The following is a 72,089-nucleotide window of genomic DNA, read 5'->3' on the forward strand; positions in this document are numbered from 1 at the left end:
TCTCCTTCCCTTTTGATTCTTCCTTTTTTTGGGCTAAATTCTCAATTCGATTGGTTTTTGACAAAGAGGAATGAAATAAAATTTCAGCTGGAAAATCAACAAATAAAAGATTCTTTAACAACTTGTATGTAACAAAGTATTAGTACGAACTATTGGCATTTCTTATGTTGCATCAACTCAATTAATTCATGTTGTTGCTTTTATTTCACACTTCCTCCGTTCTATTATTATTGCAACAATGGACTTTTTCCACTATTCATCACTCTTGTTTGACCATATAATATGATTTATACGTTAAGCTAAATATAGTCATGTGGGATCTTGTTAGATTCGTCTCATAAAATACTTTCACAATATCAACTTTTTATAATTTTTACTCTTACACAATTATAGATATTTAGCATATAAAATGTGCTTTGGGATGCGTAATTTCCTCCTTGTTGCAATATTAATAGAACAGAGGAAGTATGTCCTTTCAGGAGTGAACAAATGTAAATTAAGATACGTGCTTAGGGTGAGATTAACATATCCTTTAAACAACATATAACCAATCAACCATATTAAAAATTTTAGCTTTATTTTATTCAATTGTCTTAGTTATTGGCAGGGTTAACCTTACCTCCACCTAATTAGAAGGGTCAGAGTACCAATCTTAGTCCCCAGTTTTCTCGCCTCTAAGGCTCTAAGTCAGAAACTTTCAGCTATATGACAAGAAATTATCTTTCAAATCATCATCTTTCAAATGATAGAATGATTTTACCCTTTCCATACAAAAATTTCAAGTACAAGTTGCAATCAATAAAATATTTCAAACACAACGTATATGTAAAACAAATTACCAGTATAATTTGGAGTAGTTCAGATGGATGAAAGTGTGTCCCACTATCACGTCCACCCAATCAAAATTATCGGAGTTGATTTTAGTTTGAGTGACACCTTCGGCATGAGCGTGTTTAATAGATTCAAGCAATGCGATTCCTTCGGCTTCAAATGACGTGGATGCCATAAATGTCGTCCAAAACATTCTAATACAACCATTCCCATGTAAAAACACAGTTCCTCCCCCAGCGACATTAGTTTGCTGGCGTTTGGAAAAAGAGCATCGACAAACAATGCTACACACGAGGAACTAAGTCTCCCAGGAATAAGTACTTGAATGGGGTGAACCAATTCAGCGGGCTTAGGAATTTGATTAAAAAATTTAACCTAATGAAGAGGAAAAGATTTTATCCAATCTGGATCATCTACAACGATACGTCTCCTAATAAGGTCTTCCCAAAACCAATCTTCTAAAGACGTAGGCCATCTCATCACAAGATCCACAAAATCATGTATCTTTATTAAAAAGATATCACTGCCATGATCAATTTTCATGTTTTCATAACAAAATTTTAACTTTTGTTGATATACCGCATAAAAATTTCCTAATAATTTATTTAGCATAAAACTGTTTAATATGAGAATAATTATATGAGCTAACTATATCTAATGTAATATTTATGTAGTTACACATAATTTGTTATTTTATAAATAATTTCACGTAATTTGTTAATATATAAATAATTTTAATAATATTTGTTTTAATTGATTTATTATATCTTAATAACTAATTTGTTTCATTTTTGTTCCCATCTTTGGTTTTTGTGAAGCATTTAGTCTTTTATGTTGGAGTTTTGGTGGATAAATATGGATTGTTTGGTTCTTATAATGGAAGCATGTTTGTGTTGTAAATATTTTGTGAATAAAAAGCAAATTCAAATGTTGAAAAAGCCGTCCATAGTTAAAAGAGGCGAGGACAATGAATAAAGTGAAAAAATGAAAAAATGAGAAAAAGCAAAGCAAATTCAAAAGCTTTGGAAAAACTTGATAAAAAATAGTGAAAAATGAAAAATACAAAAATATTTTGATGTAAGTTTCTTTCTCCCTTTCTTATGCATTGAGAACAATGCTTTGTTCAAGATTGGGGGGAAGCGTTCTTACGCTTTTTGTACATATGTTTGTTATTCTTAGTTTTGAATAAGCTTGGGGGTGATGTGTTTTTGTTTGGTGTTTACTTGGTTTTTGTGTTAAGATTTGGCCAATATTTGCTTCACGATTTAGGTACACCACCAAATTTTAAATTTTAGCCTACCCTCACCTCTCTCGCCTTTACATTACAACCCTTTCCATGACCTTTTGAACTTTGTAGTTGAGTCACTAGTCGGTGGAGGGAGATGTAGGTCAAGCTTATAGAGCGGCATGCAATAGTTGAGACGTCGAGAAATCTCAAATCTCTTTCTTTTTCCGGTTCCTTCGAGGAACCATAGAGATGCTTGCTAAAAATAGATTTGAAGCTAATTGGGAGAATGTGCTAAAAATGTTTTCAGATGAAAGTGAATTGAGTCTTGATAGTTCTCTATACTTAGCATGTCCTATGTTTCAATCAACCCTAGATATCTCGAAACGTGCTTACCATTGTTTGTTTAGGAAGCTTGGTATCTACTTGTGTTTTGTCTATTTGCAAAAGTCCATTATAAGAGCACTTTTCTTCCTTTTGGTTTTAACTTTCTCTTTTCTCTAATTTTGTTCTTTGCCTTATTTTACTTGAGATTTATGGGTTATTCTCTTAGGAAACCCTTACGAGAGCATTACTCGTCCTCTAGAGCGATCTAGAGGTTTAAATGGCTTGTCTTTTGTTGCTAAAATTGACCGTGATTCCTACGAAAGTGAGTTAGTGTACATTCTCATATTCTCTTGTTTTCTTGTTTCTTGCTTTGCTTAAATAATGTCATCATCTTTCCTTAGGTTTGATTTTTTTTTTTTGCTCGAGGACGAGCAAAAGTCTAACTTGGGGGAATTTGATGAGCGTCATTTATGGCGCTCAATAGAGTAGTTTTCGATTCCTTTTTCTATATTTTCTCGTTTTATTTTCTTATAATCTTTCTAGTTTTCTCTTATTTTCCGTCTTTATAGCTCATTGTGGTTTTCCGTTCACTTTTATGAGTTTTCCATGATTTTTGTTCTTAATTAGCTATTTTAGTTTAATTTCTATTCTTTTTGCTTTCTCTCTTACTTTTACTTGATTTCTTGCAAGTGAAGTTTTGAAATCTTGTTTGCCGCTCTCTTACAGATTTTTTCTCACTGATTTTAGGTCCGGAGTGCGCAAATATTTGAAGATTAAAAAGTTGCCCTCCTCGCGGGCATCACCTAGAGAGCACCAACGATGAGGATGCACGAGAGCGCAAGGATCAATGAGCGAGCAAGGAAGCCAAGCCACGAGCACCGCAGCAGGGGTGCGAGCGCGCAGGCCCCTCTGTGCGTGCGCGCAGACCGTGCGTGCGCACAATGGGCTGGTGCGTGTGCACGGGGTGCTCCGCCTCCCTTCGCTTGATTTATTATAAAGAGCCTTGACTTTTCCTTTTTTAGGGGTGATATGTTTATTTTATATAGTATTTTACCCCCGTTCCTCGGTCTTAATTAGTAGTGTTTTTGGCTCTTTAGAGCTACTTTTATTACTAATATGTGTTTTCTAGTGTTTTCGTAGTTTTGGTTGAGTTTTATAGGGAATTGCACTCTTGGAGCATTTTCCCGGGATTTTATGAAGCGACTACGAGCATTGGAGGAGCACGACCATCTTTCGTAGCCCAAGATCGGTTAGAGTCATCAAACCGGTGATTAAGGGCTCGACTTATGAGAAGATGAGGCATTGAACCGAATGAATAAAGCCCCAAGGAGGATATTTGGTTTGGGCCGAGTTACAAGCCTAAACAAGGAGTCAAAGTAGCCCGAAGTGTCACCGCCCGGTGCAAGGGTCTCCGCCCGGTGCAAGGGTCTCCGCCCAAAGGCGCGCCCGATCGGGCGCGAGAAGAGAAGATCACGAAGAAAAAAAGGCGGGCCCGATCAGGCGGTGCCTAGCCCGATCGGGCGCGTGTTTATGAGGAGAAGTTTAAGCAACGTTTAAGTTGTTTTAACTTAGGATTTTGGAGCTTAGTTATATACGCTTTTGTTAAGCGAGTTTACGATTCTTTCTCCCTTCCCTTACTCTCTCTCTCTTTCTCTCTCTCCTCTTAAACTCTAGTATTATTTTCTCTCTCTACAACTCTTTGTTTAATTCCATCTCTTGTTTCCTTCAACTTTGGTAACGATTTCTTCTCCTTTAATCTCAGTTATTTATTCTCTCTCTCTTACATCATGACTTGTTTAATTGCTTCGTTTAGTTTATATTTAATTATGTCTGAGTAGTTTTATTTCTAGGGTTTATGGGGATCCATAAATAATATGAAGGGGTAATTTATTGTTGTTGATTGTCAATGCTTGATTAATTTCCTATTGATTGATTTAATGCTCTGTGACTAGATTAGGCTTGATCTTTTATGCATGAGTTTGACAATATTGATTCGAGATTCGAGAGATGAGAATTGATGTTTAGGTCTAGTTTCAATAGGTAGGTTAATTTATAAATGGTTAGTCGAGATTCGAGAGATGAGATTTAATACCGGTAGATTATTTATGTGATTGTAATACGTAGCGAAAGCCCTTTATGATCTAATTAATTGATGCATTGATGATTGATTATTATGTTTTACCCTGAAATATTATTTATTGGTGAACCTATTCCCTAGGTCTTTTATTATTTGATTTCCCCCTACTTTTATTCCTTCCCACTTATACTCTTAGTAGTTTAGTTCCCTTTTATAATAACAAATTGGTTACTTGATAATTTAGATTATATTGATTAATTAGGAATAAATTAACTCGTTTTCCTGTGGTTTGACCCTTCTTCCCTATTTGCATAGTTAGTGGATTTAGGTATTATTTTTGATTGGGTGACTACGACTTTAGCCTGTCAAGGGGTGGACGATTTTATATGTACTTGAGACTTATTTCTAGAATTAGAAGAGAGAGAAAGTAGAGAGAGAAACTTGAGATTTCTTGTTTTGTACTTCAATTTCATCTTTGATTTCAACTTTGAGCTTGGATTTCATCTTCAATCAATGAAAGTTTGTGAGATTTCTTTCCTTTGAATTTACTTTTGTTTTCTATTTCCTTTAATTCTTGAATGTTTGATTTGATTTTTGATCTTTGGTTGAGAATTTGTTGAATGTTTGATTTTCTCTTTGATTAAGCTTGAAATGATGATGTTTGTGATTCAATTTGCTTTGTTTTTCAATTCCACCATGATTAGTGAGTAGATTAGTAGCTAGGGAGAAGGGGAAACATGCTTGATTGATGGTTATTGCTAGTTGATGATTCTTGGTTGATTTAATTGTTGTAATTAAATTGGTTGACATAGTTGTGCATGTGAGTAATTAGAATAGGAGTGATCAACCTATAAAATTAATCTAGACTGCATAGCAAATTTCAATGACATGAACCCTTGATTTGAGAATTGCTTTAATTGATTGAATTTGATTGTGATTTTCCTTGTTAGCCATTCTTAGTGAACCCTAGCTTGGCTTATAGGAGATAGCTTTTGGATTCTATTAGTTGCAACTATTGTTTGTCCTTTGCAATGTTTGAATCAATCGAGTCATCCATCGATTAGCATAATCATTGAGCTTGCATGTGGAACCTATATCCATAGTGTTTAGCTTATTGAATTTCTTTGATTTGTTTAGTCTTTTGATACCTTAGTTACAATCCAATTCTTCTTACAACCTTCGAAGTAGCTTGACCTAGGCTATAGCTTTCTCCTACTCATTCCTTTGGGTTCGACCCTTGACTTACCTTATACTCGTATTTGGTTGGTTAAGTGATTATAAATTTGTTTGGATCTAGGGGAGATTAGAAAATGACCTACCTTTTCCCGACGTCAATATATAGTGTATATATACACTTAATTAATAACTTACAAAACAATATTATACACATAATTATTTTCATAACAAAATACGAGAATCGACGTATATCTCAACATGAGTGGAACTAGGTTTACCATGAATAAGAATATGAATAGGGTGAACAAATTTGGACACCTTAGGTCGTTGATCGAAAAAATCAATCCAATAGATAGGAAAAGCTTCTAACTAATTCGGATCATCAACAATAATGCATGATAGGCGTGTCGCGTACCTAACAAAAATAAACCTAACAAGACCACTGCTATTATGTAGATGGCTTCATTCGGCTTTGAACCGGCCTAGGTAGTTCCCATCGTACCATCCTTATTTGTTCCCTAAACCCAAATTTTTGGGGTTGCTTTTTCCAATAAATGTTGGGCAAGTAAGGGTCGGATCCCAAGAGACTATGGTTCAACTAATTAAATAGACTCAAGTAACTACTAAATAAGTAACCAAATCAAATAAGTGAGAATTAATAACTAATTACCACGGAAGAGCGATTAAACTAAATAATATGATAGATCAAATACTAAAAATATCCAAGATCAAGCATCACCGCGAATACTATTAATTCAATAGTCGTTCTACCCCTAACATATAATTCAATTGATTAAAGAGGAAAAGCAATCCCTGAATAATACCAATGGTCTCTCCTGAGTTATCAACGACTTCTCTAATCACAATCAAGCCCACTTCCGTGGAATCATGTAAATTAAAGACTTTGAGCACATTACTCTAACTTCCTAGTCATCCATTTAACTACTCCCGTGATGAACTTCAAACCCTTAATTGATTTATTCAAACCCGTCAAAACCCAACTCCCATTGCGATAAAAAAAATGGATTAATAATAATACCAATTATCCCTAATCTGGTATTGGCATGAGCACAATCAATTACAATTATCATTAGAGAACTTAATGAATTAAATCATGCATCAATCATGTTCGGGTTCCGCTATATCTTTGAATAAGGAAACTACTCACACATGTTAATGAAAACAATAACAAGAATTAAAGAAAACATAATTAATAATAAAAGGAATTAAAGAGAATAAGAAAATACCAAATCTTGAATTATGAGAGATAAATGAAGAAACTTGAGTGCATAATCTTAAATTATAATGAAAATAAAGTCTCGAGAGAAAACTAGGGTTTAAAGATGATAGATAATGAAATTATAATGCTAAAGAGTATTTATAAGAAGGCTAAAAGATAGGATTAATTAAGGAAAGAAATCGGATTAAAACCGACTAAATTCGTCCAGGCATGGGCATGTCACACAAGACATGCTCGTGCCTAAAGTCAAAATCAATTTTTCTTCAATCTCTAGCGAGACATGGGCATGTCAAATTCTGACATGGGCGTGTCTCGCTGAGCCAACTTCACTCGACGAGGCATGGGCATGCCCCCATTCAACACGGCCATGCTTCCCTTAGCACGTAGCTACTAGCTCAAAACACTCGACTCGACATGGGCATGCCTCAAATGAACATGGGCGTGCCTCATATTAAACTTCAACTTCCAACTTTCTGCCTTCTCAAAAGACACTGACATGCCCATGTCTCTGAGTGACATGGGCGTGTCTGGCTGGAGATTACCCTTAAATGAATTGAACTTCAAACTTTGGCTTTCTAGGTGAATTGCAAGCTATGATCACAATCTGCAACTTCGTAAAACTTCCAAGAATCTCGTTAAATCCTGAAATACATCAAAAGCAACGAATCTACCCATAAAAGCATCGTATGATCACAACTAAACCAAATCAAGTCAAAATAAGCCATGAACAACTAATCTAGACTGGAAATCTACCTAAAAAGACTCTAAAAACACGTATTATACACGACTTATCAATGCATCTCTTGGTAATCTTTTCCCATAGCCAATCCTTTAAAGAATGAGGTCATCTCAAGACTAACTCAACAAAGTCATGTATTTTAATTAATAAGATTTCACTGCTATGACGAATGTTCATATTTTCATAGCATGATTTTAGTTTTGCTGATATAACCCATAAAAAATAACATACCCTGTCTCAAACTGAAAAAAAAAACAAAAAAAAAACCTTTTCAAATATATTATCAAACTTTATCACGTCTGTAGACACCTAAAAATGTCTCCCCAAAACCAAACCCGATGATGAACAACCTTTCACCGCCATTATTGGTCAGGTTGAGTATTTAATCTTGGAGTGCTTAAATTAATATTCAATCCCAATAAATTTCATAAACCAACCCAATTCCTATCCCATTTCCCCAAACCATAACTTATTTTCCTCTCTTCGTGCCTTTAAACCCAAAATAATTCATTTCGTGTCCTTTAAAATAATTCATTTCGTGTCCTTTTTATAAAAACGTTTATACCAGTTTGTTATGGTCCATAATCTGGGTCCAATTATGAAATAGTTGGATGGGGCTTGAAAAGAGTTTTCCAACGATATATTATAATCCTAAATCCAAGTTATAACGAATAAGTTATGGTCAAAATACTAAACTGAGCCCAAACCAAACCTAAGCCCACCTTACCTACGACCTAATGATCATGAGGAGGGTCCAAAAGATTTAATCTCATTCCTAAACCAATTAGGATTAATTAGAAGCTTCTATAAGTTTCTAAAAGATCTTAATTATCCTTTATGAAAAGATAAGATTAAAGAGTTTGAAATTGACTAAAACTCTTCTTTTTGAAAGTCCTAATTTTATTCAAATTAAAAGACGATCAAAGATAGTCAGATATTATTTTCATGCCTCATATTTTTTTATCTAAATCTTATATGGTTGAATAGGTCTTCAAATTATATTTCCAACGATATATTATAATATTAATTTCGAGCAATAACGAAAAAGATATGAAAGAAATAACAAACTCTATCCAAAACTGACACCGTCCCACTATTTCGGCCATATCTTTTATTCTACAAAGGATTTTAATCTGATTCTAATTGGGTTAGAAAGTAGACTTCAACATCTTTCCAACTACATATTATTTATCTTATTCCAATTTCTGGATCAAAAGATATGATAAAAACAAAAACCGCAAAAACTGCTGTCTATCGGAAGAGTTTTATTCCTATACGAATTCGATCTTTTCTTGATTCTTCGACCCTTATTTTTTCTTTATAAATAGAGGTCATATCACCACTTTTTCAATCATCAACAAGCTTGATCACAAAATCATTCTCTTCTCCTTCTTTAGCCTCAATACTAGCCTCCTTATTCTTCCATAATACTTCCCCTTAGCACTCCAAGGAGTCCATACTTGACCCGAGGTTCTATACTTAAACCAAGGCATGAAAGATACAAATAACTGAGGGTTTAGACCAATTAAATAAACTCTACTTTTTATTTAATTTAATTTTTTCAATTTGATCTATATATTTATTGAAGTTACTAACAGTTTATTCATGATGTAGCAATTCAAGGAAACGCGGAAAGTGAGTAATTATTCACTTAATTACTCTTATTATTCTTGTTGCTAGCGTCATGATTAGGTTTATTATTTGATTTGACTAACGATATTATTTTTGAATTGCTTCCAATATTAATGTTGATTTCTATTATATATTTATTGATCACCATATTGAATGTTTAAAGGGAATATGTAATTGTAAATCACGACTAATAAGATAATTTGGACGACTGGTTTAGGTTCCTTTTTAGTCTTGTTATTAATTAAAGTGATCACTAATATTTTAGAATTATGTGTTGCATTAATATTCAACCAATTTAGCATAATTATAGTTTGGAGCAAATTGAATCTTTGTTTGCATGCCTTTGAGATCGCAGGAATCACTTTTCACAATAAGAATCGAGTAGAGGCCAATACGGGCGAATGTGACTCCATGACTCACTTCGTAACATCATCCCCGATCCTCCTTTCGTGGTTCTGAACCATATGGAGTTAGTAATCTCATGGATTATGAATGGGGTGTAACCTTCACGGGTCAATCGTTGTTGCCTTTCGTTGTCCCTTATCGTGGTTGTCTTTTATGATCCGTGAACGGTTTACAAGTTCCTTAAAAACTTTTTGGCGGCTACCTACTTTGCTTTGTCTCTAATCGTATATGTCAATTCCCACTTCCTATAAGTGCCAAGCATATTCACACATGCTTTAACGTAGGCGCACTTCGAATGACGCCTACAACGTCACATTTAGAGATATGCTAAAACTCATGGATAAAGTAGTTAAAAAAAGTTTAGATAACTCCTTATTCCAAGCAAATTCCCAACCCAGGGTTAATTAGATTACTATTTAGATTCTCACAAACATCTTAAATAGCATAATACATTTAATTTATAATTTGATTACTACATATCAAAATCAATGGCAGTTTATAATAAATGTTTCAATTTAAATTTACAAAAGTTTGAAAAGGAAAATGTCAAGTTGTATGCCAATGTAAAATAATGGGCAGTAAACTAAGTTTTTGTGCCTCATTTATAAAACAAACTAATTATATTCTGTAACTAATTTTGAGAAAATTATAAAATTGCTTAAATATTTTCGAGGTCCTAAAAGGTGTGACAGGAGCACCAGATTGTGCCCTTAAAAACGGAACTCGTCCCTAAATAAATACAATATAAAATAGTGTTAATAAGATTTTTGATATAAAGGTTTTCAGCAATTTAAAAGAACATTCTCTCACTAGAAGTGTAGCCATCGAGAGTTCCCCTATCACTTTGGTGTTTAGGGCTCCGGGAGCTCCCTTCTTGTAGGGAGTAAGTCAAGGTGAGTTATCAACTTAAAGCGTTTGGTTAGAGCTCTCAAGTTAGTTTGTTAGGTCAATTCTATTCCGTCTAGCCACTGATATGGAGCAAGTCGTCGACATGTAAATGACATCAATTCAAGAAATTGATTTGGTGAGAAGGTCAGTTACAAGATTGGATAATGAAGCTGGTTATGAGGCTTCTCATCAAGCTAATGCAGTAGGGTTATAGGGAGATGGTAAGGATAATATGCAAATTTGTAACCAAGTTAGTGTATTGGTGAAGGAGAAGCCACAGGTTTTAGTAGAACAACACAAAGGATCTTTTACAAGAGTTGTTACAAGGTCTTCTCAATGGTTCACAGAAGCTAGGAAAATTATGATTAATTCTCAAGAGTGGGAGGATGAGGAAAAGGAAGTCACTACTCATGCTAATTCAGTCAAGTTTTCTAAGAGTAAGTTAATGGACCTTAGGAAGGCTTGGGATTAAATTTGATTGGAAAATGCCCGGGGTTAAGAATAAGAGTAGATTATTTTCTCAAAGGGTCAGGAGGATGTGGAATCCGAAGGAAGATTTGGAAGTTATTGAAATGGAGGGTGGGATCTATCTATTTAGATTTACGGTCTAGGATGATCTTGAAAAAGCTTTATTAGGAGGTCCATGGTTCATTTTTGAACACTACCTTATGGTAGCAAAATTGAAGCCAAATTTTAGGCCATCCTCTAAAAATTTTCAGGGCATGTCTGTTTAGATTAGATTTCTTGAGTTACTGGTATAATATTACAAGGAGGCGTTGTACAACATTGCAGCGGTAATGGGAAACTCGATTATGGTAGACTACTCAACGGGTAAAATAAGTAAGTGCAGATATATATGCTCAGATTTGCATAGATATTGAACTAAAAAACCCTTAGTAACAAAAATTTTGGGTTGGAAAGGCTTAGCAAAATATTGAGTACAAAAAGATTCATAGTTTGTGCTTCGGCTGTGGGAGAATCGGCCATGTGAAAGAAAATTGTAGTTGGAAAAGGGAACAAGTATCACAAGAAGCAATAGGGACGAAAACTCTAAGCCAAAAGGGAGGTGTAGCTGGAAATTTAGGTGGTAACACACCACGTTCTAATAATAGAGATACTACCAAGTTTGCAGACTAATAGTAGGGAGTTGAAGGAATTAGCAGCAAGAATGTTCATGGGGAGAATTTCAATAATATTAGGAAGGATGGAACAGAAGAAGAAAAATATTGTTCTTGGATCATAGCAGCACAGAGGAAAAAATATAATAAAAAATCGGATAACAAAATTAAAGAAAAACACAAGAGGGGTATAAAATAGGAAACAATGCTAGAAAAGGAAAGCAGCCGAGGGAACACAGTAGCTGTCAATTGTCCATAAAAAATAATAAATGGAGCGTGCTACTAGAAGAGGAAAAAGAATAGTCAATTTTAAAAAATAAAAAACAAGTGCATAGGAAGAATACAAAGGGGGGATTACCTTCAAAACTTCGTCTCAAAGAAACCACCCCCCTTAGAAAGACATGACAGTCCTGAGATTTGATTTCGCGGCAACCACCAATGGATCTTCGCCCTTTGATCCCCTGCTTTTCAAACACCTGTTGTTCCTTTTCAAACCCCCTGTCAGATTTCTAATTCACATAATGTCACTTAATCTCTCTCTCACCATTCTAGCTCTAGCCATGAAATCTCAAAAAAAACCCCACCAACACGGGAACAAGTCCGATCCTATGGTAATTAAAAAATCTCTTCTCAAGAAATCAATTGCATCCCTACAACACAACGCAATTACCCAACCCTGGAACCCCAGCACGACTCAATTCCAGAACCCACAACCATTGCCGCTACTGCCCCTGCCACCGCAAACAATCTCGCTCACATTTTAACCCAAAGTGCTGAAAACTAATACCTTTAATCCGTCCTCTTTGTCCCGTGTCTCACTGCCATCTCAAATTCATCATCTATTCCCATCATTTCCGACTCCTCTTTGGCCAATTTTGGTAAATCCCTAATTCCCGTAGAAAATCTAAGCAGAGTTAAACCAGGATGAAAATTCTGATGAATCATCTAGTCTTCCATCTCTTTTCGATTACGGAACAACCTTTTGCCCATTGGAGTCACCTCTTAAAAAACCCCGAGACTTGCCTGTTACAATTAACAAGTGTAAATTTAAATCTTATGCAACCTCAAAATCTTCTGGTTGTGTTGGAAACTCAGAGGGAAGTGGTAGGATTCGAGGTAGTACTCAATTTCAATCCCTTTGGAAATTTGGTACTGGAGATAAAGATGGTAGCCAACCTACTAGCAATGGAGGACATATGGGCCGGGATTTGGATATGTTGAAGCTATGGGAGGATTGAAGGAAGTTGTACCTAGCAGCATCATCTCTCTAAATGATCTCAAATTGGGAATTTTTCCTAGCATTCAAATTGATTATTTCAATATGAAAGTCATAATGTGAATGTTAGAAGTGCTGCTAGTAAGGAATTTTTACCTCATGCACGTGAGGTAATTAGATCCCATAGTCCTAACGTTGTTATTCTTCTTAAAATGATGGCTAGGGATCGTCTTGCAAATCAGGTTTATGTAATCCTTGGGTTTGATGATTTTGGAGCCATTGAGGTTAATGGAATTAGGGGAGGAATCTGGCTATTTTGGAAAAAAAACCAGTGGGTCTTCTAGGATTTGCTATCAAATCCCCTAATGTGTCTCACTCGTTTTTGAAAATCAGCCCCAGAAAATCGGATATCCTTTTAATGGGTATTCATTATCTGTCAGTTGCCGGGGATAAGACCAAGTTATGGATGGGGATTAAGGAGAATCCTCCACCACCTTCGACCCGATGGCTAGTTGTAGGCGACATGAATTAAGTGGTCGCTTAAAAAGAGAAAATGGGAGGTAGGGCAGTCACTAACTCGCAAGGGAAGCACTTCTCGAGTTGCGTTGATACTGCTGGTTTAATTGATCTACGCTTCAATGGGTCTAAGTTTACTTGGGATAATAGGAGAGACGGAACGGACTTAATTAAGGAAAGACTTGATAGAGCTCTAACAAACACGGAATGGTTAAAAAATTCTTCTTTACACACAGTTATTTCATCTTGCTAAAACTTACTCAGATCACTGCCCTATTTTGGTTAATAAGAAGTCGTTAATTACTAGTGGTAATTTTCCCTTTAGATGTAAAGAATCCCGGATTCATAATTCTCTTTTTAGTTTGATGATTTTTTTTTTCGGGCTAACTTGGGATAAAGACAATAATAATTTTAATAAGGCTAGAGATCATTTTATCAGTGATGTTAAAATTTGGAACAAAGAGGTTTTCAATATATAATAATATCAATAATAAGAATCGGTTGGTAGCTCGCATTCTAGGTATTAAAAAAAAAGCTTTACACGGTTACTTCCCCTTCCTTATTAACCTAGAAAAGCATCTTCTACATGAACTTAATGAGGTAAGGTTCAAACGTATAAAATGGGCTCAAAAAGTAGGGGTCGATTGGAGAAAATTTGGTGATTGGAATACTAAATATATCCATATTCTAGCTCATGTTAGGAATAGCAGGGGGAAAATGTCGACTTTAAAAGATGAACATGATAATTGGATACAGGATAAGGATGCCCTAAAAAAGATGTGTGTTAATTATTTTAAGTCCATTTTTACCTCCAAACAGTCCTCACAACCTAGAGTGGTGTCTTTTATCCCTAATGTGGTGATCAAAGAGTCGTATTGAGTCTACCTTGCTAGTAGAGTCAGCCCTGTGGAGGTCAAGAATGCTTTAAGTTCGATGGCCTCCATGAAATGTCCGGGTCCGGACGGTATTCAACCAATTTTCTTTCAAAAATATTGGGAAGTTGTGGGTAGCTCAATCATCAGCCTTGTTTCTAAGTGTTTCAAAGAAGGTAGGATTCCATTATCCATTAATGATTTCTACATTTTGCTTATCCCTAAAATTGATAATCTGACAACACTATGAATGATTTTAGACCTATATGGTTTTGCAACTCTATAATAATAGCCCATAGGGTTAAGCCTCTTCTTGGGGAGCTTATTGGTCTGATTCAATCTAGCTTTATCGAATGTAGATCGATTGATGATAATATCCTAATAATAAAAGAGTTGGCTCATATGTTAAAAAAATCTAGTAAAAAACATATTATGGCCTTTAAAAATGATATTTCAAAGGCTTATGATAGTTTGGAATGGGGATTCATTAAAGAAACTTTACTTGGTCTTGAATTCCCCATTAGTCTTGTCAATCTAATCCTAAGTTGTATCACTACTCTGTTAATTTCCATTCTTTGGAATGGACAAATTACAGAAAGTTTTACTCCTTCTAGAGGGATTACGCAAGGCGATCTTTTTTCTTCGTATGTTGATGATCTTTTACTAGCAGGAAATGATCACTCCCTGCTAGTTGACATCAAACAGTTTATTTATGTCCACCCAGTTTCACATGAAAGACTTAGGCAATGTGAGATACTTCTTGGGATTAGAGGTGGATACATCAAAGCAATGATTTTTCCTTAATCCAAAGAAATATACAAAAGATTTGGTAAAGGAATTTGGTATGCAGAAGGCTAAACCAGTTAAAATTCCCATGGATCCAAATTTGAAGGTCACTCATGAAATTGGTGAACCCTTAACCAATGTTGTTGACTATCAAAGATTGATAGGAAGGCTTCTTTACTTAAGCCTAACAAGACTAGACATAACCTATGTTGTAAACTCCCTAAGCCAGTTCATACAACAACCCACTTCAATTCATATGAAAACTATTAAAAGGGTTTTCAGATACTTGAAGTTGGATCCTGGTCAAGGCATACTTCTAGCCTCGAATTCTGCAGCCATTCTGACTTCATACACTGACAGTGATTAGGGTGGATGTCCCTTCACAAGAAGATCAACTACTGATTTTACATCCTTCTTGGATCTTCTCCAATCTCCTGGAAATCAAAGAAACAACATGTTATTGCTTGTCATCTGAATAGGCAAAATATAGAGCCATGTCATTGGTTGTATATAAGGTAACTTGGTGTCAAGTGGTTTATTTGTCCACTTACTGTGGTACTTTTCACCTAATTTTATTATCTTTTTTATCCTACTTTTCCCTTCTTTCTAACCTTTTTGTATATAAATGTTATATATTGGCTTTGTCGCTTCCTTGCATGTTTTTGTCCATGATTACAGGTATAGGTAAAGTTTTGACAAGCAAGCAAAGCTCTTGAAGGACTCAAGATGAAGCAAGAAGCAAGAGGGAGAGGTCGCTCCTGGAGGAGCGAGCGTGCACCTCTCCAGAAGCGGGCGCTCTAACTGCTAGGCAAGTTCCTTCTCAACACGGGAAAATAATTTCTCCTTTCATCCCGATAACACTTCTTCCAAATTATGTCTTTAATAGCCAGAAAAACACTTTCTTCGATCTCGTGAGTCTACTTCATTCCATAAGTATTTTGTTATTTTTTTTCATGCATCTTAAGTGTAATTAATGAGCAAAAAAACATCATTAAGGGTTTTATTATATTTCCTTTTATGTATCACTACAACATCTGTAATATTATTATATTTTTTTCATGCATCTCTTGGACACTTTGTCCCTTGATTAATACATTTTGCATATTCTCTTAAGAAAAGCATATTATATTAATGACAGATTATGTAAAGCTTTAACCTTTCACTTATAACTTAAACAAATTTCCATAAATATAAGCTATATGGAGTATTATTTTTGTCTCTATACAATCAACCTAATAATTATTACAGAGTATATTGTACTCTCTCTAACCCTTTATTAGATTCCTTATTTCTAGCATTTATTCCTCACATAATGGAGAGAAGTAGGAATTTGATTAAGGGACGGAGGGAGTATTTAATAGACAACACATTAATTTCTTAATATTAAATAACTAGTTACGTATTGACACCTCAAAATGAATAAATTTTTACGTGTTGCAAATTGGATAAAAAATTAATTAAAAAATATAATGGCCAACATATTCAACAATGTTTTGTTTTATTTCCTTCCCTCTTTTCATTTGATAACAATAATGGGCAATCCTATATACGAGTTTCAATTACAAGTTTTATATATATATATATATATATATATATATATATATATATATATATATATATATATATATATATATATATATATATATAATTGGTAATCCTGTATACGAGTTTCAATTACAAGTCTTGAACATACATCATGATTATCATTATTCAATTAAAAACAAATTAAAAAATATAATGGCCAACATATTCAACAATGTTTTGTTTTATTTCCTTCCCTCTTTTCATTTGATAACAATAATGGGCAATCCTATATATATATATATAACAATAATGGGTAATCCTGTATACGAGTTTCAATTACAAGTCTTGAACATACATCATGATTATCATTATTCAATTAAAAACAAATTAAAAAAATATAATGGCCAACATATTCAACAATGTTTTGTTCTATTTCCTTCCCTCTTTTCATTTGATAACAATAATGGGCAATCCTATATATATATATATATATATATATATATATATATATATATATATATATATATATATATATATATATAACAATAATGGGTAATCTTGTATACGAGTTTCAATTACAAGTCTTGAACATACATCATAATTATCATTATTCAATTAAAAACAAATGATTGTTCATACAATTAAAGTACAACAAATTAAACTTGGATCACCACAAATTGATCGAAGAATTATTAGTAAAGGCGCTTGCACATGAGATAACCGTTGCTTAATGGTAAATGGCATATTTCTACTTGAGAATTTTGTGATATTTCCTCAGTGAAGTTGAGACATTGTTGCCTAAAATGTCTCTTGTTTTCTGGCACATCTTGCTCTTGTTTAGCCACATACCCTTCGCATAGGGTGTTACTAAAACAAATTAACCCTCCAATCTTTACCAGCTTCACTAATCTCTTACAGTAATCAATGTAATTATTGGTCTGAGCTTCATTAATTATTGCAAAATCAAAGCTTCCCAAGTTTAATTTCTGCATAAGAAACACAGTAATTGACAAGTTAAAATCAACTTGAAGTAATATACTTCGTATTTACATATTTACATACAGTACAATTTTCGTACTCTTGTTTGAGAAATGTTGTCACATTTATATAATAATACTACTGGTAATATTTGTAGAATTAAAAATTACATATAAGAGACATATAACTCGATCTACAATATATTATAATTTGAAATTGTACATTGAAATTAATTAATTAAACTCTACACCTTAAAAATATAAATTATGTGAAAATAACAAAACCTATACTATTTCTTTACAATTACTATAAAAAGAGAAGTTCATAAAATCATATATACGTGAAAGGATAACGTGACAATGAATTTGGGACAGAGGGAGTATTTACGATAGTTGCTTGTAGATGAGTGCTTACATCTTTGGCAAATTGATCAAGAATGGGAAGCGCTTTGGAATCAATGAAGTTGATTTTGTGCTCAACTCCTGCTTTCTTTATGATAGGTAAACCAAGTTCATAGGACTTTGCATATGGACTAATGGCTAGAATCTGCGTATGATCATAAAGAAATACCATAATTAATCGCATTATTCATATGAAATTATAGTTTTATTGGATTTTGCTTGGTATAGTTAAATTAAATTACCTCGCCATCTTTTGGAATAGAGAGAGCAGTTAAGAGTGTTAAGTATCCAGTAGAAACTCCAATTTCAATCACCATTTTTGCATTCACTAGCTTTAAGAGCATGCCTATATATTGTCCACCAAGTGGACACGTAATACCAACATTGTCTCTGAAATTAATTCAATTCAATAAAACCGTAAATTCAAAAAAAAAAAATGTACAAGGTCAAATATGTAATATTTAACTCTCTTCGCTGTTTGACTTTTGGTAGTGAAAGGATCTAGACGATAATAAAATATTGGTGAATCAAAATTATAATAGGAAGACAATTAAAACAGGGTTGACATAAATTAAAATCTATGACAATTAATTTGGAATAGAGGTAGTATTTCTAATTTCGTAACGAGTACTTACAAAGGATGGTTATTATTGTTAGAAGTAGTGACATCTCTCAATTCCTTCAACGGTGCTGGCTCCGTTGGATATACAGTGGTCTCCAAAATATACTGCCCAAGTGCCCATCATCCATTTTATTAAAACATTATATTTGTTATAAATTTTAGTCACAATATACTACCATTTGATAATTAACAAGATTTAAGTTTTATTTTTAAAACAAAAAAAAAAAGTTTTTTTTTTTTTTTTTTTTTTTTTCTTTTTTTTTTTTTTTTACTGCCTAATGTCTAAGCTATTACTCGTACCTTGTATAGCTCGTTGCTCTGCAGCAGTGATTCGTTTGCAATTGATGATGGCTCCATAGAGGCCATAGCTATTTTACTTTCAAATTTTCGCGGTGTATCAAAGCCTTTATAAGAGATTATTACCTTGAAAAAATTTATAAATTCCAAACAAAACTTAGATGAAAATCCTATTACAATGATAGCAAGGGAAAATAAGCAAAAATATTTTAAACAACTTTTACAACTAATGTTATGAATTATATTACTACAATATAATTATTTAAATAAAATTATTAGTAGAAATATCATGCAAATAATTTAATTTAACTAATCAAATTTTAAAAACCCAACGTAGATGAATAAAATTTGGAGAATTATATGAAACCTAATCAAAGAGCACAAACCTTTTGGTGAAAATAAATGAATGCCTTTCTTGAGCAATATATGAATATATCAACTAATTTAAGTTGTGAAAATTGGATTAATTAGTGGTAAATTTATACACTAAATTTTTGGACTGACCCTTCTTCAAGGTTAAACAAACGACTAGAGATTTAAAAGTCAAGGCTTATAAAATATTGTAACCTCTTATGGATTCTTGACTTGGTCAGAATAATGACTTCTGACTTGGGATCTTGGGTTTAATCTTAATTCAAATCTTAAATTTTACGTTTTACATTCGATCAAAATAAATGAACACTACTATTAGTCATTTTGCAAGTTCACTTTATAACGTTGCATAGATTATTTGCAATTACTCGTATATGTTCAGTTCAACTTATTTTCACTTATTAAAAAATAAATAGTTCAAATAAGATAAACTTAGGGAAAATAATTAAGATTTTATGTGAGTTGATAAGGTCTACTTAAATTCAATCAATATACAGCTAAAAAAAGTTCTAACAGGTTTAACAGAATTCATACAAAATAAAATAAGTTTAGATAAGTAAAAGTAGATTTTCTAAAAAAAAATAAAAAATAAAATAAAATCAATAGAACACTACTCTAATACAGGTATCAAAACTATTTATTATTCCGTACTTTTCATTGTCATTTAGACCTGTTCTCTTCAGCTTATTTTCAGTTCACTTCACCTCCAATCAGTTCAGTTCCTAATTTGCTTCTCTCATAAATATTTAGTTCAATTCAGTTCAGCTCCAATTAATTCAGTTTAGTTCAACTCAAAAAATCAGAACAGGCCCTTTAACAGAAATCAACCATTTATTACTCTTAAATCTTGGAATAATACAAAGTATGTGTGAAATTACGCAGTAAAACGGATATATATTAGAGGTCAATTTTATAATGCGTTGATTTCAAATGTGGCGGGCTTGAAGTAAACGTTTGTTTGTGAAAAAACTCAAAATACAAGATTACAAGATACCAATTTCGTCACCTAAGTAACTTACTTTCTTCTATCTTAAGACTTAAATAGGTATTAATGTAATATAGATTTATAGCTGGTAAATGTTCTTGGAGCAGAAAGATTAGTCCTGAGCAGAAATGGCAAATTTAAAGTACTCTCTCTACCTATATTTGTTTGTCTTGTTTTAAGTACGTCTATAAAGATCGCAACTTTAGTCTCACAAAAATTGCTTTATGTCATCACTCCACTCTTTCATCAATTTCACTCAAACAAAACTTACTAAAGTAAAACAATGTTATGGGGCAAATAATTAGAAATTTTCTTCTATCTTAAATTTTACTCGGATATTATAGTAATAAAATTTAAGCGAGCAAGTTCCCTAATGATTTAACTAAAAAAAAAAGTTCCCTAATAAGAAAAGTGAACATAACAGGCTCTCCAGAAACCCTTAGCTTATAAAAACTTCTAATTATAGACTAGATTAATTAATAATTAAAAGTAGAGACGTAAAAAGACCAAAATCAAATGTGGTCTATTATTGAGAATGAAGGTAATAGAACAACACAAACAATACTTATACAAAATTGTTCCAATGTAACAATGTTCTCTCACACTTACCTGTATTGAAGTATTCTATACAAATGAAATATCATCGATCTTAAGTAAAGATGCTGCAAAGAATTCGTAATTTTTTTTGGCAAAGTATAACTCAAGAAATACCACTTACAAGGTCGAATTCTGTCAAGTGTGGCATATAAAACATGCATATGGAAGTTCTGCTTCACAGTATAAACATCAAGAGAAGACACTCTAGAACATGAATTGTATACATACCTGCTGAATAGCTATGTACAGTATATGAATCTAAGTCACTCAATGGCTATTTAGCGATTTCTCCGTAAAGAATGCAGCTGCGCAGTTAATGTCTCAAAATCAGGAAGCTTGGGATGAACATGGCTGGGATTTTTTGCAGAGTTTTCTCTAGAAGGAGCTTTTTCATTGAAATTCGATGTCTCAGGAACATCAGGACGTTTCGGAGTTACTGGTTTTTCTAAAACCGACGAAGATGTACTTATGACATCCTCAGATGATTTCGCAGCCATTTTCTGGTTATCATCCTGATTTGATTGGCCGATGATCCTAGAGCTGGATGATTCAGTATTATAGAAACCTGAAGACCTCCCCGTATTTGCTGTATCTGATGCATTAGACCTGGCAACAGTTCTGGGAGTAGAAGCTTTAGTTCTCCGAGATAATCCAGCACCTAGAAATGTTTTACTCACAACAGGTTTAGGAACATCCTCCTCAGAGCTGCCGTCATCAGAATCAAAATACCTTGGTGAACTTTTCAAACTAGTTTTACTTGTGTTTCCATCAATCGTACTTCTTGCTCTATATTCCCCCTCAGCACTGTCTGCATCCTTCCTCGTAATTATCATCTCATTATCATCACTAGATGAATCATAATTTGTATAGAGCCCACTCATTTTCATAGGCACCTGTTTGTTGTCTATTTGACTGGAGGATGATTGAGATTCATAAGTAGAAGCTTTCTCACTGGAACCAAAAGTTTTACTTAGGGATGCGTCAGTAGATTTTGAAGGAGATGAAGCATCAGCTAATCTACCTTTTGGCATGTGCCCATGAGCCCTATTTCGACGTCCACCAGGCAATAATCCTAGGTTTAACCCCATACCACCATTAGGGGCAGGTTGGGTTTCATATTCAACCTCAGAATCAGGATTACGTGACTCTGAATGTCTCGAGGATTGCAATGAATTCTGAGGCCAACCTTCATAAGATACATCATAATCAGACCGGCTTTTGAAGCCAGTTGACAATGCTGAAGAACTGTTCCCATACAATGAATCTGAAGAACCAGAATATTGTTTTCCCACCATGTGTTTACTGCTCATGGAATAATCAGTGGTTCCCTTTTCTACATTTGATGATCTCAGCTCAAGATGGGGGTCTGCACTAGGCATCTGGTTATCATAGCTAGGAACCCCAGGATCAAATTTATCTTTCTGCAGCTCTTCCTCATTCCCCGAACTTGCCCCATCAGAATCATCAAAATTCAGAGACATGGGTTCAGTTAATTTTGAATATATTGGAGATCTTCTAAAACTTTCCGAAAGTTCAGGTTCAAAGTGACGATTGTCTTGGTTTATAGAGGAACCTATATGTGTAGGTTTAGCAGGAGCACGAAAATTGTGTTCCTCTGTAGGATTCAAAACACTTTTATTATCATCATCATCATCAGAGCCAGATTCATCAAAAAACAGTTCAGAATTAGTATGAATTTCCTTTTCATCAAGACCCATCCCACTGGTCCTGTGGTCCATCCCAACAAAAATATCATTCCCAGAGTCAAATATATTTTCCTCTCTATGATTTGATTTGAAAGTTGTGTGTTCTTCATCAAATGTATAAGCACTTCGAGCATGCCAATCTTCTTGGTCATCAGTTTTCCTACTGAAACTACCTAAATAGCCATCACCTGAATCATGCTTGTTGTTATCGTAGTTCATATTTGAAAAGACACTATACTCGTCTTCAAAAACACTGGATTGAGATCGAAAATTTCTGGAGTGATCATTCCTTTCAACTGTCTCTTCATGGAAAGGGTATTCAGAAGACTCAATTTCATACTCGTCTTCAGGTTTGTTAGTAATAGGAGTAGATTCAGGGTCTCTTGTATGCCTTCTACTGTTTTTATTCTCGGTAAAATCTTGTTTTTCGGCCTCATACTGCCCTCCATATTGAGTGTAGTTTTTGTTCAAATTTATGGCATCACCTCCCACTTTCATGTTACCTTGCCTATATGAATCTTCTTGGTTCAGCATTCTTGGACTCTTCTGATTAATTGAACCACTGGTTGAATTTCTGTGCACATGGTTCTGTTGCAGCCCACTGCCAGCACTGTGATGGTGGTCATCACTCATAACATTGCTACGGCTAGCAAGTTCTGCAGCAGCCCTAGCAGCGTAGCTTGCCATTTCTGCAGATTCAGCAGCAGCATGAGCAGCAGCAGTTGCATCCTTGAATTCCATGTTCCAATTTTGCCTGCCAGTCCCAAAAGTACTTTCAGCAGTTCCAGATGACTGACTGAATTTCTTCTTCTCAGAGGAGCTCTCTGCAAACATAAAAATTTATAGCATGTCAATGACACATGTTAGTAGCACAGCATTTAAACTACAATACAAACATCAAGAAGTAAATTTAGTGACCTGAAGGTCTAGGATCAGGATGAGGAGTGGAAGATGGCGGAACTGAATCGCTACGTGTATGAGCCATGCTTTGAGAAAAAGTCCCTGGTCTTACTTTATCACGAGGATGATTTTCCTCAAGGTCGTCAGCAAGCTCATAGTTTAGGGGTTGCATTTGTATTTTACTGCCCTCCACAGATTGTGCAACTGCTACCTTCTGCATAAAAGTTTGGTCAAGAAACCAACCTTAGGGAATTTCTAGCAATACATGGGACATAGTGTTGAAAAATATTCCCAACGTTTCTACTATTTACAATCTTCATTCAATTCACTACATTTGTTGTTTACAAACAGTAACCACTTATGAAAAAGGGAAAACCTTAATCATAGTATGAAAATAGAAGTGATATATTCGCACTTCAAAATTCTTAAACTTTTTTCTTTATAATTAATATAGCTTGAGAGAAATTTACATTATAATTTCAACCTTGAAGCAGTAAATTTTTAAAACAGAATGACTGCATTGTTACTGTAACTAGGTAAGCCCTTTGCGATGCATGGAAAAAAAGTTGTTTAATTTATTTACATAATTTTAACAAAAAATATATATTATGTAGCTAAGAAGTGAAAACTTTATACGATTGTGTGGCTAATTAATAGCAAGAGTTTAGTTTAGATCATTAGGAATAGGAGTAATCATATATCAACTCCAATAATTTTCAATTTTGGAATATAAAACCAATATCAAAGAAAAATAATATATTTAGGGAGTAGAAACTATAATAATTAATTATGAGTAGTAGTAAATCTCTAGTAATTAATTTTAGGGAGTAGAATAAAACTTTGGTAATTAATTATGATTATAATAAAGCTAATTTTAAAAAGGTGTATTGCAAATTGTAATGCAGTTTTTGGAGGGGGTAAGAGTGAAAGATAAATTAACAAGTATCAGATTTTGAGGTAAGATGATGTCAGCGGCTTTTGTTTTAGTAATGGTTATAGAAGATTATAGATAATTACCCCTACATTATAAAATAGTTACTGCTGTTCACTGTTCAGCAGTATGCAATTAAGATGGGTGCAGATTAAAAAAAAAATCTTGAAAAATCCAGGGTAATATTTGGTGCATTCCAAAGTGGAAGCCCCATGAACATTACAGGACGAAGGGAGTTCAGTACAATATCGAGGCTATATAACATTATTAAGTCTTACCGGAATGTCAACAGAAGGCACTGGATCTTCATCTTTGAACCAATTTGGTTCCCATTTAATGTTATGTTCTTCTGCAATAGCAGTAAGGAGTTTCAATTTCGTCTGACCATCAGGGGCATTCACAGATAACTTTTCAACCAGCTGATACAAAGTGGTAATCTATGTAAGATCAAGGGATATGAAAAACAATTTGCCTTCAAAAGTGTAATATGAAAGAAGTTATTTGTCTGACAGAATACGATCACATTATAATAGTACATCCTGAGAAAACTCACAGTTCTGCTTACTCCACATGCTGGGCGGACCTCAGCAGCAGCAGTAGCAAACTCTTTACCATATTTTGCCGTGAAATGCTTGCGAACATCCTGGAGCTCAACTATGTCTCCACACCTTGGAGCTGCAAATATTAAACTTGCAATAGCTTCTTTCAAGTCAAGAGGGCAATTCCTGTAAAAGAGCCAGAGACATCAGCACATAACAAGTCATAACACCATAGATCGAAGAAATCTCTAATTTTGTATGTCATAGCAATCACATATAAGATCACAGCTTACCAATAACTTGTCTGCCAATAAGAATGAAACTTTGCAATTGTCACAAAAGTGGAAAAAAAATAAATTATATTGATTTTTCGAACTTTCTAGCTATGTGTCTGCTATGAATCATTTAAAACATGTGCAAGTCAATAACCATTTTTGAGATAAGGAAATGGTAATAAGGGAAGTTGAGCAAATCAGGAGTCATAGGCTCATGGTGGAAAGCGAACAGTTTTGTACGACGCCCCAACAAAAAAAGACATTTCTAGAGGATGGTGTGGGTAAATACATCTTTCTCCCTTTTTATATAGAGAGGGATAGGAGAGTTGTTCTTGTCAAGGAATTATAAACAGAGTATCCTTTAAAGACCATAGGGAAATTAATTTGAAAAAAGCCAAATTGCTAGACAAATAGAAAATATATTACATTCATTAAGCCTAATCTACACTATACAATGTCATAAAAGGGTCAGGAGATATTATTAAACTAATAAATTAATAAGCATCTTCAAATAATTTTATTTTAAAAAAATAAATAACATTATGTTCTTTGTCAGCAATTCATTAAATTAGAGTTTGCATTCCAATATTTCTACTCATAACCCATAGCATAAGTTTCTTAAGAGAAAAAGAAACCCTGCTAAAAGGTCTCAAAATTAATCCAATATGCCTAAACTTTTAGCCAATTTTGATGTCACATTGTCGTCTTTTTTTAATTTTTAAGTTGATCTTTTGCTAAAATGAGCCCCTCATTACAAACATTTAAAGTACAAAATTTTACTATCATTACTATAACATTCAATATTGGCTAAAAGAAATTTTCCACAAGCCTTGTCGCTTAAAGACTAATATTCCAACAATGCAACAGAAGCTAGTTCATGAATACAAATTCAAGAAACTGTAAAAATTGTGCTCAATAAGTATGAAAATCATTTACTTCATTTATATGTCAAATGGCTTCATTATGGATAGTTATCAATTCCAAACTCCTCGAAAGACAAGCCAAGAATTGTTATTCAGCACAAGACTGGATAGTGACTTCCTGCTCTCTTTAGACATAAATCCCCTTTCAGTAACAAATATCAAGATCCTATCATTGGTCCATGGCATCCATAACCATAGATAATCCATCCGGCCATCCCAATCACAACATGAGACAAAGTAATGACATCATTCATTAAAATATAAACAAGAGGATTTTTTTTTTTTTTTCAGGTGCAATAGGAAGTCTCTAGGTCTGTCTATATTAGAAAATTATTTTAAATATATTCCTAATTCATACACTTACAGCCATTAACACCCAGAAAAAAGAAAATAAAGAAGAGCAAGCACAGCCCAATTACAGCAAATGCTCCAAAGCTTGATACATTTGAAAGATGGAAGCCTACATTACAGCACTACTGCTTTTTGGAAAAGTACCTTGTTCTGGATAAAGCTTATGAGTCATACCATAAGATTGACACACGCACGCACACACACACCCGCACACACGTGCGTGCGAGCACATATACACACACACACTTAATTACTTTTTGTAGCCTCTGAAAAAGGTTTTCAGTGCCATCAGTGAGCATTCTTTGGCACAGCATTTATGTGGTACATCCAATTTCAAGAATCTCAGTGCTCTACATGAAGCACTTCATTTTAAGAACAGCGTAAAGCACATTTTTGCTGGATTTTTCAAACAATAAATAAACAGGATAAGTTTAATTACTGGTTCATAAATCATAAATGCTAACAATTCAAATACAAATGAAATTACAGTGTAAAAAAGCCTCCATATAGCAATGGCTATTTCTTACATGATACATACATAGGAGGTTCACCAGAAAAAATCTATCAAACAAAAAATAGGTTCAATAAGACCATAAGCAAAGGTGTTTACAGCAAGATTACTCGAGTTTAATGAAAAGACTATAGCAAGATTCCTCGATATTAATGAAAAGACTATCTAAAGAACTTGTTGCGTGATATTTAATTAAAAGACAAACTAAAGAACTTGTTGCATGATACATACAAAGGAGATTCGCAAGGATAACACTAAAAAAAATGGTTAACCACCAAAGACAATAAATGTTGTTTGGAGCAAGAGTCCTCAAGTATCATGAAGAGATAAAATACGTTGCCTAAAGAAAATAAGTTAGAGCAAAACACATGAAACCATAAAATAGCCAAATTTTTTATAATACATACTTTTGAGACTCGATGATTGGCAACCGCGCAACAACAAGCTCACAGTATATCTCAATCATTTCATATGCAGCAATCATCTTCTCTTCCCTTATCACATGCTCAACCTGATATAAAAAATCATTAAAATAAAATCAACAAGAAAAATGGAGTCACAAAATCATCATATGAATATGTAAGCAAACAGAGCTCCATCAGGCAGCTAAACTATAAATTATTACTGATATAAACACCAAATCTATCCACCCTTTTAGGGGAAATGAAGAACATACACAAATAAAGCCTCTAAAAGTATACTTTCTTACATAACTTTAAACAATTCTACTTTTTAGAGAAGAGAGAAAGAGAGGGGTGGTACCAATGCTTGATCCCTGGACCTAGACTTCAGAGGCTTCTGAGACTTCTTCTCCTACCACTAGTCCACTATCTATTTGAATATAAAGAATGTATGAAACCAAATTAAATATACAAAAATTACTAGAAAATGAAGAAAAAATACCCTTTTATTTATTTATATTTATATCTATACTATTAAAACTCAGAGGCAAGGAGTGTCATATCACCACGTGTCACTTTTCTTTGTGGTATTCCGCCACGTCATATTTCAAACTTGCCACATAATCGAATTGTAGTAATGTTTAGTCTTCTTGAAAAACTCTTCATTGGTCTAACCTTCATGTATTAATGGTTAGTTTAATTGAAAAACTCTTTATATATATCCATCCTATTTAAATTTCCCTTGGAATATACGGAGTAACTTCTTAATAATTTCGCAATAATATAATTTGTAAGAAATTAACTATTACTTTTTTTTGTGCATTAATTCATAAATTTGTTGTCATAAAGTAACGTTTAGTACGGAGTAGTATATACTGACATCAAAATTATAAAAATTTTCTTTATCATTTATCCTATATATATTAATGCAAATAATTATTCTTATAGTCAAATCAGCTTATACAAACAACTAACTACTTAATAAGCTCTCATCTAAAAAAACGAAAGAAAGAGAGAGACTACTGAAGCTCTCAGTGACAAACAAGGCCAAAGTATATAGTCCGGGCCAATAACTAGTTTACATTCAAGGATTAATTGATGAGTAATTAACCAACTTGAAACATTTCAAGAACATGACTGTAACTACTATCATATGTTTTAGACTGAAACTTAAGTAAACCATTCAAGATCAGACAACCTCACAACAGAGATGATCAGGATTCAACATATATATTGTTATTGGGAATAGATTGAGTAAATTTTTCATGTCAATGTTATCGATGGATTTAGATCAAATAATCAAGTCAATTCAATAAATCAATCAATCAATCAATCAAAGCCTTAATCCCAAAAGTGGGGTCGGCTAACATGAACCAAATTTGATTATTCCGTGTAGTCATCAACATAAATCTTTCTCCTCCATCCCTTACGATCCAAAACTTCATCCTCACGTAAATCCATGCACTTCATATCCTTCCTCACTCCTTCCAACCAAGTCATCTTTGGTCTCCCTCTTCCTCGTTTAATCCCTCCATGGTCCCACTCTTCCACTCTTCGCACCGGTGCACCCTCGGGTCTCCGTCTTACATGTCCAAACCAACGCAGACGATTTTCCCTTAATTTATCTACAATGCCCGCCACACCTACTTTCTTGCGAATAACCTCATTTCTGATTCTATCTCTTAAAGTGTTTCCACACATCCACCTTAATATGCGCATTTCCGTAACCTCCAAGTCAATTCAATAAGGTAGGGAAAAAAAAAAAAAAAAAAAAAAAAAGAGCCCTGCAGCAAAATCTTCATTACTTCAGTCAGACTTCACTAAATCACTAATAGTGACCATTTCTTGTACATTAAAGACTAATTACAATTCCTTTAGACAGGCCACCTAAAAATCTAGTTAACCATCAAAGAATCAATCAGTAAACAACAAACTTAATCACATCAAATCTCACTATGAACGAAACAAATAAAAACCAAATAATATCCAAATCGTAAAATCATTGATAAACCAAATTTAGCATTGAGTTACTGCACATAACCTCAAAATTACATGATTCAACAGAATAATCAAAATTAAAGATGAAGTAATCGATAAACATACTCGAATTCGGGCAGTTTGATCCTGTCCGGAATCCAGCAATTGAGCTACTTCTCTCCTCAATTGCTTCAATTGTATATCCTTTCTATTCTTCATCAATTTTATCCGCGACTTTGCAAGATTCAATGCCGTTTTACTGAAAAAATTCAATCAAAATTCACCAACAAAAAATCAATTTAGTAACAATAAACTCAAAATTCATATTCTAAACCAAAAAAAAAAAAAAAAACAAAAAATCAATCAAAAATCAATGATCAAAGTTTACCATTTCGCGGGTTTAAATCCTCTATGCAACATAATTTTAAGCTGAGATTTCTCAGGAAATTAGGGTTTATGTGATAAATTTATAGGTACTGAATCAATGAAAAAGCGAGATTCGAAGAGTCGTTGGATAAAGAATCGAAAAATGAATGAAATAGTGAAATAATAATTAGGGGTTTATTTTATTAATTGGGGAAGAAGATGAGACGGAGTATATACGGTTGGAAGATGACTTTTAAATAAATTACGCGGTGTACTTTTTTAATTTCTTGTTTCTTTTCCCCGAAAAATGAATTTTCTTTTTGTTTCGTCAAATAAAATATTAACAACGGAATTTAGGAGTTTCTTTTGTTCTTCTTCCTACCAAATTACCAATTTTTTGACCTTTTGTGAATTGTGAGCTGAGCACACGTATATAATGTAGAGGGATTGAAGGATTGATTTTTCCATGTAAACCGAGATTACTTAATGAGTTAACTAGTTTTTTTGGCCTGGACATCCTCGGATAATTGTTTGTATATAAAAATATTATATTAAAATAAAGTAAAATATACTGCTGGTTTTATTAACTATATAAACCTCATATAAAAACCCTCATCTATATAAGAACTCAAACTTATATAAGAACCAATCTCAACCGTAGACTTAGTGTAAATCTGACCGCACAAAATGAATATGATAGTAATGGCATTTTAGTAATTTATGTAGTCTATATTCCTTTGTTCTTATCTTTCGGTCTTTCCCGTAATCTCGCATCACACACTCTCTCTGTCTCTCCTGAAAACACTCTTTCTCTCTTCTCTCATCATTTTCAGCTCTAATTTTACCCAAAATCACCAGTTTCATCAAATTCTACATTATATTTGTGAAATTCATGATATATTACACGATATACAGGATATCGTTGATTATCTTCATTAATTTTTTCTGAAATTTTCGTTGATTATCATTGATTATCTTCATCAGATCAATATTTTCCAGATTTTTCGTTATGTACCTTCGTCAAATTTTTCCAGAAATCACTACAAGTTTATCAATTTTATGATTGAATTATTTGTGCAAATTCATGATACATTACACGATAATTATTGATTATCTTCATAAATTTTTTTTAGAATTTTCCTTCGATGATTCAAAATCGAATTACACGATGACGATATCATAAATTTTTTCCAGATTTCACTGTAGCTTTATCAATTTTATTATCGAATTTGCTTTCCTTTGTATTTTATTAATTCTATATCTTGTAAGCTTATCAATTAGATCGGGATTTTTTTGGAATAATTTGATTTTTTTTGGAATATTTATGCTTAGTTTGCAATCATTTCAATCAGTTTTCACTTTCCGATTATTTGCAATTATTTTTGCCAAACATGTGTTTGGTTTTTTGTGTGTTGTCATTTAATCAGTTTTTTTTTTTGTTTTCCAATATTTTTTTTTTTGGCTACATTTTTATTTTGAATGATTTTTTTTTTTTTGCTACATATGTGTTTGATTATAGGTAGTATGATTGTTTTGCTTCATCTTATAAGGTTTTTTTCTTTTTTTTTTTTTTTTTTTTTTTTTGCTTAATAAGGGCGTCTTCGGCGCTAGCTTATAAATAGCTTTTAGTGAACAAGTCAAACCACTACTTGACATAAAATGTGAGTGTTTGACAAAATAGTGATAAGGGTAGCTTATAAATAGAAAAAGTAAAACATAAGAAATTTTTTTGAACATAAGTAGGAAAAATTTAGAACATAAGCAAAAAAGTTTAGAATATAGAAAAAAAAGTTTAGAACATAGAAAAAAAAATTTAAACATAAGCAAAAAAAATTTAGAACATAGAAAAAATAATAATTTAGAACATAAGGAGAAAAAGTTTAGAACATAAGGAAAAAATAAAATAAATAAAATAAAAAATAAAAAATAAAAAATAAAAAAAATTAGAACATATAAAAAATAATAATTTAGAACATAAGGAAAAAATTTAGAACATAATGCAAAAAAGTTTGAAACATAAGCAAAAGAAAATTTTAGAACATAGAAAAAAATAAGGGAAATTCTCACTGGTGATCACTAACTAATTTTTTTTCTCAATGGTAAAGGGTGTAACTTTTAATTATCTGTGGTAATCAAACATTAATCTGATTAATCAAATGGTAACTTGTGTTTAAAAAAATCATTAAATCATAAATCATGGTTAAAAAACAATGATTTGACTAATTTACCCTTAAAATTATTTCCCTCCAATTTTTTTGTTCTGATTTCCCTTACCCATTTATAAAACCCCCAATTCTTCCTTGATTATTCACTTTCTCAATTTTCTAGGGTTCTTCCTTCTCCAGATTAGGGATTATGGCAAAATCGGGTTCAACATCTGTGTCAAAGAAGGCTATCACCATGGACGACAAGCTTGAGTGGGTAAAGGTCGTGACTTGCAACTGTTCTCCCCCAAAAATTGTTGTGGTGAAAGTATCCGAAACCATGAAAAACCCACGAAGGCTGTTCTTCAAGTGTAGGGGTTGCAATTATTTTGCGTGGGTGAAGGAAGAAGATGTAGTCAGGGCAGGGGATGAATTCGAGGTTGAAGGAGGTTCATCTGATTCTTTGAAGACAAAAGTAGAGGATTTGGCCAATTTCATGAAAATTGTTGTGAAAATGGCGCTGATATTGTATTTTGTGTTGTTGTTTGTTGTTTCTAAGTAGTAATGTATGCATTCCCTTCCCTTTTAGTTATGCCATGGTTAATGTATGCATTCCCTTTTGTTATGCTTTGGTTAAAGGATGTACTGTGAAAGGCTTTTGTGCCATTATGAATAAAATAGTAGCTTCTAAATTTATGAATTTCTTTGCATCCAATACAACATTATATAATTGAATTGCAAAATGTGAAGCTTACATAAGTTAATATGAGTTGATTGCATCCAATGTAATAGAATTGCAAATGTGAAGCTTACATAAGTTAATTGCAACCAATCATCAAATTGTGTACAAAATCATATCAAAGCAAGTTAAGCAACCTTATAACTTGCTGCCATGTCCACTAACTACTGTCAAAGATGTGTCTACTAACATCTGTCCAAAAAAATCTGTTGCCATGTAACTAAGTTAACTAAACACACTGAGAGGCAGAGTGTAGACACCCAAATGTGTCTCCCCAAAACCAAACCCAGTGATGAATACCTTTCATGTCATTTGATTATCGAACGAAGCGAAAGTGTGAAAATTCTAGTGATGAGGATGTTTTTATTAAAATATCTCTTCTTTCTGTTTTTGAAAATATTTCTTTTCTCACCTTGTTTTATGAAAACGTGCAGTCTAGTTTAGTTTGGTCCGTGATATGGGTCCAATAATAGTGTAGTTGGATGGGGCTTGAAAAGACCTTTCCAACGATATATTATAAGCCCAATTCCGATGAATAATGAGGGAGTTATGGCCAAAATACTAAACTGGGCCCAAACCGGATTTTACCTACGGCCCAATGATCATGTGGAGGGTCCAAAGGTTTAATCCTATTCCTAAACTAGTTAGGATTAATTAGAAGCTTCTATGAGTTTCTAAAAGATCTTAATTATCCTTTTTTGAAAAGATAAAATCAAAGATTTTTAAATTGAATAAAAACTTTCCTTTTTTAAGTCCTAATTCTATTCGAATTTAAAGATGTTCAAAGACAGTCATATATTATTTTCGTGCCTCATAATTTTTATCCAAATCTTATATGGTTAGATAGATCTTGAAATTATCTTTCCAATCATATATTATAATATTAATTCCGAGCTATAACGAAAAAGATATGAATGAAGTACGAAACTCTATCCAAAACTGACACTGTTCCACTATTTCGGCCATATCCTTTTATCTATAAAAATTTTAATCTGATTCTAATTGGGTTAGAAAGTAGACTTCAAGAGCTTTCCAAAGACATATTATATGACTTATTTGGACTTCTGGATCAAAAGATATGATAAAAACAAAATTCGCAAAAACTGCTGACCGACGAGTTTTATTTCGATTCGAATTCGGATTCTTTTCTTATTCTTCGACTCTCTTTTTTCCTATAAATAGAGGTCATATCTCTCCTTTTTTCAATCATCTACAACAATCATCTTTCTCTCTCTAAAGCTAGAAGTTTTCTCTCTCTATTCTTTTTCTAAACCTTCCCTCAAACACAATTCCTCATACATTAGCACTAGACACACCTAGCCAAATTCGAAGTTGCCTTCGCCCTAGACGTGAAAGGTTATAATTTCTGAGGGTTTGGTCCCAAATCTCTTTATTTCAATTTATTTAATTTAATTCTTTGATTTTATTATTTTCCTTGAAGTTACTAAAGCGTGTATTTGTTATTAGAAAGAGGTACGAGGCATCAAAGTACGCAATCTTATTGCTCTATTCTTGTGGAAAGCATGTTTAAATTTGTTTAATTCCTAGTATCATGTTAGGATGTCTTTATTGCTTTCTAGTATCATGTTTAGGGTGCTTCCTATGCTTTCTAATATCATATCAATATCATGTTAGGGCTAAAGCTTTGATCTTTATTGCTTAGTGACATGCTAGGATTTGTTATTAATCTTGTTAGTATCATGCCTAGGATCTTGCTATTATATTTAAGCTTTATTATTAACATGATTATAATTGTTATGATTATTATGATTATTATGTTGCTTGATGATTATTGTTATTGCTTGATCACGCCTTTTATGCAGGATTAAAGGGAATTTGTACTTGTAATCACGCTTAATAAGATAATTAATAATGTTGTTTAGGGCTAATATGATTATAATTCAAGTGATCACCAATAATAGTTTTATTTGTGCATTAAGTTCAACCAACATAGATAAACAGGTTTAGGGTTAATCTGTTGATTGCATGTTAGTCAAAAAGCGCACATGAATACGAGAAGAATGAAGTAGAGGCCTATTTAGGGCAGGTTCAATCTCTTTTAGGTTGGATTTGTACCTTCATCCCCGAACCCTATTTGGTTCAAGACCTTTTGGAGTTGACGATCTCCTGGATTGTTAAGGGATGTAATCTTCACCTTGTGAACGGTTTACAAGTTCCTAAAACTTGTTGGCGACTCTTTTGCTCTAGCTTCCTTCCCTTTGGACGCCACCATGCTTAAGTGTATGATCACAGTAGGGTTCAAGTGTGGGATGTCTTGAAATATTCCCTACACAGAGACACCCTTCTTTGTTCTTGGTGATCTTCTTACAGGCTGGGATGTTGGAGCAGTTGTTGTTGGATCAGGCTGGGACAGGGGCAACCCCTTTGTCAGTGCAGCAGTTGTTGTTGGCTCAGGCTGGGACAAAGACAACCCCTTTGGCTTTGATTTTGGGGCATGTTTCTTGTTCTGCTGCCCTGCATTTGCTGCCATAGATGCCTTCTCTTTCCCAGTAAGACCACCTTGGCATGTTTGAGAGTTATGCCCATAATTATGGCACTTGCTGTACTTAACAGTCTTGGACCTCTTTCCCTTAGCCTGTTCACCTTCCTCCCTTCTTCTATTTCTTGCAAGCCATTGCTCAACATCTGGGATGGATTTGATGGTGTTGGCTTAAATCATCTTGTACCTTCTCAAGGAGTACCATTCACTCACAAGCTTCTTAGGATCTTCATGTGCATGTATAATAGCTCTCATTACATGCTTACATGGCAAACCAGATAGCTGCCACACATTGCAGGCACAAGTCTTGTCATTTAAGTTCACAGGCAACACAGATTTACCATCTAGCACTTCATATTCTCCAGCTCTAGCCTTTAAACATCTACAAGTCCTTGACTCATGACTAAGCACTTGTAGTCTTTTGATGATATTTGGACAAATATCATCATTCCAACTCTCACACTGCTCCCTTCTAGTGGCCAGTCTAACCATAGTCAGTCTTCTGATCCCTGCAATAACAGGTTAAGATGGTCAATGTTATTTCCTAAGTATGGTAATTCATATACAACATAAGCTATTTATAACAAGCTACCTTCAAGTAAAGTGAGAACAGGTCTGCATCTGTTAATTTCCAAAGTAGCATTAAAGCTTTCAACAAAATTTGACTTGTTCACATCACACTTTATATTTGGGTTAAAAGCATGTTTAGACCATGTTGACTGGGGTCCCACTTTTGCCAACCATTCTAATGCTAATGGATTAGCCTTCTTCGGAGCTTCCATTACCTTTTTAAAAGTAAAAGGGTTGTAAGCTCCAACATCCTTCCAAAAGAGTGAGAACATAAGTAAGCCTGGAAACTCTCCCTTGAAGTTCTTAACAAGATGTTTGCAGCAGTACCTTCTTCCAAATTTTGGCCACAAATCAGTTAGTGCAGCTTGTATACCCTGCATTGCATACAGACCATCAAAGTGTTGTCAGCAAGACATCCTTTAGTAAAACTATGAAATACAAAGAGAAGGGAACAGAGTCTACCTTTTGCCTATATGAGATGATACACCATTCATCTCCTCTTCCACTATCCTTCAATGCATTCTTCAAATGCCATATGAAAAATTTCCAGGTACCAGTGTTTTCAGCTTCAACTATTGCCCAGGCAACTGGAAAAAGTTCATTATTTGCATCTAAAGCAACAGCTGCCAGAAGCACTCCACCATAGTTCCCTTTAAGGTGCGTCCCATCTACCCCAATTATGCTTCTACAACCAGCAAATAGCCCATCCAATACAACTTTAAAAGATATGAAAATGCTCTTAAATGCTAATGGGCTTTCTGGATGGGTTGCAGGATTCCAAGCACAGTTTGCTAAGGAATTGGGGTTCAAAGCTTTAATGACATCACAGTACAATGGCAGCAGCTTGTAAGACACATCATGCCCTTCATGGATTTCTTCTAAGGCCTTAGCTCTCACTCTGTACAGTGTTGACTGAGCCATTTCTATGCTAAACCTTTTCCATAGCAGTTCATTCAATGACTTAGCAGGTATGTCATTGTTTGCTCTAATGTCTTCCATCAAGAACCTTTTAGCCCACCTCACATTAACCATGCTGTTCCTAGACTCCAATCCTTGGCAGGTGTGTTCAGAGTTCTGAATGCCTTTAATAGCCCAAGTGGTTCCATCTGGCAGAACAGCAGCATGCAATCTCCACTGACAGTGTGCATCAGAACATCTAACTGTGTATCTCAGGTTGTTTGCATAGTCCACTACCAATGAAAAGCCACATTGAATACAGTAGTCCCTTACAACATCCCTAAGATGTTGTTTGTCTATGAATAGCTGCCATAGTTTTAACTCAATTCTCCAAAAACCCATATCCTGATACACTTCTCCATTGTTGTAAAGCTTACTAAAGTAATTGTCCTCATCCTTCTCACACTCAAAAGCAGGCTCATCAAATAGATCAAAAGTGTCCTCAACCATTGCACCATACTCCTCTTGAGGTATGTCTTCTTCAGTGTCAACACTCTGACCCCTCATCACCATCATTTGGTTCATATCCTCCATCATATTCTTCATCATATAAAGACAGGCTCTGATTCTCATTCCTATTACTACCAGCACCCAAACTACCAGAACTACTCCTTCTTCTACTCCCAACTACACTCATAGTGTTCACATCACTATCACCACTAGATGCACTAGTACTTATCACAATTCCCTTCCTCTTTGCAGTAGTCCTAGGAAGTTTTCTCCTAAAAATGGTTGTTGCCCTAGAAGACTTAGATGATTAAGAATTCTGCTCTCCACCAAACTATCCAGTGTTTGCTAAGGGTGCAATCATAGATTGGGTACAAGGCTGGGATTGTGTTTGTTGGAGACTGATTTGTGGCTGGGGTTCATGTTCTGTCTCAGGTTCATGGTCTGGCTGAGGTTCAAATTATATGTGTTGATCAACTTGCCATGGTGTTGGTGAGATATTAAACCAATCTTCAAGTGCATTACCCCTACCCCTGCCACTTCCTCTCCCTCTCCCAATTCCCCTACCTCTCCTAGTACCCCTTCCTCTCCTTCTCCCTCTCCCCCTACCTCACCCTCTTCCTCTTATAGGTCCATCCCTCAAAATATCATCCCAAGTATCTTTAATATTAGTGCCCTCAGGTATATAAGCTTCAACTATGGGTTTGGGTATAAACTCTGATGTTTTCAAACTAGCAACATGCCTCTCAAATTCCTCTTCAGAAATAACCTCAGCTTCATTCAAAGTGTTCTGTCTTTTTTTAGGGTTCAGTTTAGGTATCTTAGCACTAGGACTTCCTATTTCATTAACTACTTGTTTATCAATGTCCATGATTGATTTACCTAAAACAAGTGGCCTAGCAGCAGACACAACTTTAGTATCCTTAAGGCCATCCCCTACCCATACATATATCTCTTTCTTATCAGGTAGGTTAGCAAACATCTTCATCAAATCAGCATCACATTCCAGAGAAACATGCTTCATTTTATACACATATTTAAAAGTGGGGTGTTTGGGTGTTTCTACATTTTTTTCCTTAGCCTTCTCCCAATACTCAACTATTAGGTCTATTAAATTCACCTTATCATTGTCCTCAACTTTTACAGAAACATCTATACCATTATATTGAAATTGTAACACTACAACATCACCCATTCTGCAACAAACGCACAACCAAACAAAACACAGCAACAAACACTATAAGAATCATACCCTAACACACGAAAATAGAGCATAGCATACTAATATAAATTGCAAAAAATTATACATACCTGGCTTCAACTCAAGTCTGATGTTGTAATTTTCTTCAGATACTTGCTAAAAATTTGATCTTTCAATCCCACGCGTGTAATTTTGCCATAATCCACCCAGCAAACCCACGAATATTCTACCCAAAAAACCCCAAATAATCCCCCCAAAAAACCCCAATTTGTTGGTTTTTACCCTAGGAATTAAACAAAAACCCAGAATTTCTAAATCCCTTGTATTATTTAGTTTGATGTTCTTCGCAAATTCCTCTCCAGATTTTCTCTTGCAAATGAAGAAGATGATCGATCAGTGTTATGCCCATAAATTGATTAGACACAGTTGGTTAGAGTAAAATAAATGGGGGCAAATTTGTCTTTTCGCATCTCAGGACCTAAACCATGGTTAAACACTTAACCAATACTTAAACACAAGTTACCATTTGATTAATCAGATTAATGTTTGATTACCACAGATAATTAAAAGTTGCACCCTTTACCATTGAGAAAAAAAATTAGTTAGTGATTATCAGTGAGAATTTCCTAAAAAATAATAATTTAGAACATAAGGAAAAAAACTTTAGAACATAAGCAAAAAAGTTTAGAACATAGAAAGAAAATTTAGAATATAAGCAAAAAAAGTTTAGAACATAAGAAGAAAAAGTTTAGAACATAAGCAAAAAAAATTAGAATATAAGCAAAAAAGTTCGAGAATACCTTCTCTATGTTCTTACCGAATCCTTAGGGAACGCTCTAGTGAGATCACCTTCTCTATGTAAGAACATTTGAGAACACTTTTTATGTTCTAAAGTGTTATCCATATGTTTTAAAATTTAAATTAAATGTTTTATTCACATATTGACAGGATAAAGTCATATCACCTAGTCAAAAATAATTCCTAAGTCCACTAACTATGCAGATAGGGAAGAAGGGTCGAACTATAGGGAAACGAATTAATTTATTCCTAATTAAATTAAACAATCCAAATTATTAAGTAACTAAATTATAGATATGATAAATTAAAGTAAGGGAGATGAAAGTAGGGAGAAATCAATAATAAAATCCTAGGGTATAGGTTCACCAATAAATAATATCCCGGGGTAAAACACAATAATCAATCATCAATGCATCAACTAATCAGATCATAAAGGGCTTTCGCTACGTATTACAATCACATAATTAATCTACCGGTATTAAATCGTATCTGTCGAATCTTGACTTAACCATTTATAAATTAACCTGCCTATTGAAACTAAGCCTAAACATCAATTCTCATCTGTCGAATCTCAAATCAATATTGCTAAACTCATACAATAAACCAGGCCTAATCTAATTGCATAGCATTAAATCAATCAATAGGAAATTAATCAAGCATTGACAATCAACAATAATAAATTACCCCTTCATATTATTCATGGATCCCCACAAACCCTAGAAAGAAAACTACTCACACGTAATTAAATCTAAACTAATCAAAGCAAATAAACAAGACATGATGAATTAAAGAAATTAAATTTCTGAAAATAATAGAGAAGAAATCGTTATCAAAGTTAACGAAATTATGAATTGAATTAAAGAACAAAGTTAAAGAGAGAGAAACAAGAGTGAAGTTTAAACTAGAGACTAAGTAGAGAGAGAAAAGCTAAGAGAAGAGATAATTGTGTCAAAACAACTAAAAACGTATTTATACAAAGCCTCTAAATATCCTAATTAAAAACTAAGTAAAATCGCTGGAATTAATCCTCCAAGAGGCGCACCGGTCTGGCGCCAGCTCGCCCGGTCGGGCCTGCCTTTTCATCAAGTGTGCATCTCTCGCGCCCGACCGGACGCGAGACAGGGCGAAGCATGCCCTTCTTCCTCTTCCGCCCGGCCCGGTCGGGTGCGCCTCAGGGCGAGGTGCTTGACCCGAGCGAGGCCACTTGGAGCAACTTGGACTTCTTGTTTGGGCTATTAATTTCGGCCCAAACTAAATTTCCTCCTTGGGAATTTAATCACTTGGTCCAATGCCTCGATTGATGACTCTAACCGGCCTTGGGCTACGAAAGATGGTCGTGCTTTTCCAATGCTCATAGTTGCTCCAAATAATCGCGGGAAAAATGCTCCAAGTGTGCAATTTCCTACAAAACTCAACCAAAACTACGAAAACACTAGAAAACACAAATTAGTAATAAAAGTGGCTCTAAAGAGCAAAAAACACTACTAATTACGACCAAGGGACGGGGGTGAATCACTATATAAAATAGACATATCAAACTCCCCCAAGCTAAACCTTTGTTTGTCCCTAAGCAAAGAGCTCATCAATGAATAATAAAACATGTCTCACCCCAAATAATCAAAATCAAGAACAACCAATTCAAGGCAAATCTAACAAACATGCTTCAACATCAACCAATCTCATCCATCCAATTACTCATCCTCCCTAAAAATTGTCAAGTAGAGCAAACCACAAGAGCATATAGAATTCAAGACTAGTGCTCACACACTCAACTCTCATTTATGTGGCGAGTAAAAGATGTACTCGATCGCTCTCCATCCCAACCCCTTTATATGTGAACAATGCCCTCCCAACTCACAATACTCGTGTGTTTAAAAGACATGCACTCAACCTAAATAGTCGACTCGAAATATGTCAAATCATCCTTTGCATTGCCAAACAACTAATTTCACATTCACACAACTCAATGCACAAAGGTCGGAAGGTCTTTAAAGCTTGTAATGTAAGGCTAGGGTAAAGGGTAAGAAATATTTGGGAAAATGTAAGAGAAAAACAACTCTTAAAGGGAGCCAAATCCTAATAAAACCTAAGGTCAAAAATAAATAATGACCAAATCATCTCCAACTCAACTCAAATCCACAATTTCATTCACCAAACAACCAATCCAATATAAAACAATATTTTCAACACTTACAATTTCATTCATAAAAATATAATAATGTAGAACTTGAGTGAATAAACAAACTTTAACTTTCAAACTTGATTTTTTTTCATTGAAACTCATCATCATTTTTTTTCTTTTGATCAACCTTCTCTTAGAACATTTGAACATTCAACAATTTTTCTCTTTTTGCTCTTTTTTTTTTTTCGAAGTTCACTTATTTTTTTTTTCACTTTTTTTTTTCTTGAACTTCTTTTTATTTTACTATCATGCTTTATTTTCCAAGAAATTCATCTTTCAAAATCATCAAAAATAAACCACAACCAAGAACAAAACAACTTCTCAACACCCACCCATATTGTGCAAATAATATGCACACTACAAACTCCCTTACCTCACTCACTAATAGCTCCCCCAAGCCAAGTTTGGGACTAGTAACCAATGGGGCTAAACCGGCTTGTAATGTGGTCAATAAACAACAAAAAGTCATGGCAACAACATGGGTAGCAAGAAGGGAACAAATGTATCTAATTTTCTCTGAAGGCCACCTAAAGAACAAATGCTTTCGTCCTCCTCAATGTGCATCATAATGAGCCATAAAAGCATTACTCAAAGTTGCAAACCAATACTCAAATTCAATGACATAACAGGAACTAAAACACATTCCTCACCAAATCAACTAGTTAAGCACTATATTCACAAGCAGTTGGACAAAATTGACGCATGTTAGGGCATCGAAGCAATCAAATATCAAATCATGGCTAACCTATCCACAATGTTCATCATCATATACCAAGAACTAAAATAACTTTTAAGTATGGCCACAGGGAAGCATGATTTACAATTCATTGGAACGTATTTTTGTATTTTTTTCATTTTCAAAGCGATAAAAACTATACTAGGAAGCAATAAATCTATACTAAAACACACCAAAAAACAAAAGAAAGAGAAGAAGAAAGACATCAACATCCAAAAATCTCCCCCAAACCAAGATTAGACAATGTCCTCATTGGCTCAGGAACTAGCCCAGTACGACTAATCCTCCGCATCCTCATCCATGGAGCCAAATCCTCCGCCGCTAACACCTGCACCACCAGAAGAACTACCACCAAAATAGTTAGGGTTATAAGTCCCCCCAGGAGGCCCTCCAAATGGAATGTCTTGGCCATATCCATGAAAGGCTGAATAATCCGTGTAAATGCCATTGGAGGTGGGATTGACGTATGCCTGAGGTGGTGCCTGAAACCAATCGGGGTAGAGAGCATCGTCGGGGATAGCACCCCGACAAGCACAGTCATCAAACATGGGAAATAAAGCTCTCCCCTAGTTTCTCTTAATGTACCCCAACCGTTGGTCTATGGAACCAACCATCTTCCTAAGCTCCCCATAAGACCCTTCAATACGGCCTATGGCCTGTCCTATACTCTGTAAATCCCAAACGGTCTCGGGATCTTGCCTAGGGGGAGGTGTAGGCATATGGGGTGGTGATGGCACCTCCATGGGCTCAGGCTGGGGTGGTGGAAGTGCTCGCCCCTGGGCATGGGCAACTAAGATATCATAGGTGAAAGACTCTTGCCCAAGGGGAAAAACGGTCAACTCAGGGTTAGGGAGGGGAAAGACACGCAAAGAAGGCTCCATTCTTGGCCTAACACACCAATGGGGGATTTGCTGACAATCTAATTCTATCCAATCCAGACTCTCCAAATACCTAGTGGTCATGAAAGTATCCCCCCCCCCCACAGTTAGTGAAACCCTCAGCCCTAGTCTCACTAAACCCGACTTTTTAACCGCTATCCTAGTAATAAGGCCTCCTAATCGAATAGGGGTCCTAGTGGTGGTACTACCGGTGGTATGTCGACTCAAATGGTTGATTATATACCTACCTATATTCCGTTTACCAAACCCAAACACATAGTGACCAATTATAGCTAGTTCATTAGTTTGAGCATTATGCGGTTCATACCTACCTAGAAAACAAGCGCCCGAAAATCTTTGCCAGATTTTAGGGACAGGATGGTGAATAGGTCGGGCACTTGCATGTTGGGAGTTTGGGCTCGGTAAACCAGTTAAAACACGATAAATATCTTCCATTTTATACTGTTCATGCCAATGGTGGGGGTGTTCAGATTCCAAATCAAACAATTTGCAAAATTCGATATAAGTTAAACTAATGTTTCTAGTGTTTAACCTAAAGTATAAATTAGGACCATTTTTACTATTAACAACATTCAAAGAAGATAGGAATTCACATGTTAGTTCACGATAAGTAGGATAAATGCATATCAACAAATTTTCTCATTCCTATATCATTCATGAATCGTCTAACATGATCATACAATCCTAAAGACTCAAGAGTAGGTCGGTGTAACCACCGAGAAGGGATTACCTCGCGCTCATAGAGCTTGATGAGTCATTTCCGTTGTGATTCGGATGCTCGGCCATTAATCAAGTTGCAATTCTGGATCATAGCCTTGACTTGAGCTTGAACCACGCCCCCCTTGTGTTCTTGACCTCTTTGACGCCATTTTTGAGTAAGGGTTTGGAAAAATTTTGTTTGAATTTGAACAAAATTGGTGTAGAAATGTAGAGGATGAAGAGAGGAGAAGGAATATGTAAAAATTTTGGTATTGGGTGAGAAATGAGGGGAAGATCTTAGAGAGAAGGTAGAGGAAATTAAGGTTTCAGAGAGAGAAAGAATGGAGGAAAGAGAATAAGGAGGAAAGAAAGAAGAAGGAAGAAGAAAGAAGACGGAAAAAAAGAGGTGGGAATCGGTTGACTAGTGTCGCGCCCGGTCGGGCGGCTTCTCACTCGATCGGGCGATCTAATGTGATATTATTACCCGCTCTCGCGCCCGATCGGGCGAAAAAAACCTTCGATTTTCTTCAGCTTTCGCGTCTGATCAGGCAGAAAAAAAGTCTGTACTCGTTAAGTCTCGCGCCCGGTCGGGCTCCGTCTCGCTCGGTCGGGCGAAATTTTTCAATTTTTCAAACTTCTTCTCGCGCCCGGTCGGGCGGATTTCTTCTTTTTAGAACTCTCTTCTCGTGCCCGGTCGGGCGGAGCATTGCCTGGTCGGGCACGCTACAGCACTAGGAGTCCGATTTTTCTTTTCTTTTCTCCAAATTTGGCTAACTCTTTTCCTCCAAATTTGTACAAAAACTCATAAAACTCATTAAATTCCCTCCTCTCACAAGAAAAATAAAGAAAGAAAACTAAACTAAAAAGCAAGAAAATACGGGTTGCCTCCCGCAAAGCGCTGGTTTATCTAGGTCCCGCACGACCCTCTTATCACATGTCACTCAAGATGAACTGGGATCGATTAGGTGAAGTAATTCAACCGCACCAATCGTTGCCCCTTCAGGGTATATCTTAAGTCTTTGACCATTTACCTTGAACTCACTACCATGTTCATCGATCAATTCCATATAACCAAACTTATTTGCCCTTTTAACAGTGAAAGGACCCAACCACCTTGACTTTAACTTTCCTGGGAAAAGTTTAAGCCTAAAGTTGAACAACAAAACCTTTTCACCCTCTTTGAACTCTCTCGGAAGGATCATCTTGTCGTGCCATCTATTGGTCTTCTCCTTGTAGATACGTGCACTATCATAGGCCGTCAACCTAAACTCATGTAGGTGATTTAGTTGAAGAAGCCTCTTTTCTCTCGCTAGCTTAGCATCCAAATTGAGCTCCTTAATAGCCCAATATGCCTTATACTCCAATTCCACCGGGAGGTGACATGCTTTACCATACACAAGTCTATAAGGAGTAGTACCAATCGGGGTCTTAAATGCAGTTCTGTAAGCCCAAAGGGTGTCATCCAACTTATCCCTCCAATCTTTCATTCCTTGATTTTTCCACCACCTTCTCTAGAATGGCCTTGATCTCACGATTAGAAACTTCAACTTGGCCACTCGTTTGGGGATGGTAGGCTAAACCTGTCCTATGGTATACAACATACTTTTTGAGGAGGGTATCTAACTTTCGCTCATGAAAGTGAGCTCTTCCATCACTGATTATAGCTCTAGGCACTCCAAATCTTGGAAAGATGGTTTTCTTGAAAAGCCTATGGACCACCTTGCATCATTGGTAGGAGTGGCAATGGCTTTAATCCACTTAGATACATAATCAACGGCGACAAGTATATAACGATTCCCTCTTGATGAAGGAAACGGTCCCATGTAATCAACACCCCAAACATCAAAAATTTCAACTTCCAATATTCCAGTTTGAGGCATCTCATGCCGCCGTGAGATGTTGCCAGTCCTCTGGCAAGAGTCACAAGCCTGCACAAAGTGTTAGCATCCTTAAACATAGTGGGCCAATAAAAACCCGACTCATTAATTTTGGCCATCGTTTTGGTGGGACCATGATGTCCTCCATAAGGTGAGTTGTGGCAACTAGTGAGAATGTCGTGGACTTCCCATTCGGGAACACACCTGCGAAATAATCCATCTGCACACTCACGAAACAAAAAAAGATCATCCCAAAAATAATGTTTAACATCATAAAGGAACTTCTTTTTCTGTTGGTAGGACAAGTCAAGAGGTAGAGTACCACCCACCAAATAATTAGCATAATCAGCATACCAAGGGTGTTGCTCTACAACTGCATACAAGTGGTCATCAGGGAAAGAATCATTTATAGGAAGAGAATCCTTACCCTCATCATATCTGATACGTGACAAGTGGTTTGCCACAACGTTCTTTGTACCTTTCTTTTCCTTAATCTCCACATCAAAGTCTTGGAGCAAGAGAACCCAACGTAGGAGCCTAGGCTTTGATTCCGCCTTGGCTATCAAGTACTTCAAAGCTGCATGGTCAGTAAAGACAATAACTTTAGAACCAAATAGATATGATCTAAATTTTTCTAAAGCATAAATCACAGCAAGAAACTCCTTCTCCGTAGTGGCATAGTTGACTTAGGCTTCATCCAAAGTTTTACTTGCATAATAAATAGCATGCAAAACTTTGTTCTTTCTTTGTCCTAGCACAGCTCCTAATGAAAAATCACTTGCATCACACATAATCTTGAAAGGAAGATTCCAATCGGGTGCACATATGATGGGTGCCGATATCAAATCCTGCTTAATCTTGTTAAAAGCCTCAAGACACTCGTTAGTAAAATCAAATGGGGAATCCTTGAGTAAAAGCTGATTTAGTGGTTTAGCAAATTTTAGAAAAATCTTTGATAAAACGACGATAAAACCCCGCATGACCTAAGAAACTTCTAACCCCCTTAACATTAACTGGAGGAGGCAATTGCTCAATCACAGAAATCTTAGCCTTATTGTAGGGAATATTTCAAGCATCCCACACTTGAGCCCCACTGTGATCATGCACTTAAGAATGGTGGTGTCCAAAGGGAAGGAAGCTAGAGTAAAAGAGTCACCAACAAGTTTTAGGAACTTGTAAACCGTTCACAGGGTGAAGGTTACATCCCTTAACGATCCAGGAGATCGTTAACTCCAATAGGTCTAGAACCATGACTGGAAGTTCGGGGATGAAGGTACAAATCCAATCTAAAAGAGATTGAACTTGCCCTAAAAATAGGCCTCTGCTTTATTCTTCTCGTATTCATGTGCGCTTTCTGACTAACATACAATTATTAGGCTAACCCTAAACCTGTTTAATCTATGTTGGTTGAATATTACAACAAAGCTATTATTGGCAATCACTTGAATTATAATCATATTAACCTAAACAAGATTATTAATTATCTGATTAAGCATGATTACAAGTACAAATTTCCTTTAAAATGCATAAAAGGCGTGATCAAGCAATAACAATAATAATAATAAATATAATATCAAGCAACATAATAACAATCATCATCATAATAATAATATTCTCAATCTCAAAGCATAATAATATTAGCAAGATCCTAGGCATGATGTTAACAAGATTAATAACAAACCCTAGAATGTCACTAAACAATAAAAATCAATTAGCCCTAACATGACACTAACATGATATTAGGAAAGAAATAGGAAGCATCATAATAATATACATGATATTAGAAATTTTAGTTATTACCCTAAACATGATACTAGGAAGCAATATAACATCCTAACATGATACTAGGAATCAACAAAATAATTTAAGCATGATTTCTATATCAAAAGATCAATAAAACAATTAAAGTACTTACTTCGATGCCTCATACTCTTTCTAATAACAAAATACACACGTTAGTAACTTCAAGGAAAATAATAAATCAAACAATTAATTTAAATAATTGAAATAGGGATTTGGGACCAAACCCTTAGAAATATTAAACCTTTCACGTCTAGGGCGAAGGCAACTTCGAACTTGGCTAGTTGTGTCTAGAAATAATGTATGAGGAATTTTGTAAGAGGGAAGGTTTAGAAAAAGAATAGAGAGAGAGAAAGCTTCTAGCTTTTAGAGAGAGAATAGAGAGAGATAATGGTTGTGAATGATTAAAAACGGGGAGATACGACCCCTATTTATAGAAAAATGGTCCGGGATCAAATCAATTCATATTCGGAATAAAATACCTCCTGTCGCCAATGATAGGATTTAGCGCCAGACTACAGAAGCAGCGCCAGGCGACAGATATTAGCGCCAAGCGACAGGCCTGTCGTTTGGCGCTGGGATAGTTTTTTACGGATTTTGTTTTTATCATATCTTTTGATCCAGAAGTTTAAATAAGTCATATAATATGTCGTTGGAAAGCTCTTGAAGCCTACTTTTTAACACAGTTAGAATCAAATTAAAATATTTTGTAGATAAAAAGATATGGCCGAAATAGTTGAAGGGTGTCAGTTTTGGATAGAGTTTCGTATTCCTTTCATATCTTTTTCGTTATAGCTCGGAATTAATATTATAACATATCATTGGAAAGATAATTTCAAGATCTATCCAAACATATAAGATCTGGATAAAAATTATGAGGCACAAAAATAATATTTGACTGTCTTTTAACATCTTTAAATTCGAATAGAATTAGGACTTAAAAAAAGAAAGTTTTTATTCAATTTCAAATTCTTTGATCTTATCTTTTCAAAAAAGGACGATTAAGATCTTTTAGAAACTTATAGAAGCTTCTAATAAATCCTAACTAGGTGTGAAGCCCGTGCGTTGCACGACTTTATTTTTAATATTATTTTAGATTTGTTTTGACATTTATGATTATTATTATTATTATTATTATTATTATTATATTAACAAAAAAAAAAAAACACCAATGTGTGCTTCAAATAGAATTCTCTCTTCTACACATCTATGCAGAGTACTCTATTCTTTTTTTGTAGTTTTGATTTATGTATCTTGTGTCTCCTGTGAATGACGCTGACAGGATTATCCTATTCCCTTTTTCAGCCCTAAATATGTAGTGTGTAGAGTATATCGTTTCTTTGTAATTCTGGTACATATTTCTTGTGCCTCCGATCAATGACGGTGATAAGATTAATTTTTTTTCCATCTCCAACCTTAGTTGTATCTTTGTTTACCATTGCATCCTCGAAGGTATTATAAATTTCACTTTGTGTAGCCATGAATCTTGGGATCTCCGACTATGAAAAGAAACAATTAATATTTTTCTGTGTATTGTGAATTAAATTAAGGCCTATTTATAAGGAAATACAATACATCATATCTTCTCTACATAAATCTTATCATTCTTTATAAAATCCTTTTTAATTGTTATCCATATCAATGTTGTTTTTATTAACGACGCCAATCACATGAATATGCCATGGTAATTTATCTTGTTAATTTAAAATTTTATCATTTTTTTAGTTATTATCTATATGAATAATTTTTTTTTATTTATTTTTTGTTTTTATACATATTACATTTTTTACGTGATTTTTGATATTTGGGATAACAATAATCATATATTATGATTTTTTGTAATTATGTTTTTTTTTTTAATATCACTTTTTTGAAAGTCTGTGAAACTTGTTAAAAGGATTAACATATTTTATTTGAAATAATTAGATAAATCATTAGATTAGTATGATAATTTTAATTTTTCATTTTTTTTTGTATAGTTTTTTGAACCGTAGAAAGATAATGGTAGGATAGAATTAATAAATTTTTAAAGGGTTAACATATTTTATTTGAAATACTTAGATAAATCATTAGATTAGTATGATAATTTTAATTTTTCATTTTATTGTTTTTATTTCATCCTACGTGGCACATCCTACGTGGCACACATAAATATGTGGCGCTCTACTTTTTTTTTAAATAACAAAATCCTATGTGGCTCTCTAAAATCTCTGGGAAAAACTCCCCTTTATATATATATATATATATATATATATATATATATATATATTAGATCAGTTTAGGAATAGGATTAAACCTTTGGACCCTCCACATGATCATTGGGTCGTAGGTAAAATCCGGTTTGGGCCGAGTTTAGTATTTTGGCCATAACTTCCTCATTATTCATCGAAATTGGGCTTATAATATATCGTTGGAAAGGTCTTTTCAAGCCCCATCCAACTACACTATTATTGGACCCTTATCATGGACCGAACCAAATTGGACTGGCTATTTTCATATATAGAGTGAAAGAAGAAACATTTTTGAAAACAGAAAGAGAGATATTTTAATAAAAGCATCCACATCACTAGACCCTTTTACTTCGTTCGATAATCAAATGACATCACTGGGTTTGGTTTTGGGGAGACACATTTGGGTGTCTACACTTATCTACCTGTATACCCTTATCAGATACAATATGACCAAGAACTACTCCCTCTGTTACCATAAAGTGACACTTCTCCTAATTTAAAATTAAGTTGCATTCTTCACATCTTTTCAAAATTTTAGCGAGATTTACAAGGCATGCATCAAATGAAGACCCATACACACTAAAATCATTCATAAAGACTTCCATGATAGACTCTATGAAATTAGAAAAAATACTCATCATGCAACGTTAAAAGGTAGCGGGGGCATTATATAAACCAAAGGGCATTCTGCGATATGCAAAAGTACCATAAGGACATGTAAATGTAGTTTTTTTCCTGATCTTCAGGGTGAATTGGAATTTGAAAAAATCCCGAATACCCATCTAAATAGGAAAAGAACTTTTGATTAGCTAACCTCTCAAGCATTTGATCAATAAAGGGGAGAAGGAAGTGATCTTTTTTAGTGGCGATATTTAATCTACGATAATCTATGCACATACGCCACCCTGTAACAGTTCTAGTGGGAATCAATTCATTTTTATCATTTTTAATCACAGTCATCCCACCCTTTTTAGGAACCACCTGAACAGGACTTACCCACTTTGAGTCAGAAATAGGATACATAATACATGCATCAAGTAATTTCATAACCTCTTTCTTAACTACTTCCTGCATATTAGGATTCAACCTCCTCTGGGGTTGAATACATGGCTTGTAGTTGTCCTCTAGATGTATCCTGTGCATACAAAAATCAGGGCTAATACCCTTGAGATCATCAATACTGTACCCTATTGCCCTTTTGTGGGTTCGAAAAACCTCTAGAAGTTGGGAAGTTTGTGGGTCATCAAGTGCAGTACTAATGATCACAGGGTATAATTCTTGCTCATCAAGAAAAACATATTTTAAATGACAAGGGAGAGGTTTTAGTTCAGGTTTCTTAACCTCTGCAGGTTTTGATTCCTGAACTAATTTCACTACCTTCTTGCTCTCTATAGGATCAAATTCTTCAATTGCGAGAGCATTTTCTATGGCGTCCACCTCTGTACTCCAAATACTCGAATTACCTGCATTTAATTCGCCACAAAGAATTTCCTCCAAGGGATCTCTTGCAGGTACCTGTGGTAAGCTTTCTTCAAATATATCATCCATTATATCAATCACATCAATTAAACAATAGTTTTCCTCTGGCATAGGTCCTTTCAAAACCTTCCCTAAATTAAAAGTGATATTATCATCTCCAACAGAAAGGGTTAGTTTACCATTTTTTACATCAATTATGGCTCCTGCAGTGTGGAGAAAAGGCCTACCTAATATAATGAGAATTTATGTATCCTCAGCCATGTCTAAAATAACAAAATCTACAGGGATAAAAAATTTACCAACTTTGACAGGAACATCCTCTAAAATACCTAAGGGGTATTTAACAAAACGGTCTTTCATTTGTAAAGTAATGTTAGTTTCTTTCAAATCACCCATATTAAGTTTAGAACACATAGACGATGGCATAACACTAATGCTAGCACCCAAATCAAATAATGCTTTATCTATGAAGACATTACCAATATGACAAGGGATAGAAAAACTACCAGGATCCTTTAATTTAGGAGGGGATTTATTTTGCAATATAGCACTACACTCCTCTGTAAAAGCTACAGTTTCTATCTCATCAAAGGCCCATTTCCTAGTCAAAATATATTTCATAAATTTAGCATATGCAGGAACCTGAGTGATTAAATCAGTGAAAGGAACTGTTACTTGCAAATTTTTCACTACCTCCAAGAACTTACCAAATTGCTTATCAAACTTACTCTTCAAATGTCTATTTAGGAATGGAAGTTTGATGACTGGGCCCTGCACATCTCCACCCTTGTCCAGAGATTTACCCTGCAAAGAAACATTAGAAGGATTAGTTTTCTCTTGTAGCCCTGCAGGGTTAGTAACATTAACACTTGGTACAAGGGAATCAGGATTAGCAATAGGTTCATCATCCTTGGGCATAGGAGGCCCATGATAGTGGGAACCACTCCTTAGAGTAATTGCATTAGCATGATCCGTAGGGTGGATTGATTGCGATGGTAAGGCTTCCTACTGACGGGTTTGTAGGGTAGATGAAATCTGCGCAATTTAATCATCCATAATTTTATTATGAGCTAGAATCGAATCAATTTGTGCATCCCTACTCGATCTCCATGTGCTTTTGCATACTTAATAGCATTGCTCTAATTTCTGACAAAGTAGGGTCAGAAGATGAGGAGGGTTGTGATTGGGATTTTTGGCCAGAGTTAGGATGGTAATATTTTTGCTATGGTGGTGGTTGTTGTTGAGGTTGTTGTGGAGGTGAAGGATTTTGTAAATTGGTACTCCGACAGGAAAGATATGGATGGTTCTGGAGGCCAGGATTATAAGTGTTGGAGTATGGGTTATTTTGCCTGTAGGTTTGAAAGACATTAACTTGCTCCATGGAACTCCTACAATTTTGCTCCCAATGTCCTACAATTCCACAATTTTCACAAAAAAACTTCATTAGTATTATTGACTGTAGAAACATTAGCTACAGAATTAGGAATAACAGTACTAAGATTATCTAAAAAATGGCAAATAGATGTTAATTGAGCCTGTACAAAGGATACGGAATCAACATTATGTTTTCCTTTGTTAGCAAACCCTCTAGGATTCCCATATTGGGAATTATGGATTGACATATCTTTGATAACTTGACTTGCATTATCAACATTAAGATTCATAAACCTCCCACTAGTTGCAGAATCTAGAATTGTTCTAGATGTGTTTCCAAGCCCATTACAAAAAGCTTGAATCAACTCCCATTGTGCTAAATTATGGTGGGGGCATTCTCTTTGCACATCCTTGAACCTTTCCCAAGCCTCATATAGAGTTTCATCTGGCTCTTGGGCAAAGTTTTGAATTGCACTCCTCAGTAAAGCTGTTCTTTTTACAGAATAATATTTATTATAAAAAATTTAAAGCAAGAGATTCCCAGTCAGTAATACCAAGTGTAGTTCTATTCAAACCATTAAACCACAGTTTTAGCTTTTCCACATAAAGAAAAGGGAAAAAGAATCTCCCTAATTTGGTCTTGCGTGACCCCAGCTTACCTAATGATATTGCAATACTGACAGAAATCTGCAATATGATGATTAGGGTCTTCACCCTTAGCTCCACTGAATTGCTTTCTTTCAATCATTGTGACAAACCGGGGTTTGATCTCGAATTGCACCCCGTCAAGAGCTGGAGTAAGAGTAAGATGTGAAAAATCTGTCAGGGACGGCTGCGAATAATCGCTGAGCTTGCGAGGTGGAGGTGGTGGTGGATTCGCCATCTCCGATTCTGATTCTAAAGAAACTTCTGAATCGCTAGAATCAGATGGGGGTTCCAAAGGTGTATTACCCTCGGAAGTAGCTCGTACATGTCTGAAAAGATTCTTCTGCCTATGAAAAGATCGTTCGATTTCAGGATCGAATGGAATGTAACCTGATCTAGAACCCCTGGGCATAAACACAGAACTAAACAAACAAATATGAGAAATTTGTCTCAAAGAACTTGTGTTCTCTAAGACTATAGGGAATAATCTAGACTACAAAAACAATCAGAAATAAAAATAAAACCGTTTCCCTGGCAACGACACCAAATTTTGACAGGATAAAGTCATATCACCTAGTAAAAAATAATTCCTAAGTCCACTAACTATGCAGATAGGGAAGAAGGGTCGAACTATAGGGAAACTAATTAATTTATTCCTAATTAAATTAAACAATCCAAATTATTAAGTAACTAAATTATAGATATGATAAATTAAACTAAGGGAGATGAAAGTAGGGAGAAATCAATAAAATCCTAGGGTATAGGTTCACCAATAAATAATATCCCAGGGTAAAACACAATAATCAATCATCAATACATCAACTAATCAGATCACAAAGGGATTTCGCTACGTATTATAATCACATAATTAATCTACCGGTATTAAATCGTATCTGTCGAATCTTGACTTAACCATTTATAAATTAACCTGCCTATTGAAACTAAGCCTAAACATCAATTCTCATCTGTCGAATCTCAAATCAATATTGCTAAACTCATACAATTAATCCAGGCCTAATCTAATTGCATAGCATTAAATCAATCAATAGGAAATGAATCAAGCATTGACAATCAACAATAATAAATTACCCCTTCATATTATTCATGGATCCCCACAAACCCTAGAAAGAAAACTACTCACACGTAATTAAATCTAAACTAATCAAAGCAAATAAACAAGACATGATGAATTAAAGAAATTAAATTACTGAAAATAATAGAGAAGAAATCGTTATCAAAGTTAACGGAAATTATGAATTGAATTAAAGAACAAAGTTAAAGAGAGAGAAACAAGAGTGAAGTTTAAACTACAGACTAAGTAGAGAGAGAAAAGCTAAGAGAAGAGATAATTGTGTCAAAACAAATAAAAACGTATTTATACAAAGCCTCTAAATATCCTAATTAGAAACTAAGTAAAATCGCTGAAATTAATCCTCCAAGAGGCGCACCGGTCGGGCGCCAGCTCGCCCGGCCTGGCCTACCTTTTCATCAAGTGTGCATCTCTCGCGCCCGATCGGACGCAAGATAAGGCGAAGCATGCCCTTCTTCCTATTCCGCCCGGCCCGGTCGGGCGCGCCTCAGGGCGAGGTGCCTGACCCGAGCGAGGCCACTCGGGGCGACTTGGACTTCTTGTTTGGGCTATTAACTTCGGCCCAAACTAAATTTCCTCCTTGGGGATTTAATCACTCTGTCCAATGCCTCGATATCTTTAAAGTTGAGCCCTTAATCACCGATTTGATGACTCTAACCGCCCTTGGGCTACGAAAGATGGTCGTGCTTTTCCAATGCTCGTAGTTGCTCCAGATAATCCTGGGAAAAATGCTCCAAGTGTGCAATTTCCTACAAAACTCAACCAAAATTACGAAAACACTAGAAAACACAAATTAGTAATAAAAGTGGCTCTAAAGAGCCAAAAACACTATTAATTATGACCAAGGGACGGGGGTGAATCACTATATAAAATAGACATATCACATATTCTAAACCATAAATCAGACGTTCTGAATTATTACTTGTATATATAATATACTTCGTATATAATATCATTTCAAGTTAATTTTGTACTTGAATTCTATAACTTAGTTACTAATTTCAATTACTTTATTTTTACTTTTGAGTTATTATGGTTATACTTTTGAAAGAATTAAAATTACATTAAGATAACCTATGTAAGAATTGAACCTACATCAACTATACATTAACGGCATAGTGCTTTACCAATTCAACTAAAAGGTTTTAGCATATGTTTTAAAATTGCTAGAGATCAGATAATTTAAATAAGCAAGAAAAACTATAATTGGGATTTAATCTACCTGCGTTCTAAATTTATTCCAATGTTTTAACCACAATTACATGAGCCACTATGATCACAGACGGATAAATGCATAATGATAAGAAATTATAACAAAGCATTGAATTTGATGTAATTTACGAGTACTAAAGATGAATCATTAGTAACTGAAGTAAGGTAATTAATTGCCAAAGTCCTTATCCGATTACATATGGCATGCACAACTGTAAGGGGACAATATTCTGGCTATAACTTTCTACACCTATTATCGATGCATCAGTCATTAAATTAGAAAACCTCACCTAAATTAGAGCATACTACATCTAATGTGACAGAAATTCAAACAAAGAAATTAAACAAAAATCATACGGAGTACATCTCATTTTTTTTCCTTTTTTGAAAGAAACCCCAATGAGGGTTACCACTATATTCGATCATTAGAAGCAATATTAAGAACTCCAAGCGAGATTACATCGTTCCACAATTGTTGCCAAGCTCCCGAGGTTGGAAGTAAGCTAAATTAAGAACCCTCGATTCCCACTTTTATGAGCTCTGAAACGCAGCACACCAAAGGATCTCCCCTGAACTTCTTCTGCATACCGAACCCAGCCCAGAACATCTTTAGAATATACTACACCTAAATTTAAAACATACGACACTTAAATTTAGAACATGGTCATGAACGTAATTGAACATATAGTTTAGAACATTGATACGAAGTACTCAGTATAATAATTCTAATCAATTAAACTAAGTATACTAATGTTGTAAATTACCTTTAATCAATTAACTATACTGTATAAATAATTTAAAACATAGAACTAATTTAGAACATAGGCCAAATAATAAAAGAAAAAATTCACAGCATCAAAACGCTAAAACCTTGAAACTAAATTCAAAAAAATAAAATCAATGACAGTAGAAATAAATGAAAGAACATATATAAAATACCTAAAATCGATAAAATCCTAAAAATCGAAAGAGTATCGAAAAAAAACCAAAAAAACAAAAATAAAATACCTAAAATAGAAAAAATCCTAAAAATCGAAAAACTAAAATTGCTCAATCATACCCGAATCTAAGAATTGCGTCAATCTAGGGCTTGGTGAAAACTGAAATGGCTCAATCATACATGTTTAGTGCAAGTTTCTGAGTAATGATCATTGATTAGGACAAAAAATTTGAGTGAAATCTATGATAGAAGCTTGAATTTGGCATGTTAATGGAGGTTTTATAGAATGTGTTTTGGTTTTAGGAGAGAGAAAGTGAAGCAAATGGGTAGGAGAGAGAAAGTTCTTATTTTTAGTATATGTAATAGAGGTTGCGATTATATTTATAAAAGTGCCATTACTCTCTTTCCTTTAATCAGATCCATTCAAACCAATCTAATCCTATGGTTGAGATTGGTTCTTATAAAAAGGTGGGTTCTTACCGGATCCCTCCCCTTATATATATATATATATATATATATATATATATATATATATATATATATATATATATATATATAATTATAATTGAACATCAAAATTCATTATTTAATATGCAGTTACCTAAATGTTATATCGTTTCAATTTGTTTTACTTATTAAAGGGATTTTTTTTTATCCAGCTGTATAAAATTTCTTCAAGTAACCTATTTCGTGGTTAAGATAAATGTTATATTGTAATAGTTTGGTTTACTTTTAAAGGGATTTTTTTTCCAGCTATATATTATAAAAATTCAAGTAACATATTTCGTGGTTAAAAGAATAAACTTTAATTAAAAATTTGGTTACATATTTTAAATACTTAACTATAACCTATATGAATTAAGGTTGAGTAACTGAAAGAAATAACTTTATAATCATATTGTTGTTAAAATATACACATGTAAGTTGGCAATTAAGAGTTTATAATTTATGAACATGAATAACTCTTTTTAATACAACTTTATTATCATAAGATTTGTTATTGGAGTGATAGTTAAAGTTTAACTTTAATGATTATGAGGTCATGAGTTCAAGTACTAATGTTAACAAATTATAATTTTTTGTGTGGAAACATTGGTGATTAGTAATAGTAGGTGACATGAGAACACGTGGTTAGATTGACAACACATGACAAGATAACAATGTTTGTCATTGAGTTGTAATATATTAACTCCGTTTTGTTATTATGTGCAACAAAAGAATATTTTATGTCTCACTAACAATACCCCTTTGTTGCACATAATAAGAAACGGAGGTAGTATATATTGATTGATATTGATGTGCAATGTAAATTTCTCTTTTATATTTCTTCTTTAAAATTACTGATTTTTACCGAACTAAAATTATTTTTACTGAATTGAAATTATTTTTAATGAAATGAAATTAATTTTACTAGACTGAACTTATCTTTACTGAACTTCAATTATTTTTACAGAATATTATTTTTTTTAAGGTGAAGTAAATAGGGCCTAAGTGTGAATTTGGTTAAATATTAGCCCGTAGATGCTATTTATAGTAAATAGCAGCTAAAAGACAAAAGACCGGTGATTTTTTTTCCTTCAAGTGGTACAAGTATTGCACCGCTGTTATCTATAATGGCTATAAATAGTACTACTAAAAAAACTTATAATCTAATATTATAAAATAAATGTAAAATAGTACATTAAAAATACCACTGTAGTAAGGCCCTATTCACTTCAACTTAAAAAAATAATTTCAGTTTAGTAAAATTAATTTCAGTTCAGCAAAAATATAATAATTATAGTTCAGTAAAAAGAATTTCAGTTCAGTAAAAATCAATAAACCTAAAGAAGAAATATAATAGAAAATTAGTAAAAAATAATTTCAATTCAACAAAATTAATTTATGTTCAGTAAAATTAATTTCAGTACAGTAAAATAATTTAAGTTGAGCAAAAATAATTTCAGTTCAATAAAAAATAATTTCAGTTCAACAAAAATAAGGTGATATGAACGGGGCCTTAAAAGTACATTAAAAATACCATTGTAGCAATTAAAAAATCACAAAAATTTAATGATTTAACCAATCAGCCCTCCTATAATCCTATATACATCCAAAACAAATATCAGCTATACGCCTAGTTGCACTCGATGACTTTATACTCACATAGTCTAGAATTTGTTATATACACCCGGGTATACCGTACACCCGGGGTTATTTGTTCATTTAATCAATAAATGAGCAAATAATATTTTTATTCATTTGTTGGTTGAATGAGCAAATGATCTGACCCCAAGTGTAGGCTCTCCAATCATATTCAAGCTCGTAATTCACTACTTCAAATTGTGGCTATGTTCGGTTTAATTTATTTAAGTGAATAATTAATTAATTAATTAATTTTATTTTAGAAATAAATAAATTAGGTTAGATCTAATTTTTATTTTTATTTTGGTGTATTTTGTTAGAGATTCGACCCAAGTGTTAGTAAAATATCCTTTATTAACCCAATTTTATAACATTTTACTTATTTGGGTAAGTCCAAATCGGGAATTTATTTGGTGGCTAAGTTTGTAAGCCTTGGTGGAGTAATCCTTAGATGGAAAAAAGTGCAGTGAGTTTAACATCAAGAGTTTCGTTTTAGACAGTCTTAACATCTTATTGAGCTCTAATTTGGTCAAAATCGTTGCAAGAGCAAACTTGTTATTTTTAAGAGAATTTTACACCTTTTTCTCTCTAATTTTGATCTCTTATTATTTGTTGATTGTTGGTGAGTTGTGAATTCTTTGTAAACTGACTTGGGGTTCTTTTTTCCCACAATTTACCAATAAGAGAATCATAGGGTGGACTCCTCAAATGGTCCCATGGTTTTTATCCTTCACATTGAAGGGTTTTTCATGTATAATCTGTGTGTGTTGTTTGCTATTACAAAAACTATTGGGTGTGGGCACCCGCACCCAAGTGTTTGTGTGGGCAAGTTGATTTCCTTTTCAAACACAATTGAAACTTCACCGTTTATTTCAATTATCAAAGAAAACTGAGATTTTAGGGCTCACAATTCACAGAATAATATCATAATGCTTGAATCAGCCAACCAAATCGAAGGAAACGAATTATTTTCTGATTGAAACGAAGATGACGATGACGACGAAGATGAAGATGAAGGTGAAGCGATTATGCTTTTTGCGATTTGTGGCTGCTGGTTGGTGGTGAATGGTGAAGAGATTTAGTGTTGGTGGTTGGCGATTTGCCGATTGATGGTGGCTGGTGGTGGTGTTTGCAATGTTGGAGGTGGTGGCGTGAGGTTAGGGTCGTGAGTTAGGGCGGTGACGTGAGGTTAGGGTGGTGGCTGGTTGGGTGTGTCATGAGGTTAGGGTAAGTGAGGTTATGGTCATGGGTGGGAGGTGGCGTGAGAAACAAAGTTTCAACCAAGAGAAACAAAGTTTCAACAAAGAGAAACAAATGGGTGGGAGGTGGCGTGAGAAACAAAGAGAAAGGAAGAAAGTGGAGAGAGAAAGAAAAGAGAGAAACAAATAAATATATATATAGTAGTATCATATTAGCCAACACATAACTCATATGAGCCATCAAAATGTACATGTCAGCCAATTAATGTATGATATCAGTTAATATTAGGGACATGTGAGATATTAATAAAAATGTATCAGTCAACACAAGAAACCTATCAGCCAACAAGAGTAAAATATCAGCCAACAAAAGGTACATATTAGTCAAGATACGGAACACATCATCCAACAAAAGAAGCATATTAGCCAACAAAAGGATGAAATTAGCAAACAAAAGGTACAAGTAAGTCAACAGAAGGAACATATCAGCTAACAAATGAATCATATCAGCTAACAAAAGGATGAAATTAGAAAACAAAAGCAACAAGTAAGCTAACAAAATAAACATATCAGCCAACAGATGAAACATATAAACCAACATTTAAAATATACATATCAGCCAACAAAATGAATATATCAGCCAACTAAAAAAACATATAAGCCAAATGATGTTTGATATCAGCCAACAAAAGGGGAAAAAAACACATATCAGCCAACAAAAAGAATATATTAGCCAACACAAAAACCATATCAGCCAATAAATAAAACATTTCAGCCAACACATGAAACATATCAACCAAAACAAGTAAAATATATTAACCAAGCCTCCCGCATAAAATAGTTCGTGGGTCCGTCCGCACCCAATACCTTCTCTTGCTATTATTTCTTTCTATTATTGCTGGCTTTGTTTCTAAATCATTGTTGTTTTATCTTGGTGATTTGGTTGTCTGACCTTAATTAAATTGAGTTATTGGTTGATTATCCTATGTGTGACATTGTGGGTGTTGTAGTGACCCATTTTCGATCCCTAGATATTTATCATTAAATATCTTTCTCTGTGTAATTTTAAAATGAAAATTTCATATTTTAGAAAAGTTATATTAATATGAATTTAATGATACATATTTGAATTAGTGTACAAATTAGATTAAAGTTTGGTCAAATCAGCAATTAGATCTTAAAAATTCAGAAGAGATCTGATCAATTATGTGAAGGAAACATAGCCTATGCATTTAAGCTTTCAATTACTTTTGTATTATACAGAATCACACAATGCTCTCTTTAAATAAATATGCCTAAATCCTACTATTAATTCAAAAATTTTACTTGGACAAAAATGCTTACTGCTTCTTATATTTTTAGCTATTATTTTTTTAAAAATTATAAAACTAAACTACGAGTAATAAATATGAAAATTGGGAAAAATAGTTTCCTGTTGTGAAATAAAGAGAACAAGAGAGAAATTGGGGAGAGAATCAATCAGTCAATAATTCCATTGAGTAAGGGATATATATACATGTACAATAGTTAGGGTTTTCTTAGAAAACAAGCCCTAGATCTAGAATATTCTAGAAAATACAGGAATATGATGGGCATCCACAAATGTTTCATAACACTCCCCCTTGGATGTCCATTATCGAAGACTGTGCCTCATTAAAACCTTACTACGAAAAACCATTTGGGATAAAAACATAGTGAAGGAAAAAGAGTGTATCATTCTTCGTAATATGCTTGCAAATCTGCCTCATTAAAAACTTTACCAGGAAAACCCATTGTGGGACAAAACCATGGTCAAGGAAAAAAGAGTGCAGCGCGTATTTTCTCCCCCTGATGAATACATAACGTATTAACGTGAAATCTTCTAGTGCAATAAATCCGATGCGATATGGTTGATAAGTAACTTTTTTCATGTAGAAGAACACCATTTCTTGATGATTAATCCTTTCAAATTGAACTTGAATCTTCAAATCTTCACATGGACTTATTGAGCCATCTTCATTTCTCCATACTTGTGGAAATAATACAAGTGTTCACCACTACCACTATTTCCTTAGATAGTTTCGTTTCGATTTATCATAACAATTAGATGTATGCCTTCTTCTGGAGGTCATATATACTACAAAATGATGATCAATAATTTATCACATTATCTAAACATAATTTCATGGCAACACTTGATATCATATATATTTCATTTTCCAGTATCATATGAATTAAGAAATTAAACTAATTACATATTTTGCTCATGGCTCTTCTGGACCATAAGAATATTATTCTCACTCAATGGTATCTCAACTTTATTCTTTAATTAGACATTTCGTGTTTTATATGAGAGTTCGACAATGAATACATAGACTTGTTGAATCTCACATACTCAAACTTCAGGTTGAGATATCGATGATGTAGTCATATTGACTTTTCATGAGTTTGATAATAATTACAATATTCAAGATATAAAATATGTAGGGTTGGGTATTTAAATATATACGTCGTATGTATATAAGTTCTTCAGGAACTCTTCTTACATGAATTTTAACAAGCTATTATTAAAACAACGTCATCAATAATTTCATCACTAGTGTAAGCCCATTGGAATATAAATATTTCTTTGTAAGTTCCCATCAATATTGTATATACGCCTTACTATACATTGGATAGACATTCACACATACCACAATTATTATATAGAAACTAGCTAGTGCATGACATATGAGATATAGGAATCATGATAAGATATTGAACAAAATATACAATGAGTAATGCATCTAACAACTTTCTAAACATGCAATAAGCAATCCATTAACCTATGACTCATGCATGCACATGGATATAAGACTCAAATTAATGTATGATACTGTACTGTGTGGATTTAAAAATTCATATTTCATTGGACTTCTGGTCCATGATAAACTTTTGATGATTATCATTGTGTCGACATCATAATGTACATATGTTTTAGATCCCTTATTCAATAGTCCATTCTATCATGCATATGCATATTATTTATCAGTTCCATTGTGTATCGATATCATAAAATTAATTTAATGTACATTTCGCATGCTATTTTATAATGATATCTAAATACAATTCTCATTGTTGGTACCATCATAACATTTCTTACATAATAGGCCATCTATTATAATAATTCAGATATCTATACCACCTATCAAGGGTATTTCTCAAACTATGGTATTAATATACTATTATTATACTTTAAAAGTATCAACTGCACTATCTTTCCATATATCGCATATTTATATTGGAACTGATCATATAAACTACACTTCAGATGCAGTGATTTAAGAAAAATTGGCAAGATCTATCTTAATGTATGCACATAATATCATTATCACTATAATAAAGATATATCTCTATATTCCTCTAGATGGGTCATAACGGTATACAAATCAAATCATAGTTGTGCAACATATGTTGATACAAAAGTTGGCATTTAACTTACAAAGTATCATTAGAGGGATCAACTAATTATAGTTTTATAATTTTGCCAACTTACTTCAATTCTTCCCCCTAACTTGGTAAAATATCGCAAATATTGGGGCAATTCTTTACCAACTTAGAATATAATTTCATGTGCATCAAATTTCATCTCGTAGGATAATCATATATATTCAACAAAGTTCTATCTCTCCTGGAGAATAATGAAATTTTGTTCTCTTCTAGAATTCAATATTAATATGGGGTAATAAATTATGCAGTTGCTAATTTCTTATTCTATTCCTTATGTGCTGACATAAAATAGCCCCAATCAAGAGAATTGTTATACAAATATAAACTTTCTTGTAATTTCACTAGGTGGTGACCTTCGGGATCACTAGAAATATTGATAGTATGATACTAGTTACTTAAATTTCCACATATAACTTGTACGTGGTGAGCTTCTGGTCTCCTAATATTTGTCAACATATAAATTATTCTAGTGAACTTCTGGTCACCAATTATTTAGAAAAACCAATGTATTATCTCTTGAACTTTTCTTTTAACACAAACTATTGAAAATCACAATCCAAATATAGCTCAATCTCAATGTTATGTCTTGCCATTCAATTTATTTAATATATTTAACATGAGAGAGGTCAGCACATTATTTCTTTCATATCAAATGAAACTTCAGGTTTTCATAACGGGAATTTACTAAACCCCGGATGGCCTATTTATTAATATCACCTCCAATCACTTTTCCTTTAGTATTTAAATTATGGTCAGTTTTATAATATTGGTGATCACCTTATTAGAGATACTTTATGCATGGCCATGAATATGATGTGATAATGTGTTTCTTTCTACAAATGGCAAGACAATTAACTAATACTCATACTCTACTAGAGCATTGATTGTAATCTTGATACATGCTAATCTTGTTGGACACATTTTATACTCTTCTGGAGTACTTTATATAACCATAAAACATTTTAATGTACTAGAAATGATCTCTTCAGGAGATGCACCAAAATGTGTCACTTTCTCAAATTTGTCATTTTCAATTATTGCTCCATTCCTCTTCCAAGGATTCTTATCATTGTAACCCTTTTGTTTACCACACTTCAAGTGTGCTAGTTTCAATAGCAACTGATCTTGTCCTTCTAGGACATCAACTTAATATGTACATTTATAGCTAGTATATAGGTAATGACATTTATTCATATCCATGTTCAAGATGGTATCATTCTAAATATTTGATTATCATGTGGCCACCTCTATTAAATAAATAATTGATATTTAAGCTAGTGTATGTAGTAAACTGACCATCAACATATTTAATTATTCATGTGCAAGGATTACATAAAAACAATGGAGTAAGCACTATCCAAATACTATCTCCCCCTAATCCTTGCATATGGCGGTATAAAAATAATCCAATAATCTTTAAATCCCTTACTCCTTTTAATCCATAAATTCTTTTAGCAATGCATGTATCAAGCAAAGCAAAGTTATTCTTTTCTTCTTGCCCAATTATATGAATCTTTATATTAAATATTCTCAAAATTAAAGTATGGGCATGATGAATACATTTTTCAACTAAGAAACTCATAATGTCATACTTAGTTTCTTTAACTCATAATTAACATTGCTTCTTACTCAAATAGATATTCTTATAAACTTTTATATAATCAAGAAATTATGATGCAAACATACTTGTTATCCTATTAATCACACAAATTCCTATTCACTTCTGGGAGTGAGTAAATCAAGTAATATATGAATCATCCATTCTCACCTTGAGTTTGGTATTCAGATAGAATATTATACAAATCTTTTGTGTATTTATTCTCATGCTTTAGAAACTAATTTTTTTTCTCCGATTTTCATATAATTTTACTCATCATTCCAATAATTCAACTTTATGTTGGCATATAACATCATATATAATTGAATTCAATCACACATAAATCAATATTTCAACATTTGTATCGTGTTGCATCGTGTTAAATTAGTATGTTTCATAATAGTGTTCAATAAGTTTACTTATATATCATACTAGCGGAAAAACTATACTTGAGATATTAATCACAAGATTTATTAAGGTCATACATTAAACTTATATAGCACATAATTTAGCATATACATCACCCACAATTTTACAGGTCATATGCCATATACATAACACTTTAGAGAAATTAATTCATCATAGTTGGAAACCCCACATCACGTGCGTAAATCATATGGGAATAAATATCGTGGTTTCAGGAAATGGCAACTAACTTCATGGGTGAAAGCTTATGATATGCTAAATTGCTCAAATAGATCTTCTAATTCAATATAACAAATATTCACAGAACATTCATAAAAATTTCAAGATATAAAATCTAAATTCTCATTCATATATAAAGTAGTATACTAGTGCATACATATTAGACTTGGTACTACCTTCCTGATTAAATTAGTCTCTTGTCATACCATACCTTTTGGTTCTTCTTAGAGGCACAGAGAAATAACTAGTATCATCTAGAAAATATTAACTTGGCACATTCTCCATGATCAACAATTACATTGTCTAGGTCTAAAGATCAGGGTAGAAGTTTAACAACTTGAATCATTCAAACTAAACAAACAATCCATAATCAATCAAGACAAATAATAAGGTACATAATCAAACATACTTTATCAATGGACACAAGTGTTATTAGAGATAATAAACATGTAATAACAACTTAACAAGTAACTAAGCAAAGACTACAAGAGAATAAACTCCCATAGAAAACTCCTTAATTAGTGAGTCTTATTAACTCATTAGTTAGTATGACTAACCAACCCCCGCATTGCAATACATTACATTATCATAATAAAAATGATATAAAATGAAACACATCGACATATTAAGTGAGTTAGAGTATAACAAAATAGTGTAGCTAGTGAGGAAGACTTTCCTGCATTAGAGTGCATTGGGATTTTAAGGGCTTTCGGGTATATTGAATCAAAACTTTGATTTCAAGATCGATCTTTTCGACTTATGGCCGATATTCAATTCTTAAGGCAAGTAATCCCAAATGCTAGCCGACACGTTATTATAAGAGCTTGACGGTTCACAGATGCTAAACATTGTTGACCCCATATTAATCTAAATAGTTGCACATCACAAGGGATTTGGAAACTAAAATAGATACAAATCAATCATCCTACGAAAGTAACGAGCTGAGGTATCTTGAACTCGAAACCCACTTTCAACTACACAACATTAATTTGCTGCAGCTTTTCTTCTCAAAAAATTTGCTCAATAATTAATTTTCCCGGCAGAATGAAATCCATCAGATATATGAGACACATATTAATCAAATACCTTAACAGTTGTTGATTTCTCATGGGTGTTTTACAAAGCAATTTAACATGATATATTACCTAATGCTAATAGGAAGTACTATATTTTATCAATCCAAGAAGCAATATAAGTAATATTCCTTTCATATATAAAGGCATAAAGTATGAAAGCATATAACCAAATTAATAAAACAAACAATCATCATTAGAGGACAATCGAAAAGTGTAATTTTTATTTATTTATTTAATATGAGCACATTACATAATTGATAGATCAATATATGTATCAAAGGTACAAAAATAAACTTCATCAAAATTATGAATTAGAATATATCCAACAGTACAAATATTTACATGCTGATTTGTTATAGTGTGTAAAATTATTTACCTAATAATTTGATAATAACAAAGTATAGTCATACGTTTAATTGTCGTTTGAGATCAACTTTGATTGCTATATATTGAAAACAATGTAGAGTTATGGTGCTGATAACGTGTTGTGAAATAAAGAGATCGAGAGAGAAATTGGGGGAGAGAATCAATCAGTCAATAATTCCATTGAGTAAGGGATATATATACATGTACAATAGTTAGGGTTTTCTTCGAAAACAAGCCCTAGATCTAGAATATTCTAGAAAATATAGGAATATAATGGGCATCCACAAATGTTTCATAACATTTCCATATTTTTTTTTTATAAATTTTCAAAATTAACACGAGTAGAAAAATTTTACTTTAATTTTTTTTTAAAAAAATACTACTTCCTCGGCCCCATACTTTATACCCTACTGTGTAGTATGAAGAACTTGTGCTTTTGATTTTGTGGGGTCAGGCCATCAGTTTTAGGTCCTGTAATATATCTTGGAAAAATGCACCTTTGTTACGTATGGAGGGACGGAATCCACTACGTCACTCAATTGGACTACCAGTTATTCAAAAAAAATAAAAATAAAAAATTGGACTACCAATATCGTATATTCTTATTTCTTACCTCTCAAATTTTTTTTATTTATTTTTTTTAATATAATGCATCATTGCATCACTTAGTTTCATAAGTAATTTTAGAAAAGTAAGTTTGATACGTAGTGTGTAAATACCAGTAGTCAAATCTATAAATATTACTAAAGTAATAACCGCTGATGTAATCACTGCTTACGTGTCATTCTCTTATTTAATGTTTTCCGCCAAAATGCAAGGATGATGTCATATTGTTTTTTTCCCTTTTTAAGCTACCATATTTAACATTATTTTGAAAATTAAATTCAAATTGAATTTTAAATTTTAGATTTTAGATTTTCTACGCATATTACGTTATTTAGTTATTTACAAGTAGTTGGTAAAAATAGTTTAATAATATAGTTTAATTGATTCTTCCTAATTAATATGAAAATAATGGATTTTTGGAAATTGTATTTTCATATTTAATTAGAAAGTAATTAGAAAGACAGAGAAAGTAGTCGTTTTCTCTCAACGTGTGCTAAAGAGTCTACAATTCATTTCTTATTTTAAAATCGTGCATTACACAGGGTTAACCTAGTGGATGATTAAACTAGAGACCATAAAAAGAGAGAATAGGAGGGATTTTTTTTTTTTTTAACTCGGTACTCCTATTATCCCTCGTTTTTAAATACTTGCTCCATTTTTCTTTTCCGGCCGTTTTTAAATACTTGCTTCATTTTTTTTATTGGGAAAGCTTTTATAATATTTAATTCAATTCTCTCACCTAGTGGATCCAACATAAATTATATTTTATTAATTTTATAATCTCTCTCCTCCAATTCTCACAACTACTTTTACCTTTTACATTTTTTTTATTTTTTCCCTACCCCACTACCTCCATATTTTATTACTTTCTTCAATTTCTCCAAAAACTCCACGCATGGAGAAATGAAGCAAGTATTTAAAAACGGATGGAGTATTTAAATTTAGATCATGAAAGAGAGATAAGTAATAAAATATGAACCGTATTTAAATGAAGAGGGAAAAATAACAAATTATAATTTTTATTGTTAACAAGGTCTTCCTCTCAAAAGAGGAAAAAAAAAAGTTAATAAGGTATCGTATGATTGGCACCGGATTATTAATACTATACGGAGTAATAAGCAATCAATCCAAATGCGTAAGTAGTACTATGTTCGATTTTTTTTAGTTGCAACTTTGGGGTATTATTTAAGAGATATAAAATATTTCAAAGTTGCAACTAAAAAAAATCGAAGGTGGTATTTTTTTTCTTCTTAGATCGTTCTTTTTAATTTAAGTTATCAATTACGCGTATTACTTGAGGTTAAGGTAATGTACGTACAACAAACATATAATTCCACTACTACATTTTTTTTTCCCATCTTCATATTTCAAAGTAGCAAAGTAAAGTGAGGATCTAAGAGTTGAAGGGAATCAAGGGATGGTTCTTCTCCCAAATAACGGGGTTTGACTCCTCACCTTCCCTTTTTGTAATTTTTTTTTGAATTACCCCTCCTTTTATCTTACGAGTATTATTTTTAAAACTGTCATTAACCATATGCCCAAATTCCATAGAAGAGACGATAACATTTATCTTAACATAATGACCTTTTATAATGTAGCGACCTTTCTTTTTTTTTTTTTTTTGAAAGAAGTCTAAAAGGACACTAGATTTCAATATTTTTCCTTTTTTTTTTTGGAAAGGATAATAACCTTTATTTTAAAATGACAACAATTAACATATTGATCCTAAAAATAGAGGTCTACAATTAAATATCTAAATCAGGTGTACTTTTATATTATTCTATGTGTTTCATAATTTAGTCCCATATACTATTTTGGGCGTTTCAAAAAGATTTACCCATATTGAATATGTTTAATTTCTAACTTATTTTTTTTTGGAATTAATTGGCTGTGGATTGATTCTAAGTAAGGAAATATTTACCTAGAATTATGCATTATGACTTATGTTTTCCCAAAAAAAAAAAAAAATCAAAAAACTTAAATAAGGTAAAGTAATTATGAATTAGGAAAATTTGTTCAAAAGGACCAAGAAAATGGTCTCTCATGTTCAAAAGGACCAATTAAGCCAAAAGTTATTCAAAAAGACCACAAAACACACTTTGGGTTGTTGAGTGAGACCATGTCTCATTTTTAGGCAAGTCAACGTCGGAGTCCGGCGTTGAATATCACGTACTAGTCACGTGACTTAATAAGTTGGGTCAATTTTTTTTTTCTTTTTTTTTTCCAATTACTCGATCTTCACAAATTCCCTCCAAAAATCACCTTTTCCCTTAAATTTTCTAATTCTTCATCTTTCTCTGTCCTCGAAGCATATACCCTAGGTTCACTGGAATATGAAATTGTGCCCTGTTTCTCCTAACAAATTCATCCAAAGTGCAATTGAGGACAAGGCGAAAGGTAAGCATTGTGAATTTGGTTCGAATTTGTCGAATTTTGGGAATTTGGTCGATGTTTTTCGTTTTTGTGTTTTGTTCAACAATCTATTTTTGCAGCAAAATGAATCTGGGCAAAATGAAGAGAACTAAGTACATTTGTGGGTTTCCATTGGCCCAAAATTGTGCACCTTTTTCCCTTTCCCTTTCGCTTTCCATTTCCTTTCGCTGTTGTTAAGGTTGAAGAACAAAAAAAAACAAGGAAATGGTGAGAAAACAACCCAAAGAAGGTTAAGAAAGTGACAGGGGAGAAAAGAACAAAAAGACTTTACCTTTAGTAGCCTATTAAAATGCTGCTCTGATCTCACAAACAATGGCAGAGCAAACTAAATGCCATGAACAGTGATTCGAGGAGAGAGAAAGAAGAAGAAATAGAAAATTTGGGGGAAAAAGATGATTTTTGGGGGGAATTAGTGAAGAGTATTGGGAAAAAAGGGAAAAAAAATAATTTGAACCAACTTATTAAGTCACGTGATTAGCCTGAAAATGTGACATGGTCCCGCTCAACAATCCAAAGTGTGTTTTGTGGTCCTTTTGAACAAAAGAGACCTCTTTCTTGGTCTTTTGAACAAATTTTCCTATGAATTATTTTGTACTTTAATGTTAGATTCCAAATATTCTTCTTTCTTATTTTATGTGATTGATTTCACATGGGACTAACATTATGAAAAGAAGAGAGTAGTAATTTTTGTTAGAATATTTTTAGTGTTATTTTCTGTAACAATTATAATTTTTGGTGAAATTTGGTCAAAATATAATTGGAAGTTAATCAAACACTGTACAATTGATGTGCACTTGTGTTTTGTGTAGATAATTTAATCTGCTACAATAAAAAAATTGACGAGGGTAACAATAATGTACGTAGTAGTAAACTTTTTTGTTGTTGTTGTTGTTGTTGTTGAAAGTGTGTACGTAGAAGTAACTTAAATAAAACAATTGTTACGGTTACGGAGTATTGTAAATTAACGAGGGGGTTTAGCCTGTCATACGAAAAAAATAAAAAATAAATGTATATTTTCATTTGAGCTTTAGCATATATGGAATTATGGAGTACGAATTATTCATAAAAAATAGTTGTATGGGAGGATACCGATAACTGCTACAGTGCCGATAACCTAACTAGTACAGATTAAACGGGTTCGCGTCTTCTAATAAAAACCAATATTGGTACCGACATGTATCGGCACATATATCGGCCCCTCTTAAAACTGAGTACGTGGCGTTGATTAATCAACACTTGGCATAAAAGTGGTTTGCATGACATGCAGCCATCTGGCAGTATAAGTCATTATAAATAGGTAAGATTAACCATAAAAAAGGGGGCATTTATTGCTCTCTCTCTCTCTCTCTCTACATATTTCTCTCTCTTCATACCGTCTTCTCTTTTCTCTCAAACATATTCTAACTTTATCATCAGAGTGGTTATCCTCGGATTCACCCCGGGGTTAGCTAATCTCTGCCTTCTGTGTAGGTGCTTATTTGGACGATAGGAGCTTCACGGACTTGGAAATCAAGCTTTTGGATCTCGGATACGGGTTGTCGGATCTCAACCGAAATAATTTGGCGCTAGAATTATTCATAAAAAATTTAGTACGAACTAAGTAAATCTTATTCATTTAATATGTTATACTTATGTTACTGTTTCTCTTTTATTAAAAGATTGATACAAATTATTTATTGCCAACTTTATTTTTTTTTTAAGAAAATCCAATATCATATATAACATATATAAACAAAAGTTGTTTATATTGTTCTTTTTTTTAAAAAAAAAAAAAAAAATGAAGGAAAGAAAGAAAAGTTGCTTGTTTATATTGTAGTAAAACTGTGAAAGTTTTAATTAGATATTTAAAACAATCGATGAGATAATTGAAACGGAGAGTGACTACTTGGGGGTGTGAATGAAGCGCTGCGAGGTTAACTGAAGGGCTCCAGTTCTTTTCATTGAATTGGATGCTATTTTAGCTTTGTATTCTTCTTTTAGTAGTGTGAAGTGGTCTTTTATCAAGTATAGCTGCATAGTTGTTATAGAGTAGCTCAAGATATAGCTCATTTCTAACTGTGGAAAATGTTTTTATATAAGTAGGGTCTAGAACAAATACTTAACAAAATGAACAAGATAAGAGAAATTGTTACTCAAAGAAATTTCGGTGTAGCGTAATAATGATCACTGACTTGAAAACGAAATCCGGCGCAACCGGGGTGCACAATTGTAATCGCCGGCACGTTCCCTAAGGTTACACACACCACTCCCACACAAAGGCACTTTTGGGTGGGAGGTTGGTGACTAGTAAACTTATGCCCAAAGAGAGAATTGTGTTTAGCTTAATGTGTTTGATGACTGTGTATTTCTTA

General features: G+C 33.6%; 3 protein-coding genes and 1 non-coding gene across 4 annotated transcripts; 1 reads left to right on the plus strand and 3 right to left on the minus strand.

Annotated features, from left to right (window-relative positions):
- Positions 1-17,235: 17,235 nt before the first annotated feature.
- Positions 17,236-19,032, minus strand: LOC145578943 (putative caffeoyl-CoA O-methyltransferase At4g26220). The gene is made up of 5 exons (XM_081636239.1): positions 18,874-19,032; positions 18,587-18,678; positions 18,194-18,341; positions 17,965-18,096; positions 17,236-17,558 (listed from the first exon to the last, which is right to left on the minus strand). Exons 1-5 carry the CDS (start codon positions 18,937-18,939, stop codon positions 17,265-17,267), a joined length of 732 nt encoding a protein of 243 aa, XP_081492365.1. The 5' UTR covers positions 18,940-19,032; the 3' UTR covers positions 17,236-17,264.
- A 1,737-nt stretch (positions 19,033-20,769) lies between these two features.
- On the minus strand, positions 20,770-30,047 carry LOC145578944 (uncharacterized). Its single transcript, XM_081636240.1, has 7 exons — positions 29,727-30,047; positions 29,465-29,597; positions 27,368-27,471; positions 24,915-25,086; positions 24,640-24,780; positions 23,449-23,644; positions 20,770-23,354 (listed from the first exon to the last, which is right to left on the minus strand). Exons 1-7 carry the CDS (start codon positions 29,756-29,758, stop codon positions 21,103-21,105), a joined length of 3,030 nt encoding a protein of 1,009 aa, XP_081492366.1. The 5' UTR covers positions 29,759-30,047; the 3' UTR covers positions 20,770-21,102.
- Positions 30,048-34,874: 4,827 nt separating this feature from the next.
- On the minus strand, positions 34,875-37,064 carry LOC145577799 (uncharacterized). Its single transcript, XM_081635238.1, has 4 exons — positions 36,120-37,064; positions 35,680-36,031; positions 35,354-35,596; positions 34,875-35,233 (listed from the first exon to the last, which is right to left on the minus strand). The coding sequence occupies exons 1-4, from the start codon at positions 37,062-37,064 to the stop codon at positions 34,875-34,877; spliced, it is 1,899 nt and encodes a 632-aa protein (XP_081491364.1).
- Positions 37,065-52,715: 15,651 nt separating this feature from the next.
- On the plus strand, positions 52,716-52,822 carry LOC145580480 (small nucleolar RNA R71). The gene has a single exon (XR_014099511.1). It is a non-coding gene; the product is annotated as a small nucleolar RNA R71 (small nucleolar RNA).
- Positions 52,823-72,089: the final 19,267 nt, after the last annotated feature.

Source organism: Chenopodium album, chromosome 14 (assembly GCF_948465745.1).
Source record: "Chenopodium album chromosome 14, dcCheAlbu1.1, whole genome shotgun sequence".
NCBI lineage: Eukaryota > Viridiplantae > Streptophyta > Magnoliopsida > Caryophyllales > Amaranthaceae > Chenopodium > Chenopodium album.

What these genes read in the sequence shown, in the direction of transcription:
- LOC145578943 (XM_081636239.1), bottom strand. Translation starts at nt 18,939, where the DNA reads ATGGCCTCTATGGAGCCATCATCAATTGCAAACGAATCACTGCTGCAG. An exon ending in AGAGCAACGAGCTATACAAG is followed by an intron (nt 18,679 to 18,873) that starts GTACGAGTAATA and finishes GCACTTGGGCAG; the next exon opens with TATATTTTGGAGACCACTGT. An exon ending in AACAATAATAACCATCCTTT is followed by an intron (nt 18,342 to 18,586) that starts GTAAGTACTCGT and finishes AATTAATTTCAG; the next exon opens with AGACAATGTTGGTATTACGT.
- LOC145578944 (XM_081636240.1), bottom strand. Translation starts at nt 29,758, where the DNA reads ATGTTGCATAGAGGATTTAAACCCGCGAAATG. An exon ending in GGATTTAAACCCGCGAAATG is followed by an intron (nt 29,598 to 29,726) that starts GTAAACTTTGAT and finishes GAATTTTTTCAG; the next exon opens with TAAAACGGCATTGAATCTTG. An exon ending in TGCCTTCTGTTGACATTCCG is followed by an intron (nt 23,645 to 24,639) that starts GTAAGACTTAAT and finishes ACTTTTATGCAG; the next exon opens with AAGGTAGCAGTTGCACAATC.
- LOC145577799 (XM_081635238.1), bottom strand. Translation starts at nt 37,064, where the DNA reads ATGGTTGAGGACACTTTTGATCTATTTGATGAGCCTGCTTTTGAGTGT. An exon ending in TCATCTCATATAGGCAAAAG is followed by an intron (nt 36,032 to 36,119) that starts GTAGACTCTGTT and finishes TATGCAATGCAG; the next exon opens with GGTATACAAGCTGCACTAAC. An exon ending in GCAGCTATCTGGTTTGCCAT is followed by an intron (nt 35,234 to 35,353) that starts GTAAGCATGTAA and finishes AATCCATCCCAG; the next exon opens with ATGTTGAGCAATGGCTTGCA.